At 33.6% G+C, this 72,089-nt stretch overlaps 2 protein-coding genes and 1 long non-coding RNA gene across 4 annotated transcripts; 1 reads left to right on the plus strand and 2 right to left on the minus strand.

The window, feature by feature from the left end:
- Nucleotides 1-14,350: 14,350 nt before the first annotated feature.
- On the plus strand, nucleotides 14,351-25,909 carry LOC100855275 (phenylacetaldehyde reductase). 2 transcript variants are annotated; one of them, XM_003633468.4, is made up of 6 exons: nucleotides 14,351-14,588; nucleotides 15,635-15,804; nucleotides 21,591-21,782; nucleotides 22,378-22,540; nucleotides 23,893-24,076; nucleotides 25,262-25,909. In XM_003633468.4, exons 1-6 carry the CDS (start codon nucleotides 14,471-14,473, stop codon nucleotides 25,404-25,406), a joined length of 972 nt encoding a protein of 323 aa, XP_003633516.1. In that variant the 5' UTR covers nucleotides 14,351-14,470; the 3' UTR covers nucleotides 25,407-25,909. The 2 variants fall into 2 exon arrangements, with proteins under 2 accessions (XP_003633516.1, XP_010658934.1); XM_010660632.3 differs by lacking the exon at nucleotides 21,591-21,782 and having other exon boundaries at nucleotides 14,383-14,588.
- Nucleotides 25,910-30,631: 4,722 nt separating this feature from the next.
- Nucleotides 30,632-37,997, minus strand: LOC104881233 (uncharacterized). Its single transcript, XR_009467315.1, has 9 exons — nucleotides 37,938-37,997; nucleotides 37,752-37,810; nucleotides 37,537-37,655; nucleotides 34,839-36,515; nucleotides 34,386-34,688; nucleotides 32,742-33,931; nucleotides 32,249-32,586; nucleotides 31,248-31,670; nucleotides 30,632-31,148 (listed from the first exon to the last, which is right to left on the minus strand). It is a non-coding gene; the product is annotated as an uncharacterized LOC104881233 (long non-coding RNA).
- An 851-nt stretch (nucleotides 37,998-38,848) lies between these two features.
- LOC100260928 (putative disease resistance RPP13-like protein 1) lies at nucleotides 38,849-43,221 on the minus strand. Its single transcript, XM_003633463.4, has one exon. It carries the CDS (start codon nucleotides 43,157-43,159, stop codon nucleotides 38,849-38,851), a length of 4,311 nt encoding a protein of 1,436 aa, XP_003633511.1. The 5' UTR covers nucleotides 43,160-43,221.
- Nucleotides 43,222-72,089: the final 28,868 nt, after the last annotated feature.

The raw sequence follows: 72,089 nt of genomic DNA on the forward strand, positions 1-72,089 counted from the left end.
ACTCTATGACTCAAGGCTCCATATCTTTCCAGGGAAGCTCAAGTCAAGGTGGATAGGTCCTTTCATTATTCACCAAGTATATCTCAATGGAGTGGTGGAATTACTAAATTCCAATGGCATAGACACCTTTAGAGTCAATGGTCATCGCCTCAAGCCATTCATTGAGCCGTTCAAGCCAGAAAAGGAGGAAATCAACCTCCTTGAGCCACAAAAAGCCTGATCAGAGAAGGGTTAGATGGACTTGGTTTCACCAAAGTCCATAATTTTGTTACATATGTTAATTTTTAAGTTTTGTAAACTATTTGATTGTAATTCTGGTCTTGAAATTATGTAAATTATAACTAACTTAATCTTTTTGAATGATTAAAATCAGGAGGAATTGCAAGAAAATCGAAAGAAGCTGTTCCGAGCTTATGCCATTCCCAGCTCATCAGAGCCATCGCAGGCCCCTCCTTTTGTTGATCAGCCTGTGCCTCATCAGGAGCCTCCTACAGGAGAGGCAGCTGAGCCATCATTTCTACAGCATCACTCCACGTCACTCAGGAGGTACCACTTCCTCCCTATTTTTCAATCGCTTTTATCACATTGAGGATAATGTTCAGCTTGGTTGGGGGGAGAGTTGAGGAAGGAAGTTTTTGTTATTAATGCTAAGTTATTTTGGTAATTTAGTTGTTTTTTGCTTAATTTTAGAATTTTTTTCTACTCTCCATGGTTATTAAGGAAAAAATTTCAAAATAAAAAGTGAGAAATTGAAGTTTTGTCTTTTCACTTGACTTAGAGTTTGCATTATGCTTACTAAAGTTGATGAATTATTGAAGCTTCTATTGAATTCAACCTTAGTTCTTCCACTTTAAGCTATTCACACACTGGGCATAATAGGTTCCGATTATAAGATGAAAAACTATTTCCCTCTTGACTTAGGAAAATTTTAGACTTAGTACCTTTGACCTCATTTAATAGTGTTGGGACACCTTATAAAAGGCCAATGAGCCTTTGAAAAAAAAAGAATAAAGAAAAAAAAATGTTTGCTTACCTTGAAACCCAAGCAAGGTCCGAGGGGTATATGGTGAAAATCTTTAAAACCTGGTGCCCTAAGCCTTCATTGGTTGGGAGTCACCGACCTCAATGCTCGTTACAAGGGTGGATAGGTGGAATTTAACATACTGTAGGTGCTTGGGTATTAAAATTCCTTCTCAAAAGTCCGAGGTAAAATCCGAGGAGTTAGTGGTTGAAAGATCCTTAAAGCTTAATGCCCTAAACCTTAATTGGTTGGGAATCATCGATGGACCCCCGTTACATGGACAATTTAGAAAAGAATACCTTTAAGCCTTGTACTCCTACAATGAAAAAATTTGTGAGAAAAGAGGTGCGTTCTTAGCCTATTGGAGGTTAATTAGTTTGCTAAGCTTTGAAAAAGAACTAGGTTTGGGGAAGAGATTAGTTCAACATACTATATTCGGAAACTAATAAATAACACTTAGATTTTTGTGGAAGAGTAAGGTTTGACCCTTTGGGAATGGAAACTCTTTTAAAGCTTAAATTTGCATAATGCCTTCTCTTTAAGAATTGTGATTAGACAAGTTATTTGATAACTCTTGTTGAAGTTTGAGTTTTATTTCTTTAATGTTCCACGTGAGAGTTAGATCATCATGCCACTTGAAAATTGTTTTTTCATCAGCATGATGTTGTAAATTATAGTACTGTTTATTTTTATTTTTCTCTCCTTCATTGCTAAGGGACTAGCTATATGTCGGTTGGGGGTAGTGATTACTACTCAAAAAGTGTTATTTGATAGCTTGTAATTAACTCTTTTAAATACTTTTGAGTAGTAGTTATCACCTTTTAACCCAATTAACATATTAAGGACCCTTGCAATCAATTCTAATCAAATTGTGTTAAGTTTTGGTGTTTTGATAGCTTTTTGATCACCAAAGCAATCCGAGATTGAGGAGAGTTCTTTGGAATCCATGGCAAAGATGTTCGGACAGGGCGTCCGGACACACCATCGGAGGGCGGCGGAACATGGGTTGTGGCAGGTTGGTGGAATGACGTAGCAAGGCTTGCTCACTTTAGTCAATGATCTGGACAACATATCCGAATAGGATATGCTATCGTCTGGGGTGTGATGTTCACAAGTGTCGTGTGCTTCTCCCTGAGGGAGTCCGAATAGGGGAGCGCACCCCGTGTCCTCTTGGGGAATCCGGATGGAGTTGCTCCAGATAGCGATGCGCGCTTCGTGTCATCAGGGGGAGGGGTCCCTACACCTTGCACACGCAAACGGTCCCCTTTGCGACGCGCGGCATAGCTCATTCCACCAGGGGAAGAATTCTGTATGGTTGACGTTTCACCTTCTCCGGATATCTCACATCCGGAATTATGCCCCGGTCAGACATGTCCGGATCCTTTGATAGCGCTCACCCGGAGAGTTTTTCTCTCAGTATACAGTGGCGGGGTGTTCTCCTGAAGCTTCCCGATATTTGCAACCGACATTTTGAGATATTTTGCTTTAGATATTTGATGTCTAAATCCCCAAATTCTCCTTGTAACCCACCTATCATAGGATTCCTTAGTCTTTAAGCAAGAGAAAATGGTGAATAACCTCTTATATATAGTTTGTAATTTTCTTTAGAAGGAGGAGATCAATCTCTCGGGAGCTTGTTCTTGGAGACGCATCATTTGTACAATTTTGCAAGAAATATATTTTACAGAGCACTTGCTCTGTTTTTTCCTATATATTTTTGTTTTCTCATTCTTTTTCTTACTAGCCAAACAAGCTTTGAGGAAGTTTCCTCAGAGAATGAGTGGCTAGACTTTTAGTTCCTTGGAGTTAAGGTTGTCGGGAAATGTTCCAAGTGCAAGAATTTATAGCTTTGTGATTTCAACCATTAATGAAAAGAAAGTGTGTTCCTTTAATGATTTCTATGTTTTTAGTTAACTTAAAACACCTTCAATTCACTTGAGCCAACACGTGGTAAGGCAAGTGTTCTCCGTCCATGGAGATGCACTAGTTTACCTCTTGCGAGCTTTTAGGAAGTGACTTGAAGGTAGGATTTTCTAGAATTGCCAACACTTGGTAAGCTTTTGGACTCCAAGGATACATCCATTAGTTATCTCTTGCGAGCTTGAGAAGGAAAGTCCAAAGTTAAAGATCACCTTGAATGGCAAATGCTAGGTGAGAGGCATGAGTCATTGCAAGTTGCATCAGTGAGAGGGAATTAGAGCTGAAATCCATTTAAAGGATACATTTGTACAACACCGGTTAGAGAATTGACTATATGTTAATTCTCTAATGCGAGGAAATGAACCAAATGACCGAAGCTCTGTTTTTGCATAAGGAACCTCCCCTATGAACCCAAACCTCCAAGGAATGTTTTTCTTCATAAGTAATTTCCATTACTTTCTTTTTAGTTAGCTTGAAACAAAAACTTCGTTTAACCAAAGTTTGTGTTTTATTTCTTAAGCTAACTTTGAAATGAAAAGACACCAATTTAACTTTGAATTGGTATCAGTTGTGAGTTGAAAACCTTTCCCAGAGAACGATCCTAGAGCCACTATGCTATATTAGCTACAGCTATCCTAATGCATGGTGATATAGGTTATAAATTTTGTTGATTAATCCCTCAATCAAAGAGCACCAGCTGGACATGAATCAGCTGAGACACCAATTGGGAATGAATCACTTCGCAGAGGCACAAAAAAGGCTGCGAAATCACTTCGCAGCAAACGACTGATTTCGCAACGCTGCGAAGTGGTCTTTCAAGTTGTGGTATTCGGCTTCCATCGTGACGGGAAAATTCAGGGGGTAAACACAGCACTGTACAAAAAGGCTACGAAATCATCTCGCAACAAAAGAGTGATTTCGCAGCGCTGTGCAAAATTCTTCCTTCAGCTTGGAGTGATCGGATTGCAATGGCTGTAACTCCTTCATTTCAACTCCAAATTGTGCACCGTTTGAAGTATTGGATTTTTGACTTCTTGAGCTTCGAAACGACATATAGAATGCATAAATTGGACTTCAGGAAGTGCTCTAAAAGTGGCTGACATGACTGTCATCAAGAATATGCTTCATGGCAGATTTCTCTTTGCTTCCCCTCCTTACATTCCGGATTTGCTTATGGCAGCAAAGGACTTCAAAGCTTTAGTTCTTCACATTTCTGAGCTTCAAATTGCTTTGCCAAAGATTCCACATAACTCTCCTCAATCTCAGATTGCTTTGGTGATCAAAAAGCTATCAAAACACCAAAACTTAACACATATTGATTAGAAGTGCTTGCAAAGGTCTTTAATATGTTAATTGGGTTAAAAGGCAATAACTACTACTCAAAAGTGTTTAAAAAAGTTAATTACAAGCTATGAAATAGCACATTTTGAGTAGTAATCACCAAGCTCCACATATTCTTGTACAATCAAAGGACGATCAATTTCGTAAAAGATGAGATCAACAAATATAAATTCACTGAAAAATGGATATTTGTGAGATCGTCAATATTATACGAAGGGTGTCTTTAGAGTATACTGAATCAGTATAGCTATCCTTTTTCTACCATAGCAACGCAATTTCAAAAACTACAGCATTTGAATAGCTTGTATTTAGGTGGACAAGAACTACAGCACTTATCTCAGAAACATGTATGTTCTTTCTTCAACTCTTACTCTATTGCCTGGAATTGCAATACCTGCCATGATTAGTCATCTCTTATTTATTCTCATGGAGAAATAGGTTTGGTTGTATGAAGAGACAATATACAATTGTTGCACCTCTTGATTTTTAATCGTGTCAGACATTTGGAATTGTCAAGCTGATTTATGGCTAACCTTACAAGGACATCTAGTGCAAGAGATTCAGAATTATACCTATCTAATCCATCTCCATTTCTTTAGAACAACTAGATACTATGGCCGAAATCTCACGTAAGGTGTCAGGTTCATGTTGGGGCTCATTCACGAGATTATAATGAATATAGCAAGGGATGTTCTCGATCTACCACCACCCATGTTGTCAAGTTGTTCAATGCTCTCGTGTTGACCATGGCTACAGTCACAATTGTGTGTCCTTTCCCGAAAGAAATAGTCATTTTGAAACTTTTGTCAACAATAGAACTTTCATGTATCTACTTTCAGGTACCCACAAAAAATTGAGTCCAGCTTAGCATCCAATAAAGAAAAATAATAATCTGAGGAATAAGTGTTTTCCTTACTCTTTTTCAGTAGGAACCTAGTTTATTTCCAATAAATTGAAGAATAAACTAATTCTAAACATGGAAGCCATGTACTTGATTTTTGTTTAACTAGTGGAATAATTCGAACATATTTACAACTTTAGCATTAGAAAAGTTTAACAAAATCACTAATTAACCCCCAAACCCCCACCCACCACAGAGATATGTTACAAAGATTCCTCTACTCTACATTGCAACAAAGTGTAAGGGGTTGTGTCCTTTCTTCATCGTCAAATGAAATAACCCTTTTCAATAAAAGAATAAGAGAAATTGAGAGTTAAGACCATTTTCTTTCATTATACTCTCTATTCCTTTGCTTCTTCCTCTCTTAGTCAAGCCAAACAGTCTGTGGTTTCTCCATTTCTTCTTCACTTCACATCAATAAGTAGCATCTTGGGTTCTCCCATCTCTCTATCCCCTTGTCAAAACACATAATTTAATGTATTGCACATCTTCTTGACTTCTGGCAACTGAACTTGTTTTTCACAATCATAAATATGGAGGTATTTAATTATGGCAGGTGATATACCTTTCAGAAATTGATGTGAAAAGGTGGAGACTAAGGGATGTGCACTTGGTTTTGCGAATCAAACAACCCTCATTTAGTATAAACCACAAATTTTGGCAACTCATGATCCATAATTTAGAGCATGGGAGGAAGTAGGCCTGTTGGAAAGATAGGAGGAGACAGTTAAAAACATGCGAGAATTCCATGGATGAGTTGCTCTTATGAATTATTTAGAATTCATGAGAAAATTCAAAGCTTTTTCTTTTTTCTTTTTTCTTTTTGTTTTTTCTTTACATAGTTAATCATCTTGTTTAATGTTGGTCCTATAGTTGGTCTACTGATGGTAGGCTTCCTTTGAGTGGAAGCAAGGACTCTACACTAAAGGTAAATTATGGGAACTATGTCTTTTTGTGGTATTGATGGGGTTATCATATAGTTGATTGATACTATTGCTTCCTTATAGCTTTTTCAAGGCTCCAAAAAAGAAAATAACAAAGGTAGACCTAGGAAAAATATTCTTCCTGATTTCAGTTACTCTTTCTATATGAACTCTTTATTTTGGTAAATTACAGTTAGAGATGATCATATAATTGAACTAGGTTTGCTTCCTCTCCTTTCCCTCTCCTTTCCCCTTGAGGAAATTTTTTATCATTGCTTAGTTTTGACTACTCTGTTTCTTTTGATCATTGTGGAAGAGCATCACTATAAGATGTACAAGAAATGTGTTGTGGTGCATTATTCCTTTCTCTACCACCTAAAATCTACTTTCCACAATCATAAATATCGAAGTGTTTAAGCATTAGGTAAGACATCTCTTGATAATGATGTGAGAGATATAGATAAGTAATGTTACTAAATAACAAGAATATGTATAAAAAAAAAAACAGAATAAGAATACACATTTATGTGGAAAACCTTAGATGGGAAAAACCACGGGTAGAGGAGAAGAAAATTAATTCACTATATTAAAAAATCGATACAAAAGGGGAGAGATGCGAGCGACTACTTTATAAGCATAAACATCATAGCCCTAATCTTATACATAATTGAAAATATATATACATATGTGTGTGTGTGTGTGTGGGAGAGTAATAAACATCATAACCCTAAATTCTATTGGCCCTATCCCTTCGCTACCACCACAAACTCTCCAAAAATCTCACAAATTTTTCTTCACCACATATGTCGCATCACGAGCTTTTTGGGTAAGACTAAATAGAATTCGAGTTACCAAACTCTAATAAACAACATACCATTATTCTCAAGAAATGATGTTCTGCTTTTTCACTTTACAATATTCATTTAGTTTGAACTCCAAATTCAGGCAACTCAAAATCTTCGCCTTCATTAGATTGTAGGAAGCTAGCTTCTTGGAAAGACATGAAAATGGGGCATTTAGAAATATGGAAGAATCCCAAAGGCCAGTTGCTACTTTTGAATCATTCCAATCAATAACAACTCCAAAGATATATACAAATTTGTCCTTGGGAAAGAGATGTTTCCTGGGCATGTAACCATCTCTTTAATAGACTCAAGGTTGTGCACCCTCTTGGTGATTTCTTATATATTGTAGTGAACCCTATCACACCCCAAACTCACTCCAAGGGCATTACGATCATTTCACACCTCAAGCCCAAAGGTTCAAAGTGGAAACGATACAAACATTCGTATTGTAACTGGAAATTTACCAATTACCAAATTCCTATTCAAAGTAGTAGGACAAAATTCTAAAATCTCTAAGTATCAACTTTAAAAAAAAAAAAAACTAATATGTCAACCAAAGTGTTATTGTCCAAATAACTCCAAACTCAAAATAATTCAAACGAGAATTAAATTTTAACATTTAAACAATGTCCAAAATAAAAAGAGTTTAAACAAATATCCTATTAAAGCCAAATTTCCCTCCTAACGATCACTCATCGCTCTAACTAAGGTTACATGAAAGATTATCAACAAAGGGGGGTGAGCTTAAAGCCCAATAAGAAACATTAATACAGTTTCATGGATCAAACATTTTCAATCATCCTTGCAAATAGGAAATATAACATATACTTATTTTCATAAAAAACTTTTGAGTTCAAAATGCTAATACATTCAAACTTTTCAACAAAACTTTCTCATATTCATTTCAAAACCAAATCAAATACATTCAAAATATCTTTACTCAGGTTATCAAATGACAAATGGTGCCCAATTAGGTGGAACTTCACAATTGAGCAACTAGTTTCAAATTTGTTTCATTTAAGGTGAACAAAACCAAATGTCAACAATTATAACTTGTTGACTAGGGTCATATAATCTAAAGTCAAACACTTTATTTCATTAATTCAAACTTACAAAACAAAACATCGTATCTCCTCAATTTTTCATTTTTCATAAACAAAGAAAATGCTCAAATATACTTTTCATACAAAACATATATTTGATCGACGCGTAAAGTTAAAAATAATATTTTTACACATTTCAAAATACAATATAAAAAGAAAATTATTTTCTTTTACAAAAATCTGCATTAATTTCCCTTACCTCAAATAAGTACTCAAAAACCTTGAAGTATTTAACCCCGAAGAATTTCGTCTCAAAGAATCTATTTCAAACCTAACAAAAAAAAAAAGACAACTATGATTATTAACTATTTATCTAAATTTATAGGTTTGAGAACCCTAATAATTTTCTATATTATGTCACCTAATATTTTTAGTAGGAATTTTCTTAACTAAGTCCACATACTTTTACAAGCTCTTCTTAAGCTTTGAGTGGTCATAGTTTTTCCTATATTTAGTTTTACATAATTTTGGTGAAAAGTGCATGAGGAAGAACCATATAAAACCACAACTCACTTTTGGATGCTGAATCTACAAAATATAAATTGAAAAAATTAACGTATTAGGATAAATAATAATTTAGAAAACAACTCCACAAATGAAATATCAAGTAAATGCAAATTTAATATTTTAAAAGCTTAATAAACTCAATTAAAGATATAACCACATGATATACAAACTTGGGGAAACTTATAACTACCACTAATTTCAGATGTCTAAAATTTATATATATCCTAGACAACATTTTGATATGTAAACTAATACGTAAATTTTTTTAATTTTAAAAAGAAAATTTGGCAGCCAAGCTAGAAATTTAGCATATTCCTATAATATAAAGAAAAATAAATTAACTAGATGCCTTAATGCATTGCTCTAGCACACTATTTAGTAGGATTTAGATACTACATATTCAATGTTGTCTAAAAAGTCAACATAAATAATATAAGAGGGAAATAACATTTTGCCTTACACAATTAATCCTACTAAAAGTTTGTTTTGTTAAGTCATTCATCTAATACTACATATTTCAAGATGAATTATTTGAGCTAATTTTCTCAAGGAAATAATTACTTTGGTGATAGCTACATATTAGCTTATTTTTATGATATGATGTATCAATTAATAATTGTCTTCATTCACCTAGATATTGACAACGATTTCAATATATTGGTCGATATTATCCATGTTTATTTTATTGAATGTCAATTCAATACCTTATAAACTAAACAACAAAACAATTAATAAGTATAAAAAGAATTGATATTGGGAAATCCAAGCCTAGGAAGTTTAAGGGGAAGCGAAGTAAAATAGCCTTGACAAAGAAAAAAATTCAAAGAAATTGGTATAATATAGCCATGTCCCTCTACTTGGATTTTCAAGGCCTAGAAACATGGTTAGCTCCTGTAAAAATTTTCATTTCCATGCTCTTTTATAACACTTTCCCTTCGATGTGACTATTTCAATATCCTTTATTTTAAAAAAATATTTTTACTTAATAAGTGAAAAGAATGGGATATTGTCTGTTTTACTTTGCTTAGTTCAATGTTCATTCCCAAGAAGTGCTTATTCTTTATACTCAATATCCTCACTATGAATTAGTTCTACTCCAGGGTCGTACTATTTCAGGTGCGCTTCTACCTATCACTTTTAGCAAATGTGATTTTCTAGAGTAATGTACTTAAAAGCCTACTGCATCACTCAAGAAGAATACCCAAACAAACCAACATAGTCATAAGGCACCATAACAAGACATACAGTAATTAGTAACTTTGATGGAAGAGAGGTTTTGTTTTTATTTTAGTAACTTTGGCATAGTTGATGTTTGAAAATGCTGAGGGAATGCATCCCTTCTGGCAGTGATTTCAATTGGGGGCATTCAGAAATCTAGCCTTTCCCTAATATCCTTCATTCTATGATTCATCCAGACCAAAAAAGCACCCAGCATGTCTGTCTTTCTCCACAAGTCCTCCGTTGCTAAGTCATCAACATACTATAAAACATCTTTAAGCTTCTGTACCCAAGTTGTTACTGTTGCTCCTCTTCAGCATCAGCAAGTACAAATTTGAAGGAGGACAGTGTGTCCTTATGCTTCATAAACTCCTCTTGAACCATACATCTCTACAAAAGCAAAATACCCTAACTTCATCAAAAGATTGTCAACAATATTACTGAATGAAATTTGTTCAGCCATCTTTCAAAGGTCTAAGGGAAAATGAAAGGAGTTTTAGCAACAGAAAAAATGAGAAAAGCCAAGTGAGGACTGAAGGGTCTGAATAAACTTGGGTGTGTTTGCTCTGTTCAATTCAAGTGGGATTAATTACTTGACCCTCATGATTGACCTACCCACCATATTTTTCATTTTTTTTTCTTATTAAAATTTTCAAACAAATAAAATTACTTGAAAATTACTGGATATTACTTATTATTTAAAAATGAAAATAAAAATTGCTAACCTTCTTGTAATATAATTAGTAAACATATTTTTGTTTTATAAGCTATAATCAAACCGGTTTATATATCCTATTTTTAAAAATAACAAAGACAAAAAATTGTCCATTGAGCACCTAAATATTTTAAACTCATTATAATAAAAAAAAAATGTCCAAAATATTTATTAAAAAAAACTAATTTAATTTTATAATCATTTTTCAACCCATAAATTATCCAAAAATAAACTAAAATCTTTATCAAGGTTTTTCTAAGTAGAATTTAAAAAATGAGAAATTAATATTTGAAACTCCTAAAAATCATTAAATTAAAATTTTAAAAAATAAAATCTGTTTGATTGTCTTAGAATCGACAATAGAAATGCAAACATGAGTTTATAGCTCTTAACAGATTAGATTATGAAACTAAATGTATTTTAGATAGTGGAGTTAGTTCATACAACAGAAAGGATGAGGTATCCAAGATGTCAAATTAGGTTGGGGTTGAAGGAAGTGAAGGAAAATTACCATAGATGTGAAATCGAAAAGGTTGTGATCCCATAAGACATCAATTGACAATATCCAAGAAAATGAATGACAAAACATCAGAATATCAACAAGCAGATTGCATACTTTATATCAAGGTACTTAATTGTTCTGATGCAAGCATTTGAAATTTTTTTGTTGTAAGAGCTCAAACATTTCCTAATAGATCATACCGGTGGGTTGATGCTAGAGATGTCGTCAATGCACACATTCAAGCATATGAGATCCCAAAGCCAGTGGAAGATACTGCTTAGTAGAGAGGGATTTACACTATTCCGAGACACTGAAGATTTTGCACAAGCTCTACCCTAATTTACCCCTGCCCAAAAAGTAAGTTTCTATTAGTTATTGGTAGTACTCGTTTGTGCCATCATTAGAGTACTTGTCATTTAATCTTCTTTTTTTAATCGTTTGTAATAGTAGAATGATTGTTTCTATCCATTAGATGTAAATATGGTGAGACAAACCATATTTAAAACCCTACATGCCTCGTATTAATAATTTATTTTTAATCTTTGTATTAATGCATCAATAAATGGTATTGAAGAAATTACTTTTACAACAAAGGTTACAAGATTATAAGTAGGATCACTTTGATACAATGACGGGATAAAAGAAATAGATGGGTTTATTGAATGCAAACCTCCATACATAAATGATAGAGACTTAACTTGTTCAATATAAGTTCTTTGATGTAAAATATCAATTTTGTTTTCCAAAGTCTTTATGGCTATTGGCTTTTCCATGGAATACCAAATAAAGAAAAAAAAAACCCTCCTTACCCGAGAGTTCATTTGAACCTTGTTTCGAAGAAAAAAGTTTTATTAATCCAAACCCTATTGATTTATATATGACCTATCATGGGACTATGAAGAGTTTTAAAACAACTCAAAGATAACAAAAAAAAAAAAAAAATTGAGGTTAAATAGTGAAAACTACATTAGATTCCAATAATAGTTTTTATGATATAATGTTGCATTGGCAGGTTTCATAAAGAAATGAATTATTCTATGAATACGATTTTCGATTCCAAATTTTGAATTTTCTAATTCCTTAGTTTAGTGGTGGGTTTCGTAGAAATTGAAAGTTGTGGAAAAGTAGAATATGGACACAATTTTTTACTTAATGAGTAGATTTTACAACACCTTCAAGTAATTACCCTAAAAATGATAGGTCATTGCATTGAAAATGTATTAAATTTAATTGAGAGATTATTTATAAAAATATCATCATTTTTTAAAAGAATAATATGATCTTACCATCGTCTCGGGTAGGAAAGCAATTTATGGTGGTGTTAGATTTTTCTTAATATATTCTTGTTCCTTTTTCTTTTTTTCTTTTTGGTGCATATTGTAAGGTTTCAAGTTCCTTTAGAAATATGAACAACGATGAAGAGTTAGAAATTTTGGAACATTAAGTACATAGTTAAAGCCATGTTTAGATAGTTGAAATTCCTAAATAAAAAAAAATACAAAAAAGAAAAAATGAAAGAAGTTCAAATTTTATTTGATTATCTTAAAAAATAAAAGAAATTACAAATAATGAAAATTGTTTAGATTTTATATACTTTCTAATGTTTACTCTTTATAAACAAAAAAAAACAAATAAATTTTTTTGAGGTTCTAAAAATAATTAAACTTAAGCTTAATTTTTGTTTTTCTTGATTTTTAATGCCTTTCATAATTTTTCTTTACAATTTTTCCCACTTAATCCAAAACTTTCCAAGGTCTAAATTTCATAGGTGTTTCATCTTCTTTTTAATTAAGAAGTTTTGAATGTTTCAATTCAAATTCCACAATAAGGTAATAAAACCTTAAAATTAATATTACATCTAGGTTGACTTGGTAATCAACTTGAACCAAATCTAAATTAAGAAACATTCGGTCCTAGCCTAACCAAATATAGCCTCAAATATGAGGTGTTTAGTTAAAACTCAACTTATTTCTATATATTAAAGTGAGGCTTAAATTGACTCTGGTATACTTGTAGTCGAGTTGAGTTGTTTAAGTTGTATGATCAGAGCTAAGTTTTGTAAGATTGAATTGGGGTGAACTCGTTCATAATGTTTATTTTTTTTAACTTCTTTTATATCATAATTTAAATAGCAAATAGGACAACATTTAAACATAATTAAAAAAAAAATGAGAATGAATTTATGTATCTTTCTTACAAAAATGAAATAATATAATTAAAATTTAATATTTTTTTAAATACTAAAAAACATAAAATAGATATTATTATATAAAATAAAATAAATTAAAAATATTATAAAAATATAAAATTAGGTTATATATGTATGTATGTATGAATGTATGTATAAAATAGTAGTGTGACGGGTGTTTGCTACTTGTAAAAAGTATTTTTACTCATTTTTAAATTGAAATTAATAAAAAGAAAAAGAAATAAAGTGTTTTCAAAAATATTAAATGCATAACTAATATTATGCTAATGAAGTTTTTTGTTCTTTGTAATTTAGAGTTGTCTCATTCATATTTTAAGGTAAACTAATAGAACATTAAACTCCCCAATATTGTATCCATCTAGAATTTATCACCATTTTATTTTATATCATATCATAATTATATTAATTAGTGGCTTCAAGAAAAAAAAATTATTTATATGTTAGACAACATGGAAAAGATATCTTTTTTAATGCTTATTAATAATTTTTATTTCAAATTTTAAAACATGAATATATAAATTTTAACAATTATGAAATATTAGTCTAAATATCTTTTAATATTTGGTTATGTTTGCAAAGCATTTTTAATAACAATTATGAAAAACAATTTTTGAGAGTAATTTCCGAAAACATTTTTTTTTGTTTTTAAATATGTTTTAAAAATAACTTTATCTCATATATAGTACTTTATTTTAATCGTTCTCTATTTAAAATAACTCTATGAAAAGAAACGGAAATAATTAAAAGATTTATCTTAAAATATTTTATTTTTTTATTTTTATGAATAGAAAACTTTTTTTTTTTTTTTGTCAAATGTGTCTTCTTGTTTTTGTTTTTGTTTTTTTAAAAAACAAAAAACTGTTTTAAAAAATAATTACCAACCATGCTTGAACACAAAGCCCGAAGCTCCCGTGGGGCTGGTTTTGGGCCTTTTAGGTTTGGGAAAAACAGTCGGGCCTGGCTGAGCACAAATTCTTCTCTTTTAAGTCCAAAAAGCCCGTCTCAAGCCCAAACTTCGGGTTGGGCCGGGAAGCTCCTGACTTAACACAAATTCTTCTCTTTTAAGTCCAAAAATACAGTCTGAAGCCCAAAATTTCGGGTTGGTCCGGCCGGGCGGGCGGGCGGGCGGATAGGAAATATAAGAAAATAAATATCTCCATAATATAATTATTATTACGACAGTGGAATCTGAGAAAAGGTCGTGAGTGTTCTACAATTTTGATCTTTTGCAGCAGACTGAATGTAGACTACAAAGAGAGTGAGAAATGGACGGGCAAGGCAAGGTGGTGTGCGTGACCGGAGCTTCTGGGTACATAGCCTCATGGCTTGTGAAGCTCCTGCTCCAACGCGGCTACACCGTCAAAGCCACAGTTCGAGACCCAAGTCAGATCTCTTCCCAATTACAACACTTCTCATTCCCAAACCCCACTTGCTATTGTCCCCAATTTTCTTCTTTCTTTATTGTTTCAGTACTTTTCAAGCATAATGTTAGCCGTTATTTAGCAGTTTGAAACTTAGGTTGAGTGGTATTTTGATGGGTCTTTGTCCTTTTTCCTTTTTCAGAAGTTTAATCTATGATTGAAAGTCAATATTCAGTACTCGGGTCTTTGTGTTGTCCTAATTTTCTTGGAATTATACTCTCTACATGGTTCTACAGGGCAAATTGATCGAGTTTATGCTATTAAAAATGATTTCAGATACTTTCAGAATCAATCCATCTCAGATTCTGCATGTGTTCCTTCTTAATTACTACTATCTTGTAAAAATTTTTGCATTTAATTTACAAGACACTGAGGAGGTCTCAAAAAGAAAAGCAAAGGGAAAGAAAAAGATTTTCCTTCAGCCATACCAAATTGTTTTGGAACCAAAAACTCTAAATATGGGCCTGTGTTCTTTTTGGAGACCTATTCTTGAAAATAATTTCAGAGAAACGAAGAAAATCTACAAAATTTTGTACAATTATTTGGCTTTATTACAAGCTTTTTTTGTTCTACAAACAAGACAAGAGGACAGTTTAGGGCTTCATTTTGTTTCTTTACTGTTCTTCGGTTTCCTCTTGAATGCCTCTAGCTCTATTCTATTTTTAGTATTTCAACAAATTGTACATCACAACTGAAGTTTCTTGCACTTTGAAAATCCAATCATCTTGCATAAATGATCCAAAAGCTTGCAATTGCAGTTGAAAAAATGACTACTCTACATGCCCCATCCATTTTACTTCAATCCCCATTCTTTTAAGAAGAGCATAGTTGAACTTCTTAATATTCTAGTCATGCTTCCACTGTATACTCCTTCTGTACTAGGGTTTCCCCATTTGGGGTTGTTTTTTTCTATCACATAATATATGTTCTTACCAAAATAAAGTTTTTGTAAGCTTTCATTCTTCTTATTTCCATTTAACATGCAAGTTGTGCTTATATATGCCACAGATGATCCAAAGAAGACAGAACACTTGCTTGCACTTGAAGGTGCTAAAGAAAGGCTTCATTTGTTTAAAGCAAACTTACTTGAAGAAGGATCCTTTGATTCTGTGGTTGATGGATGTGATGGAGTATTTCATACAGCATCCCCAGTTGTGCTGATAGTTGACGATCCCCAGGTTTATCCTATATTGGTTCCATTCGCATACTGTAAAATTTAGCATTGTCTATATTCTTTTCCAATCAGTTACTGATCTTGAAATTACTAACTAATCATGAATTGTTAATTTGCATGATTCTTCTTTCTGTATGTGGTTTCTTCAACTGATCCAATGGTAGTGAATGCTGATTTCACTAAACCAATTCAATGGTGGAAAAGAGAGAAACTGATATTGGATTTTTTATATTCTGCTTATGTGCAAAAATATTGAATAGCTTTTTTTTTTTTTTTTTTTTTCTTTCTTTCTTTCATTCTCCCCCCTAATCCTTCTTTTCTCCACTTGTTATGCTTGTTCAAAAGAAGATAAAGGCCCTTTGTCTTGCATCAATAAGAACCAAAAACCCTGTGAATACTTATTTAGGAATGTATAACTTCCTTGACAGCAGCATGGGAATGCTCACACCGTAACAAGGCTATTCCAATGGAAATTTATGGTGGCTGATCCAAACACTCCTTGTGCTTTTTTTTTTTTTGATAGGCAAAAGAGCAAAAGACATGTTAAAGAGCCAAAAAAAAGGCTACACCAAGTACATAGGAAGTACGCATGTGCACACCAAAGAAAAAACACAAAAACCCTCTTCTTAATGGCAACCTAACCAATCGATAAAATCAATCATATACAAGGACTCTTGCCCTAGTCCCCCTTTGGTCCATTCTAAAAAGTTACAAAGAAAAGAGAATTTTAGCTCGTGATATGAAAGCTCAACATTATCAAAAGCCCTTCTATTCCACTCTTTTCAAATAGTCCAAAACAAACAAAGAAGTGCAACATTCCACACCTTTTTTTTCCTCCTCCCAACAGATCGGCTATGCCAACTAAGAAGTGTTGCTTGGACTGAGGTATGCAACACCCAAACCACAGCAAACAAGGAGAAAACTAATTGCCATAACAAACTAGCCTTAGAACAATGAAGAATGATGTGATTGCAAGATTCCTTCTCATCTTTACATAAAAAGCGTTTGTTTACCAAAGTCCAACCTCTCTTCAAATTGTCCATAGTTAGAATCCCCTTCCAAGTTGCTTCCCAAAACAAAAAAAAAAACTCACTTTTATTGGAGCCTAAGAATTCCAAATAAGCCTTGTCGGGAAAGAATTTGAACCCCTCTAAACCATCCCATCATAGAAAGATTTAACTAAAAATTGGCCTCCCTTTGTAGCCATCCATACCACCTTGTCATCCATCTCCCTTCTCATTGATTTGCCATGCAAACGCAAAAGGAGTGCTTCAACATAACCTAACTCTTAATCTTGAAATTCCTTACAAAACAAGGGTTCCAACACCCCTCAAAATCAATATGCTTCCAAACATCACATACCCAAGCCTCCTTTGAAGTGGCTACAACAAACAAAGAGGGGAAAGAGGTACTCAAAGGGGTGCCCCCACACCAAATGTCCTTCCAAAACCTTACCCTTCTTCCATTACCCAAATCATAGGAAATCTTGTTTTTGAAAGAATCCCATCATTTCCTTATAGCCTTCCACAATCCTATGCCATGACCCTTCCTTGTCTCCAAAGAGCACCAACCTGCTTCTTCTACCCCATTCTTACCAATGATTTCTTTCTTCCACAAGGTCTCCCCTTCTGACATGAACCTTCAACTCCATTTTCCTAAGAGAGCCTTGTTCAAAATAGAAAGATTTTGAATGCCTAGCCCTCCCTCCTTTCGCTTTTGGCTTACAAACTTGTGCCAACTCACTAAGTGAGGCTTATTTTCAAGAGAACCCCCCTCCCCAAAGAAAGTCCTTCTGAAGTTTTTCCAATTTACAACAGACCCTTCTTGAAATAACAAAAATGGACATGAAATAAATGGGTAGGCTAGACAAGGTACTTTTGATGAGAGTTAAACACCCCACCCCCTTGGACAAGCTTTGTTTCTTCCACCTTGTGAGCTTTCTTTCCATCCGCTCTCACCAAAGTCCCTCATTGTTGTCGATTTAAAGGTAGCACCCAAAGGAAGCCCAAGATACTTCGAAGGTAATGACCCCACTTTACACCCCAAAATATCCACCAACTCCTCCATTATTGGAACCCTTCCAACTAAGATTAGCTCACTTTTTTCAAGGTTGATCTTAAGCCCAAAAATTGCTTCAAACCACATCAAGACCCAATGAAGATGCAATAGTTGGTCCTTAGAAGCCTCACAAAAAAATCAATCAATGTGTCATCCGCAAACAAAAGATGAGACACCTCCACTCCCTTGCCACCTCTACTTCTTAAATCTTGAAATAAACAAACCAACCCCACCCCCCCCCCCCCCCCCCCCCAAACAAACAAAAACTCCTTGTGATTATCTTCAAGAGTGGAGAGTTATAGCATTTTAACTGACAACCACTATCTCAAGGTGACTGAAGATGCATTCCACAAAATGTTAGACAAGTTGCTTATGATTTTCTCCAGACCCTGAATGCTATAGGTATAAGAAATAGGTAAATGTGCTTACTAATAGTGGATGCATTCCACAAAATGCTAGAGAAGTGGTTGTTTCCTTCTCTCTATCTCTTTCCTTACCTCCTTCCTCACCTCCCTCACCTTCCCAAATTCCCTTTTCCTTTATTTTCTCAAACAGCTCAGTTGCTCCACATGATTATTTTTTTAAAAATAGGAATGCTTCACAAGATTCATATATTACCTTGCTAATTTTAGTTAGTTAGGCACTGCCCCTTAAAAACTCAATTAAGTCTACATATTAAATCCATTTTTTTGTACACTTTTGTGAATTGGATTAGGGTATACATAGAGGAACACACTTTGTCGTTGATAGATTTTGTTGACTGGTTAGCCACCAAGTAAGGGTCAGGCTTGTTTGTTCTTTTGTTTTTTGCTTCCTTGTATATGGTATACTCCGTGTATACCCTTTCTCTTGCCTTTTGGCTCTTAATGAATTTTCTTTACCTATCAAAAAAAAAATTATACCTTTGATGTAGTTATGAATACAAGGATCATCCATAACTCCTCCAATTACATGACATATTTGCTATATTATTGATTCTAAACTGGCACTGTCATAACATGATTGGCAAAAAAATAAAAATAAAAATAATAGTTACTTCTAGAATTTGATGGATGAACCTTATGGCTATGCTTGGTTCCTAGAAAATTTGAGGCAAAATGTAAGGGAAAGAAAATAGAAAGGAAAAGTAGAAAGAAAGAAAAATTGAAGGAAAATTAAAAATAGATTTAAAGTCAAAAATTATTTTTATATGTTACTTCAAACTTATTTCACTTATTTTAACTATTGAATACAAAGATTAAATAATTTGAAAATTCATAAGTTTCTAATTAGTTTTAATTATATTTGTCTTTCTTTGGTATTTTCTATAGAACAATCAAACATGAAAAAATTATTTTCCTTAGTGTTTTTTTTTTTAGTACTTTCCGAGAACCAAACATAATCTATTGAGTTTGTCTATGATGATTGGCATTGGTTATTTTGTTTAGGCTCATTCACCAACCAACTGGTTTGTGGTGTACCACTATACTTCTTTTCCAATTTTATTTTATTTTATTTTATTTTTTTGGTTCATTTTAGGTTTAAAGAGATTTTATTTTATTTTATTTATTTATTTTTTATCATAATTCATGTGTAACTGCATTTCCTTTGTCACCATCACCATGTGACTCCATATAGTGGTTGGGAGAGTTAGATGCTGGAACAGTTATGGAATAACTCCATCAATGTTGTGCATCTTTCTTTGAAATGTAGGAATTTGGATTTTTTATTTTTTTATTTTTTGAATATCTCCTTCTCATAAATAGGTATGGTATGCCCAACCATTTTATTTTATCAAAATTCTTTGATAACATAGCTTATCAATATGATGAAATGATCATAATGTATCTCATCAACCTGATTTCATATTACACAATGGAGCCTAGATTTTGAAGTTCTCTCAGTTACAAAGGGAAATCTTGTGTTGATGTAATGGCAGATATTGTTTTTTGTAGTTGGGATTCCTCAAAGAGTTTGGGAGGTGGGAGGAGTCCTAGAGGGAGAGCACTGTGCAGAGAGACCAACTTAGCTGGCTAATAGATTATTCGGCTTCAGAGAAATGCTTGGATACTTAAGAACATGAGAAAATCTTTCATTGACTTGTGTGCTGATGTCTATTATCTCACAACTCTTTGAATGCTTGTCACTGTAGAGTTCTTTAGGTTCCCTTTAATGTATATACATTCTTTTTTGGATCGGAGATCAATATGCCTTTCCCGTCAGAGAGTGGTTTTGTGCTGGAGGAGGCACTGCCTGTGCTATTTCTAGACTCCTGACTGTGGCCAGTCCACTCTGCACTTTTTTCAGTTTCCGGACACAACATGTTATACAATTAACATACCAGCTTCTATGTGATCGAATTCAGCTCCACCTCAATCATTGGAATTAGCAGCATGCCAACAATCACAGTGTGGGCACCAGTTTTTAGTTATTCACTTGCCTTGCTTTTCTGGTGAAGTCAGGCAGCATCTTTTCATTTCAGAATGTGGCATGCTGTTGTTTGTGACTTTTTGGCCATAAGAGCAATTGTGGATGGCCCTTCAATAGACAAAACTTTATAGGTGTGTGTTTGTGCCAAATCAAGGGTCAAGTTATGAATGAAAATATGAAAATGAAAAGAGAAACAGAGCAAAAATTCATTTTACCATGTCTCTGTTCTTTCCATGAGGGATTAGGCTTGTACCTCTTTGGAAGACTCAGAATCTCCTTTCGGTTTTTCAGTGGCTCCTTTCTCCTATGACCCGTTCAAGAATGCTACTTTATTGTAGACCTTCTATGCCTTTATTGAAAAAGAAAAAGTGATAAGATATTTCAACTAGTTGAAAATAGAGGACCCTAAGGCCTGAGATAGACCGATGCTAGATAGAAAATACATATGTACGGATTTTCAAACTTATCTAGAAGAAATAGAAGCAAATGATACATGACAAGTCAGTGTCAAAAGGTGAACTAAGTCTTCCACTAGATAGTCTACTTAGATGTCAAAAATGTAGTGGGCTCTTTAGCCTCATGGTAGCCTAAAGCTCAAGTTTGGTTGATGTTACCTAGCAAACTCGAGACAGATGGAAATTTCCAGCCTTTTACGGGTCCATAGATGTGTGATTATTAGGGCTTTTTAATGTCATTTGTGATGGGGTTTGCTATTGATGTGATGCAGAGGTCCTGAAACTATTAGAAGGGATGTAAATCTGGTGAAAGAGTTGGATGTTTATGATCTTATGGGGAAGGAGAATTGAGCAATGGTTCTCTCTTGCATGTCACTGGGTCAAAAAGGGTCAGGGAGATAAAACCACCACTTGTGGAGGATAGTGGATCTTTTTAGAGACATTGGCTGATCATTTCTTGAAAGTTTAGATCAAGAAATCAAGAAGATGAGAGGCTGATTAAGAGAGAAGTCATGTCCTATGCCAACTTTGTTTGAGTGGGCCATATCATATACTTCTACCTGGGGTTAATCTTTAAGTCTGGAGGGTTCATTGTCTCTTCATTTTTTTACCTTTATTTTTTTTCCCCTTATTGAATCATGTTCTTGTACATCTACTTGTTTGAAGGATTTCTCATCCTTCCTTGTAAATAACTGTTTGCATAATATTATCACACAAAAACATAGATCATAGACAAGCTGAGAATTTCCTTAGGATCCATAATGTGATCTTATGTTTGCTTCTATACATAATTATTAGCTTTTAATTAGCTTATCTTCATTGGACTACTTATGTGGAGATTTGTTTTATCTGTTTCTCCGTGTTTCAGGCACAACTAATTGACCCAGCACTAAAAGGAACAATGAGCGTTCTAGGATCTTGTGCAAAAGTTCCATCTGTCAAAAGAGTAGTTGTAACATCATCTATGGCTTCAGTTGCATTCAATGGGAAACCTCTAGCTCCTGATGTGCTAGTTGATGAGAGTTGGTTTTCAGATCCAGTTTTCTGTGAGAAATCAAAGGTTGCTTAAATGAGATGATATCACATGCTATCTCTTTTGCATGTTCTTGTTTGTGGCTTTACAAAATGTTTTCTTTTCATGGCTCTTCACTTCTTTTACCCTGCAGAAGTAGCTGCCAATTTGTCATGCCCTCTTGTTTTTACACTTCTGCTAGCCAGCTTAGGGTTAAATAACATGATGGGAATGAGAGGATTATCCCTTTATTTTGCTAAGCCTGCCATTAGATTAAATAATCCTTCCATGTATGTCTAATATTTCACTAATACAGTGTTGGTAGCTGTCTGATCCATAAAGTCGCATTCCTCAAACAAGAAATTAAATGAGAACTCTAATTTGGATATTATATGAATGAAATGGATGTTAATCTCTGATTGTCTTACTGTCCATTAAACATGATGGGCTCAGAAACATGGGTTGACAAAACAGTTGTGACATATCTAATTAGTTTTAATGTGAGTGTGTATGCCTGCACAGCCTCCTATTGATTTTGCTTGGGTTCATAAGTTCATTGCTTGTTCTCTATGTTCCATTATCTACTAGCAATACATAGAAATGCTTCTCACTATATATTTTCAAACATGTTGGTTTCTACTAGCTATGGTATATGCTTTCAAAGACATTAGCTGAGGAGGCTGCTTGGAAGTTTGCAAAAGAGAATGGGATTGACATGGTTACAATAAATCCAGGGTGGGTGATTGGCCCTCTCTTACAGCCTACTCTTAATCTAAGTGTGGAGGAAGTTCTGAAGCTACTAAAAGGTACTCTTCTACAATTGATGAGAATCTCTTTTTTATGTTTATCTTTCTACTCCAGTAGCAATACATGCTTCACTTCAATATTGAGTCAACTCTATCCAACAGCCCTGCAAATGGAAACTCAGAAGTTTAAATCAAAACTTATCAATAAACCGTCACAAGACTTCCACAGTTCCACATAAAAGGACTACATATGCATTTTGATATATGCTGACTAATCTTCTAACACTAAAAAATTGATCTCTCCTCTGGTCATTATAGTTATATCACCAAGATACTCATTTAGGGGATTTGCATATGAGATTAGATGAAGATATATTTAGTTTTGGCCTCCCAAGCCAGACTGGTTTGGAAGGACCCCTGGACTGTGAAAGGACTGAAAGCATGCGTATGCAATTACTATCCTGAACTTGAGGTATATTTACATGCAAGTTCAAGCCAAGGGCAAGAACTTCTTAAATAACCCATTAATCCTTTTGATCTACCCCATCTAAATATTACTGCAGCTCAACATAATTAGCATAAAGTGGGGGTTCCCCGCATCCAACTCCATTGCAAATGAGTTGTTCATGTGCAACTCACTTGATCAGTATTTTTAAAAACTTCTACTAACTTTTTTGGACTATTTTACAGATCTTAACATTCTCTAAACATTTAGAATCATTTCTAGTGGCTTTATAGGGCAATATCATGTTACTTTATTGACAACTCTTACAATAATCAATACTACCTTAACTGTATAGCCAATATGGTTTGTTTCCTTACTAGCCAACCTCTTCTGCCTCCAACTAACCTCCCCTGTATCTTGCTTCAATTATGAGGGCGTTGCCATAGGTTGAGCATTGGACATATGATAAACCTGTGCCTTGATGGTTGTACTCTGATTCATGGATCCAGACCGTAGTAATTGGGATTAGACTTGTTGGTAGTTGCTTTAGTTCAATGCTTGCAATAACCAAAGTAATTTGTCGTGCTGCTTTAGAACCGTTCGATCTTTCGTATGAAATAAGAAAGGTATTTTGTACAAAATAATGTTTTCACTTGTAATTTCCAACATTACATAAAGTGATAAATATAAGTGTATTTGCTAAGTGTGATTGCATCATTTTCTAAGCATTTCCGTTTGAGACAAACAGTCTAAGACGAAAATGTGTGCTTCAAAAATTTCTAGCTGTAATACTTTTGAGATTGTGCCAAAAGATCAGTTGACAATGACTATAAATAAATAAATGGAAAAACATCATATTATCATTGAGCAGATTGCATGCTAAACTTAAATAGGCAAAAGAAACTGATACTTTCAGTACACTTACGTAATACTTGTGATGTAAGCTTCTGAGATTTGTTTGCGGCAGGAGATACATTTCCCAATAAAACACATCGATGGGTTGATGTTAGAGATGTTGCCATGGCACATATTCAAGCATATGAGCTTCCAACGGCTAGAGGCAGATACTGTTTAGTAGGGAGCATTTTACACTGTTCTGAGACAATGAAGATTTTGCGCAAGCTCTACCCTGCTTTAAACCTACCTGAGAAGTAAGGTTTTATTATTTGCAGGGCGTTATTTCTAGTTTGCATTAGTGCCCTTTGAAATCAATATTAGGCAATGCTACTTCTTTTTGTTTATTTTGGGTTTTTTCTTTTATTTCTTGATAGGCTAATATATACATATTCTGTAAAGAAGTACCTAGAAAAAGGGGCACAACTCTGGTGCAAGTAGTAGTATGAAAGTAGCACTAAAATGTAGAAATTAAAAACAAAAGGAAACAACTACATCAGGAAGGCAACAGACACAATAAAACAAGTAACCTGCATTGGATGAATATGTGATACATTGATTCCATCATTTGGTTGCACAGACAACACCAATTGACAATAGACTAAACTAAGAAACAGTTGTTCTAATAAGACTGAAACAACACCATCAACAAATTATTGAGATTTTCACAAAAGGCATTGCCTTGAGAATCAAACTTTGGAGAGGTGAATCCTCTCCATCTGAATGAGCTGGGAAGCTGAAAATTAGCCTACCTTGTTGGTCTGTGTTATCCTCTATGATGTGCCTGTGAATCCAGTAGGTTGTAGCTTGCATTTACTTGGGCCATGGCTGGACCACTGTGTCTTACTTTCAAGACTATTGTATGTTTGAAATATTTCACATGTATGCGTAGCCTTTCTCCATTCACGGTGGTCATAGTGGTATGTCTACACTATTTCAACATATCGCCTTCTTATGAATTGCATCCAATTCTTAATATGTTATCGAAGTGCTAAGGGTCTAAAAGTGCTTCAGTGATCGGGGCTCAGGAATTTTCTGATTTATATTATTTATTCTGTTTTGGCTGATCATATCCACAAATGTGTTTTCCTGTTGAATGAAGTTGTTAGTGAGCTATAAGAACCTTTCCTTGTTTCAAACTTTTCCTTGTTTCAAACTTCTATCATCAATATTGACCTTGGTGGAGTTTCTTCAGATTCACTGAATACTTTTTGCCATTTAGGTCTAGTTAAACCCATATTTCATTCTTCTAGTACAAAAGAACTAATCCCCATTGCTTGGGGATCTTCTCAATTACCCAAAGAGATGTGTTTTATGCTCTTTAACTTTTCATTGCATATAGGATTAAGCTTCAGGTCCATGTCCTGAGAGTTTTCTTTTCTTCAGTACCAGTCGTTTCACTGATTGATTAAGAAAATGTGTTTCTGTTTCATTTGCGGCAGATGTGCAGACGACAAGCCTTATGAACCAGCCTATATGGTGTCCCAGGAGAAAACTAAAAGTTTGGGCATTGACTTCACTCCTCTGGAGGTGAGCCTGAAGGACACTGTGGAAAGCTTGAGGGAGAAGAACTTTGTCAGTTTCTGACACGTGGTATAGCCATGCAAATGAATCATAAACAAAAAATGGTGTCTTCTTGGTAACTTCATTGTCAAGTGTGTTGGAGTCATATATCTTCTAACATGTTCATGGTAAGCAATCCCCAAGACATGCTACAAGTTCTCCAAAAGAAAACCAACAGCATATAAAAAGCGGCAACTTCTATTTCCGCTTCTGCTCAACAACAAAAGCTATCAACTATCCTAAATAGGCACCAAGGAGATTCGTAGACCTTAGGCCCCTGCCAAACTAGATTTTTTGTTTGGGAAGTAACTGAGGAAGATTTTCACTTGTCATTAACTTATGCAGAGGTTGGTAGCTAACAAACTATGTAAGGGCAATGTTCTTGATTATACCATATGAAAGGACACAGTGAGCTCTGCCTTTGGAAATGTAGGCAGTGAGGTGGCATGGTCCATTAACTTCATTCTGTGATTGGCTGCTCAACCATTCCAAAGCAAGGGAAAATTAAGCTTACTGAAGTTTTACTATCTCTGCTCATTTTGTTTCTTAATAGTACTGAAATGATTGGAGACAATAAGATTGAAACCCCAAATTTTTGTTAATTACTGTTGAATATAAATATGTTTTATAAAAAATAATTCTCACTAATAAACCCCATTATTCCACTGGACATGTTGCCACAGAAGTGGGTATAAGGAAGCATATTCCGATCATCCAAGGACACTGGGTGTGACTTCACCAACAAAGCTTACAGCTGATACAAGCAAACTACCTCTCATAAAGAAAACTAGGACTGTTTCACAAAATCGAAGGAATATCTTTGTGGGAAGAGAACAAAGAGGATGCACATATTCAAAATTTGTGGCTGAGCTATTTAAACCTTTCATTGATACTGGTTGAGCTTCTCTCTGTATTCGTAGGGTGCACCCCTCCTCTTTTGGCACTTTCTAATGTATGTTCTTGTTGTCTATAAAAAAAAAAGAAAAAAAAAATACTGGTTGAGCTTCTTAAGATTGACACAACAGTTTTTCTCCATTCTTAATTTATAATCAAAAGACTGGCTGAGCTATTTCTTTGTTCTTATTGAGTTTTGAGATGAACCCACATGTGTTTGTCACTCATGGCAGGTGTGCAGATGACAAACCTTATGTGCCAGCCTTCCAGGTGTCCCAGGAGAAATCCAAAAAGCTTGGGTATTCACTTCACCCCGCTGGAGGTGCCTAAAGTATACTGTAGAAAGCTTGAAGGAGAACCAGCTCATCTGCTTATGAGTCAATTATTTGGCTGTCATTGAAACAAATCACTAATTATTAGTGTACCCAAATACTGTCATTGTTATGAAATAAATTTGTGGCTAGGATAGGGCTGATAGGTGCTAGAAGGAGACTGCTTGGGAAGAATACCAATCAGCATTATAGTAAGGCATCTATTGGAAAAAGACATGACTTCAAACTCTTTTTTGAATAATTTCCAATAAACAAAGATGAGTTTTATGTTTGTAGAAATATTCAAACCTCCAAGCTTGTGATATAAAATCCAACACAAATTCAAAAACTAATTTGCATGGGAATTCAAGTAATTAGAACAGAGCACCAGCACCAGTTTGACAACAATTTTGTATAGACAGTTTTTAAAAATAGTGGTTAGGTTTTGTTAGGTAACTATTTTCAAAGACAGTTTTGAAAAACAGTTTTTAAAAATATTTTTCAATATTTTGAAAAATAAAAGTCTGTTTGAAAATTTAAAATATTTTTAACATGTTTTTAATATTTTTAAATATGTTTAAAAAACAATTTATGTATCTAATATTTTATTTTTAATCATTATATATGTTTGTATAATTATTTTTTTTAAATTCTTAAAAAATAATTAAAAGATATTTTATGAAAATATCATATTTTTTATTTTTAAGAGTAGAAAATAAAAATAATTTTTTTTATTGAAACGTGTTTATTCTAAAGAATAGAAAATTGTTATAGAAAACAATAGTCAAACAAACCTTTATATTTTACTTTTATATTTTTGGCACAAATATATATATATATATATATATATATATATATATATATAAAATAAAAATAAAAATATTAGGTGATATATATTTTTTTTTCCAAGGAAGGGAGGCATTTTTCTTGGCAGCATATCCTAATTCACAAAGTATAAACCCTTGCAAATTGAAAGAAAGACAATTTACATATCATTAAAGGGTGATCTGTAAGCACTCTTATAGGCCTACATCTTCCTCATGTGGATTTGGAATTTAACCTCTGATAAGCATTTACTTGTTTTTAATCTGTTTTTTAGGAAGCCAGTTAATGAGATTTTGCCAACCAAAAACAAAGGTTTGTTAGCCCTCCTACCCTCAGGTTGGTTCTCTTGCATATGCTTGAAGATATTGGAAACCAATTAATTAGTCATTGCAGTTTCATAGTCTTACAAGAAATCTTGTTATGGTGGCAGGAGAACAGACTGCAACATAGTCTCATTCCCCTTCATGATTTAGACATTGTAAAGATCAAAAACCTATTCCTGGAAATATAAGAAGAAGAGCGGCCAAAGGACAGGAACAAAATGTATGGGAACCTTATGGACTTGAATAGTTGGTATTCAGGTGGCAAAAATACACAAAAATGCACTTAACAAACTACTAATCAGCAGGCCAAGATTCTACTTCCAAGAGACAGATTTTTCATCCATGTCAAGAAGGCTCGCACTTCATTTTTGTGGGACTTTGATATCAACAAATTTATGGAATTCTTTCAGATTTCTAAATGGAATGGTTCAAGTCATCAACACATTCCCAGAATTCTTTCCTAAATGTCATCATCCTGGCTAGCTTTCTTCAGTGTTGAAAGAGGGGGTGATACCATGTTGCTAAAAATTGCAGTCTATATGTACTAGATGGACAAGAACTACAACACTTGTATTAGAAACATCTCTGTTGCCTGGATTGGTATTACTTGCCATAATTAAGCACCTTTTTACTATTGTAGCAGAGTGTTTCAAAGTCACCCATACTTAATCCATCTTCATGTCTCTCAAACAACTAGGTCCATTAGTAGCAAAAGAAGAGCAATTTGAATAGCTGGTCATTTCCTTTTATAATTTAGGGATAGAGGTCAAAAACTACAACACTTGAATAGCTGGTATTAAGATGGACAAGAACTACAACACTTCTCTCATAAACATGTATGTTCTTTCTTCAACTCTTACTCTATTGCCTGGAGTTGCATTACCTGCCATGATTAATCGCCTCCTATTTATTCTTGTGGAGAAACAGGTTTTGGAGTATGTAGAGACTACAGTTGCTGCACCTCTTGATTTTCAAGACCACCCAGTCTCTCCTCAAGCATCTGGAATTGTCAAGCTGATTTATGGCTAACCTTCCAAGGACCTTAGGGGTTTCATACAGGGTAGATCTAGTGCAAGAGATTCAGAATTATCTCTACATAATCCACCTCCATTTCTTTAGAACAACTAAATGCTATGGCCAAAATCTCACTTAAGGCGTCAGGTTCATGTTGGGGCTCATTCACAAGATTAAGATGAATATAGTAGGGGATGTTCCTGATCTACCACCAGCCATGTTGTCCAGTTGTTCAATGCCCCTGTGTTGACTATGGTCACAGTCACAGTTGTGTGTCCTTTCCCAAAAGAAATGTCATTTTGAAATTTTTAATGTCAACAACAGAACTTTCATGTTTCTACATTCAGGTACCCACAAAAAATTGAGTCCATGTTAGCATCCAATGATGGAAAGTAATAATCTAAACAAGGGAACAAGTGCTCTCCTTGCTCTTTTTTAGTAGAACACTAGTTTATTTCCAATCAATTGAGGAGGAAACTAATTCTAAACACGGAAGCCAGGTACTTGATTTCTGTTTGATTGGTGGAACAACTGAAACGTATTTACAGATTTAACATTAGATAAGTTTAACAAAATCACTAATTAACTCCCAAACCTCTCCCCCCACCCACCACAACGGAAAGAAAAAACGTTTTGGGATCCTAGTAGCTTTATGTTACAAGATTCTGATCAACATATGGTGCAGAGTATTATGTTGGTCCAGTTCCTCTACTCTGCATTGCAACAAAGTATAAGTGGGTTTTCTCTTTTCTTCATCTTCAAATGAAACAACCCTTCTCAATAAAGAATACAAGAAATTGAAAGCTAAGACCGTTTCCTTTCATTGTACTTTGTTTCCTTTGCTCCTTCCTCTCTTGGTCAAGCCAAACAGTCCGTGGTTTGTCCATTTCTTCTTCATCCCACATCAAAAAGCAGTGTGTTGGGTTATCCCATCTCTTTATCCCCTTGTCAAGACACAGAATTTAATGCATTGCTGTCTTTGATTCCTCCTAGTTAAAAGGAAGCTTGAAATATCTCCATTGCTTCTCTGTTTCTTTGAGCCAAAGGATAGAATACTGCTTTTCTCTGTTTCTTTGAGATGCAAGAGGTTTGTATAGAACTTAGGTGAGGTAACTATTGGTCAGGGAGGTAGGCAGATCTGAAACATTTTCTTGACTTCCAACGGAATATCCTTGCACATATGTTACCATTTTCTTTTCTTCAACTCTGTTTTCTTTGTTTCTTCCTTTCTTGGTCAAGCTAAACAATCTGGTGATTCTTCTTTTGTTATTCATCCCATCAGGAGGCAGCATCTCATGCATCTTTGCCTTGGGTTCCTCCCTCTCCTTCCAGCCTACGAAAAAATAATACCATTGCTTAGTTTGGACTTCTCTGTTTTTTTTTATCATTTTGAAAAGCATCATGGGAAGATGTACAAAAAATGTGTTGTGCTGAATTATCCCCTTCTCTACTAACCAAAACATGTTCTTTGACAATCAAATATCAACGTGTTTAAGCAGTCGGTGAGGCATATCTTGACAATGAGATGAGAGGTAGAAACAAGAAACATACTCGTATTCAAGAGAAGCGTTGTTTCTTCATTTGCATTAGACAACATTCATTTAGTCTCAACTTGAAAGTGGATTGCTAGAATCTGAGCTCTTGCAAAGACACAAAAGTACATTTAGAAATCTAAAAGAAACCCAGAGACCAGTTGCTACTTGTGAATCACTGTAATCAGAAACAATTCCAGATAATCCTGCAAATCTAAACCTTTGATTTGCTCCGTTCCCTTTTGCCAAGAATAGTTCTAAAACGTTTTTCTTTATTGAGTTGTAATGATTTTATTATTTGGATTTAATTGTATTCATTAGGTTTGCAAATCACAAAAACGGTGTCGTGCTTATGAATATCTTCCTCTTTGATCATGTAAAATTGGGAAGCAATTATGGATTACTATTATGATAGCATAGTGTATTGATCCACACAGTTTGTGGCATGACAGTTTAAGGAAATTGCAGAAGTGTAGCACTGATGGGTATGTCATGTGAACATTTTTCAATAGAGCTACTTGTCCAAATTTACATGGGTGAATTGTCACACCAATGTCCTCTGATGAACCTTGGGTTCTTTTTTCTATTTCTTCCTCTCTTGGTCAAGCCAAACAATTTGTCTTCATGAGGACTTCATGTTACCAATAAGCAGCATCTTGTGTTCTCCTTCTCTTCATCCCCTTGTCAAGACAACAATTTGATGCATCTTTCCATTGGATTGCTTCCTCTCTGCTCCCTCTCCTTCCTCCTTGAGGCAAAACCATATCATTGCTTAGTTTTGACTATGTTCTTTTGATCATTGTGAGAGAGCATCATTGTAAGATGTACAAGAAATGTGTTGTGGTGCATTATCCCCTTCTCCACCACCTAAAATATGTTTTACATGATCATAAGGACCAAGGTGTTTTAAGCATCAGGTAAGGAATTTGTTGACAATGATGTGAGAGATAGAAACAAGCAACATACCGATATTCAAAAGACGTGATGTTCTTCTTTTGCATTTGACAACATTCATTTAGTCTGAACTCCACATTTGAGCAACTCAAAATCTCCACCTTCATTAGGATTGCAGGAAGTTGGCTTCTTGGAAAGACATGGAAAGGGAGCATCTAGAAATCTGAAAGAATTCCAGAGGCTTGTTGCTACTTTTGAATCATTCCAATCAATAGCAACTCCAAAAGATGTATACAAATCTATCCCTGGAAAACAGATGTGTCTTGTGCATATGCAACCATCTCTCTAATAGACTCGAGATTGTGCACCCTCATGGTAGTTTCGTATAGATTGCACCATATGAATTGTAGATATCCAACTACCAATATCACTACACCTGAATGAACTAGGAGTTATGCTGAAAGTGAATTTGGACAACCCATCATCGAAAGAATCCTGTTGGAATACACCAAAAAGAAAATCTTATTAACATAAATGAATTCATCCCGTTAAAGGATAAAGGTGCCGAAAAAATTGAATTGGGAGAGATAGAAATATTGATGCTTGCATGGGACTGTGAGAGGGACCAACAAGTGGAACAAACATTGAATAGTAAATGTAAAACCATAAAGCTTGTAACTGTTGTCAAAAGTTGCTCTCTACTGAAGTTTTTTAACAATAAAGGTAAGTGCAAAATTCACCTAATAGCTCCACTTGTAGAAAATTTCAATGGTGTGAAACTAGGATATGGTGAACTCACTTCCGCTATTGCAGTGAACCATTATGGATCAAAAATGAATCTCACCATTGATTTTCACATAGGTGGGCTATCTTTGGCCCATATCTCAATATTGAATTTAGGAGTTCTGTCTCTCATATATGGTTCCACTTGCAAAATACAAATGGAGCTTAGCTGATGACAACACATTTAGAAAAATGCAAGAATTCCAAAGACATGTTTTGTGCTATCATGAATCATTCCAATCAATAAGGAATCAAAGTGCTATAATTTTGAATTGTCTTAGGGAACATACCCCAATTCAATCTTGCGGAAGTAAACTGTCTTGAGCACCAACTCAATTCTGAGTTCTTTGGAAGACTTGAGACACCAATTCAATCAAAACTGCTAGTTGTTTTTGTGGTAGATTGTCTTCCTCCACTGATATTGGGGAACCCCAAAGCCCTATATACAATTTTGAACTGTCAGCCTTCTTACCTTGAATGAGAAACCTATCCATAGGAAAGAGGTGTCTTGGGCATGCAACCATCAATTATTAGCTATCGAAAAGGCTTGAAGTTGTGCACCCACTTGGTAGCTTCTAATTCATTAAACCATATAACTTCTAGATATCCAATTGGCACATTACTATACCTGAATGAAAGTGAATAGGAAGTTAGACAACCTTTCACAAAAAGAATCCTGTAAGAATACACCAAACAGAACTTCTTGTTAACATAAATGAATTCACTCAGTTAAATTATTGTGTGAAAATTTAAATTGGGATAAATAAAAATATCGATGCTTACATGGGACTGTGGGAGGACCAACAAGAGGAACAAACTTTGAATAGCAAATGTGAAACCATAAAGCTTGTAACTGCTGTCAAGACGTTGCTCCCTAGTCAAGTTTTCAACAAAAAGGTTCAATGTAGGGATTCTCTAGTAGTTGAACTTGTAGAAAATTTCAACAGTATGACTTTATACTTGTAATAAGAAGATAAAATGTAAGAATTATGTGTTGGGAATAAATGAAACTTACTAAATATATGGATAGGATAGGGTGAACTCTCTGTGCTTCCATTTTTGGAATCTAATGGATCAAAGATGGATCTCTCCATCTATTTCCAAATAGGAGATGTGGGCAATCTTGAATTGATGTCTCATCATTGGATTTGGAACTGATGTATAGCTCTGAAACCATGACAAGGTTCTCCTTCAGTTGACAAATACAACTAGAGCTTAGGTGAGGTCTTGGTGATATAGAAAAGTCAGGGATTCTGGAATCTTTACATGAAAATATACATGAGATACATTGGAAGAAAGGGCAGGCCTTGGTCATTTGAGAAGAAACACATCTTAAATATATTATCAATCATGATGAGTTGTTTGAGAATCATGAGTCTATGAAGGCCTCACTCATATAAGGGATGTCTTTGACATTTCTCACTCTTCAATCTTAGGAAGGTACATCATCAACTAGAACATTATGAATATGAGTCATCATGAGGCAACTTGTTTATGTTTTTTATTCTTTTCTCACCAGAGGGGATTAAAAGATATGTAGTTGCAAGGACAAGAGATGTAGCTAGTACTGAAAGCATCAAACAATCCTTCTCTAATCCAGACCACAAATTTTAGCAACTCGTGATCTCCACAATTTAGAGCACTGAAGGAAGTTAGCCTGTTGGAAAGATGTTCCATGACATTTAGAAATATGCAAGAATTCCAGAGATCATTCCAATCATTAAGGAATCCAAAGCCCTATAATTTGAATAGGGCATCCACTTGGCAAGGATAACGCACCTATCTTGGGAAAAAGATTGGGCACCAATTCAATTATCAACTCTCTATGAAACTTGAGATACAAGGTACCAATGTTAGTTGCTTCCGTGGCAGTTCTTCTTTTACTGGTATTGGGGCAAAGCCTTTTGAAAACCCTCAATCTACAAATTGCCAAGGACATGAGATCATGTTGTAATCTCATCTCCAATCTCCAACTGCAAACAAATTATTTCTTTCAATTAACAATCTTTAATGCGTGCACTTCTATCATATGATAAGAAATTTAGGAAAACAAGTAAGCTTTATAATATTAGGAATATGCAAGGAATTGATAAAGGCTATGAATCTACTTTCAAAAAATAAAATATAAAAACAAATATTTTTTTCACCCATGAATATTGTAACCAGCTTCTAAAAAACATTAGGTATTGAAATAACCCAATGTTCCTTAGGTATTAAAGTTGAAGTTCAAAGTTACCAAGAGTGCTTTTTTGACCCATGCATAAAATAAAAAGAAAATAAGAAAGCATAACATATAACTCATAATTGTGTCAAGTATGAGTTCAATTCATGGTCATGCACAATTGCATTAAGTATTTAAAAGCTAAATAAGGCTATGTGCAATTCAAAGAATACCATACAACTCATAATAGAATCCTCACAGCTCACCATAGAATGAGAACTCAAACGTCTTTCTTCCGGTCATAAGAGTTTGTGCTCTTCGAGCCTCTGACTTGCACAACTCAAGACAGCAGGACATGCCAAAAAGTTTCTTTCACCTCAAACATTATTCAAATCTGCAGTCTAAATCTAGATAAGATAATTTTCTACAAATATAACATGTTGCAAACAAATAACAGTATGTTGGTTTAAAATTGAAGAGCATTTCAAACCAAACAAAATAGAAAAATTTTCAGTGTACATCACTCACCTAAAAGCTTGTATGTTGGATGAAATTCTTGCTAATGAATCCTGACAATTATTTGCAATCAAAATTTAGTAATGGTTTATAACCAAAAAAAAAAATATTACAAATTTTTTTAGCAATGTTCCATGAAAAGCACATTGCATATTGATTGAGAAATTAATATGAAATCCACTAATTTGAAAGGCACTAAATACCATATGTTCTCTTGAGTTCTCCATGTATCAAAACAGATGCAAGTTGCTATTCGAGCCACCACAATCACGGAGCAAAAGACTTCTTAGCATGGAAGGCATACCATATTTTAAACAAGGTTCTTAACTTTCCAAGAGACATAAGAACGTGGTGTGTTGTAGAAACTGTAGAATAAATAAATGGAAGTTAGACATATGCACTTGCTACTTAGTTTTTTAATCATGTGTGAAATAAATAAAGAGGTGTTACTTGCATTTAGGCCAAACTTGTAGTCTCCAATGTGAAATCCAAATCTCATTTTGTCAACAGAATAAGAGTATTAAACATATAGAAAATTGAATCCTTCCTTTTGACAATTTGAAAACCTTAAAGGAATGACTTGAGATCATAAATAACTATACAGTAAAGAAAATTTTCATCATTCTTTCTAAAAGGAAAATTTGTCATTTCCTTGATTACGAAAGATTGATATTTTAACATAAAGTGCACTTATTAAGGTAAACTTTGTGCATTATATATTGATTTAGAAAATTGTATTTAAACCCGGTTAGAAGGGTATCACAAAAGATGCTTAATTGAAATGAAGGCATCCATGCCAATTTGTAAATGTTGTCAAATAACACCCTCCCTTATCATTTTACATCCCATGCTTGCATGTCAAATCTTTAACTAAGACTGCTCAAAGAGCACCTAAAAGAAAATTACGAAGATTTCATTACAGGTAGAACTTAAGATGCTTACATTGACCATGAGAGAGATCGATAAGAAACAAAATACTCCCCCATAAGTTTGTAACTATTGTACTGATAACTTACTTCCTAGTCAAACTATCAACATAACTCCATGGAGACTTCCACAAATTGTTGAGCCACTGGTAAAACACAACATCAATATGAGAAATTTACAAGGTACTATGCAGATAAAAGAGTAAGAAATGTGTATTGAGAATAAGAGTTACCTTAATGAATGTAAGGCTAGGATAGGGTTGAATTGGCTCTGCATCCATTTTTGCAATTTGAATTTATTATGGTTCAAAAATGAGTTTATGATGTATCCTCATTTTAGGGGAAGCGGGAAATCTGGGGCCAATCTCTATCATTCTCCTTGAAACATCTTTGATTTCGAAGTTTGATAAAACTTAGAAGACAACCTTTCACTTGGCAAGAAGGACTAGAACAAGGCATCCCTCAATCTCTACAAGTTAAAGAAATGAAGTTTTGAAGACCAAGGGAGGGGGCTAGGATTCTAGATTTGACAATATTTTCATTGAAAAATCAATGAGAGTTGTAGCAAGAAATCCTGTAAAAAGGAAATTGCATTTAACAATGTACAATATAAAATGAATGAACTGAGTTTTTAGAAAGGTGAATCTTTGGAGGCTCCACAAAGATAAGGGGTTTTAATACCCTTGCAAGTGTATTCGTGAAATTGTTTCCTCAACGGAAACCTGAACCTAGACATTGTGCAACACAAAGCTGTTAAAGAGATGTGAGACTCTAAATCTGATGAGGTAGGACTTGAGATCCACATTTTCTTAAGTGAGGAATTCTGAGGTTGTAGACACACTAGTAGTTTCCAGATTTAGATACTTCTCTTCAAATATTTGTATAATGTACATCTTCTTTGACATTGCTGCTCCAACAAGATGTCAAATAGGAGGTGCAACCTATTTGGGCATACTACACGTACAACAAAAAATTTCATTAAAACAAAAACTTTTACTAAAACAAAAATATGAAGTTAATGTCTAAGAAGATGAGATTTATATATAGTGAATGAGCATGATTGATTTTAGCACAAAGGGAATGATGCCAAAATTTTTAAGAATATCATCACCACAAGTACTTGCATCATTAAAAATTCCACAAGGATTTGATGGTTAGGCAATAAAATAATTCTAGTAAATGAGTTAAAAGCAGCTGAGCTAAGAAAGATTAAATCCAAATAAGCATCAATCATTAAAGAATTAACCAACTACGAAAGACTTCAAATGACGTTTTCTCTGTAATTTCTGTTCCTAATTGGTCCCATTTGCTTAAACCAAAATATTATTAATTTGCTTTAAAGGAAGTGGGTGACTCATATCTCTGAAAGGATGTGAGAGGTGGAAATCCCTCGATCTCTAGTGATTCAAGAGGATAATTCCTATGGCTATTGTTGTCATCATACATCATTCAGCTAGCTATAGACCACAAAATTGAACAATCATGAATACGTAGATGCTTAAATATGGTGTGTACTTTATCTAGTGGAAAAGCTTATGAGACTTGGTCATCTCGAGATTTCTAGGAATTAAGATAGATACAAGTTGTTGCTTCCTGTTATAATTTATCTGGATCGCAATCATCAAGCACTAACTCCATTCACTGCATGTTTTGAGCCTTCAGCATAAAACCAAAATTCCTTTCTATCGGACAAAAAATAAAATATAAAAAAATCACTAATAACTCAACCATTTTATGTTGCTCATATTATAAAATGTAGGATTTAACTGACTTCCATCATTGAAAATGAATTAATATAACTTTACAATACTAGTATATTCAGCTTTTGACATGGCTGAAACTGATCTTGGAATCAAAAATCACATACACAAGTAGATATTTAATAGAAGAGGATCCAAAATCTCTTCCATTGATTAATGTATAAATGAATTAATCAAAAAAATTTGAGATAATTATGGGGAGATGAACCTTGTACCTCTGAGTTTCTTATTCTTCTTGAACAGAGCAATGAGCATAAAGTGTTGAGCACCCAGGAATCTCCCTTCCTCCACAGGCAAAGTCTAAACAATCTATCCTTTCTTCATAGTCCACTTCCTTGCAAAAGTCAAAACATGAAGAAAATATCATCAAAATTGAGACAGAAATAAGTGCATCAACTATCTCAAGAAGAGATTTATGCCTACTGCTTACCTTTTGAAGAAGTTCACTTGGTTAGAGCACATTTTACATGGACGCCCAATCACTGCAAGCTGCTGAACCAAAGGAGAGTTCAAACATCTAAAAAATTTGACAAACTCAAGTATCATAAAATACTTCATATGAATTCTAAATGATCTCATATCTAAAAAACATTGGCATAAAATTATTGTTGTTTACCTTACATGTTTCTTCCATGGTCATAATCGAAACTTTGTTTGTCATAAGAAATCTTCTATATATATATATATATATATATATATATATATCAATTTAATAATTTTTAAAAATTAGCAATTATAAAACTATTTTGGTTCTCCAAAAATTTATGGGAAAGTAGGGAAAAAAACTATAAACTTTTTCTCTTGTTTGATTATTTATCAGAAAATTGAGGGAAAAACAAAAATCTATGAGAAATTTATTTAACACTTTTGAGGAACCAAAAATGTTTTAGATGTTGTCAAATCAATAATTTAAACGTGTTTAATTCCAATTAAATGAGTTTAATCAAACACATGAAATTGTGAATAAAATTATTTAAAAGCATTGAAATTCAAGTCATTAAAGTTGTCCATAAAATGTCGTATATTGAAGCAAGAAAAAAACAAAGCAATTTGAATGACTTGCTAATAAAGCAGCTAACTAGAATATGCCCTAGAGTTGTTCAGTGCCCTCTATATAAGAAATAAACAGAGAACACAAAAAAAAAAAAAAAAAAAAACCTAGAAACTACAATAAGTGAAGTGATAATGTCATCTAATTAGTAAACCAAACCAAGTCAATAAACTACAACTTCCTCTAGTATAAAGGTCTTGATACATTAGATATTGAATTTGTTGGATTAAAATCTCATTTATTGCACCTGGCAAGGTAGAAGTAGTAATGCTCATTTTTTATTGTGACAGATTATAGAGAAAATTAGACACTGGGAAAATACCAAGCCAGGAGCCATGTCAAGAGCTGCTTTCTTGTTAAAAATTAAGTCCAATTAGAAAATTGCAGTAGCACGTAAGAGAAATTGAAAGTGGTGTTGAGAAGAGAAAGAGGAAGAATGATGTGTTGGGAATGAGATGTAATACCTTGTTTATTACTCAGATGGATTGGTCATCTATATCCACATAGGGAATGTGGGCAATCTTGGGCCAATCATCTCCTTCCTCCTTCGAGTACCTTTGTGTTAGATGTGGGCAATCCCGCACATACAGTCGTGAAAGGGTGTCAGGCAATAGTCCTTCCGTTGGCAAAATCGATCGGAGCTTAGGGCAACTGTAGATTTCTAGCTTTTCAAGAGAGGTGAGGGTTTGGAGAGACAGGGAGGCTAGGGATTCCAGATTCTGGAATTCTAAAAGGGTAAGGGAGGAGAGAGTTGTAGGAAAAATAATCGAGTGGGGGTCATCCGAAAAGGAAGTTGCATCTGGAAACATGCCACTAATCAAGAGGTCTTTAAGAGAGGTGAGTCTGGAAAGGCCCCATTGGGATAGGGGGGTCTTGATATTCTCAGAGTGAGAGATCTCGAGTGATGTAAGACGAGTGAGCTTTTTTATCTGAGGAAGCAACAATTCCAGATTTTCAAAATCTTCAATACGTAGATCTGTGAGGGTGTTGAGGCAATCTGGTAGGGTTTTGAGATTAGGATACCTCCTGAGGGTTAACGATTGAAGTGAATTATTAGTAGAGTGAAACATCTCCTCTGAAATTGACTCGAGGCGTTCACAATCCCCAATGTGAAGTCGCTCAAGGGTGGATTGAAACTTGCCTCTTGGGAAGGATGTGAGAAATGGACATTCACCGATTTCCAAGACTTGGAGAGCAGCTGCATTGGTGGAATGTTGGTGCATTATTCCCTCAGGTAGAGACTCTAGCCTTCCACAACTCCATATTCTGAGTTTCTTGAGAGTGGCGGGTAACCCACCTTTCGGTAATCCAATAAGAGACGGACACCCCTCTATAGAAAAGTCTTCAAGGGCACACGTGCCCATCATTTCTTCTGGAAGAGACTTGAGATTTTCACAATGCAATATGTGTAGACTCTTAAGGGTGGTGGGTAATTGCCCTTTTGGAAAGCAAATGAGAGATGGACAGTTCCATATACTTAAGCATTCAAGGAGACACAAGTTGTTGCTGTCAGTACTGTCGTTCCTCATCTTCAACATCATGCCATCAGGTAGACTCTTTAGACCTTCACAATTCTCAAGAATAAGATTTCTCAGCATTGGTGGGAAACCTACATCTGGAAATGACGCTAGCTTTGGACAATCCCTGATTGTCAATTCTTCAAGGCATGTTAGACTCTGCCATCCATTTGGAAGCCTCTCTAGTTTATCACATCCACTTATTTCCAAAGACTGAAGATTGCATCCCAAGGATACAAGTTGGTCACAATCTCTAATCTCAAGAGAATGAGAGTTTTCCGATCCAAAACCATCCTCCCACAAATATACGAGTTCTTCACATTCCGATACTTTCAAAACCCGAAGCCCTTGCAAAAATTGCACAAATCCTTCATGCAATTTGATAAGCCCTGAAATCCCAGAAATTGTTAACTTGGTGAGTGAGGTGAGGTCATTTCCACTGCTCAAGACCGCCTCATTACATTCTTTTACTTGTAATCCCTTCAGCAGTGGAAGTCTTGAAAGTGGAGACTCCAATTTTGGACAAAAGTGAACAGAGAGCTTTGTAAGAGAAGGTAAGTAAGTGGGCAGTTTCATAATCAATTTGGGGCAATCCTCAATTGTAAGCTCATGGAGACAAGGGAATAATGACTCTGTTGAGGAAGACCAGTCCTCCCATTGCTCCCATTCTGACATGCGATTAAAATGTAGAGACTCTAGTGATGGGAAAAACTTACCTGCAGAAACACGAGTCTCTCCATAAAACTCTGCACCCACTTTTTTTACTCCATCCATTCCTTGGATCCTCAACTGTTTGAGCGATGGCAACTGCCCCAAGCATGGTAAAGACGTGCACTCTCTGCAATCTATGAGACTGAGATCCACCATCTTAGAGAACAAGGCATCCCCTATCCAACGTGGGAATTCTGGACCACCATACCACTTAATGCAGAGTTTGTTCAGATTCAAACAAGGTTGTAGAGAGTCAAGGACATCCATTTGATTCCTTTCATTCCCTGAACCATCCAGCTCAGAACTCCACTGCATTATCAAGCTTTCAAGGTTACGCTTCAATTTTAAATCGGCATCCCTTGCATCTTGAATATTCACCACATTTTCCAATTTCGAAATGCAAAGTTCTCGCAGATGTGACATGTCTTTCAACCCTTTGATTGTCAAACCGTTGTTTTTGTCCACAATGAAATTAGACAATATCCGCAAATCTTTTAGTTTGCCAATTTGTACAGGCATTTCTTGTAATTGTTTTGCACCAGCAACATCAAGATGTCGAAGATTGATTAGGTTACCGATGCTAATAGGCAACCTGATAAGCTTTTCACAGCATGATAATTTCAATGTTTGAAGATAAAAAAGATTACCAATTGAATCGGGTAACCATTTTATATTGGTGTAGGACAAATTAAGGTATCTCAAATGTTTCAACTCACCAAATGAATCCGGTATCTCACTTATCATGTAACGAGCCAATGAGAGCACCCTTAAGTGCCCTAACCTTGGTATCAATTCTTCAAGCACCTTATTACTTATGAAGGAATGACGTCTACTAGTTGATTCATCAATCGGCAAAGCTATGAATGTGCGCAAGTGCTCTTTCTTATGAAACCTTTCAAATTTTTTAAAGATATCACAAAAATGACGGGTGAATGATGAATGACGAGTATTTTCAGAAATGGAGCATTGCAAATCATTCCACAACTCATCATCCAAATGCAAGCATGTGTCTCCAGCAATAGATTTAGCTAGAGCATGGACAAGGTCATGCATCACGAATCGTGATCTATTGCTGCTTGACGATTGAAAAAATGACCTTGACAATAGCTCATCAAAATACTTATCACCATGATCTTCCATTTTCCTATTATCTTTTGATTGTTGAATTAACCCCTCCGCTATCCACAGGAGGATTAACTCTTGCTTTGTAAACTCATAATCCTGGGGAAAATTTGCGCAATAAGTAAAACACCTCTTTAAATGTGAAGACAGATGATAGTAGCTCAATCTCAAGGCAGGGATGATGTCACATTCCTTGTCTGTTAAATTCCATACTTTGCTGTACAATACTCTTTCCCATTCACATTCACGTAGTTCAGAGCGCAAAAGGCCACCAAGGGCTCTTGCCGCTAAGGGAGAACCTCCACACTTCTCTACAATTCTCCTACCAATTGATTCCAAATTTGGGTGCTCATCGATATTCATATGTTCAAAAGCATGTGTTTGAAATATCTTCAAACAATCATCATATGGTAACTGTTTGAGCTCATGTAAGATCTTGCGTCCTCTCATCTTGTTTGCAACATTATTATTGCGAGTTGTGACTAGAATTTTGCTTCCCTGTGCTCCCACCCAGAAAGGGGAGCATAGCCTGTCCAACTCAAAGTAATCATCATTCCACAAATCATCCAAAACTATCAGAAATTTTTTTCCCTTCAATTCCTTCCTCAAATTTTCTTGGATTTGATGCAAGTCTTGTGAATCACTGCTTTGAGAATTAGTCACCGAGTTGAGAATTGTCTTTGTTATTCTCACTGCATCGAACTGATCTGAGACACAAACCCAGGCTTTTTTATCAAAATGCTTGGTTACGGTCTTATCGTCATCGTACACCAGTCTTGCCAGTGTGGTCTTGCCCATCCCACCCGTGGCCACGATGGAAACTACAGAAAAATTGGTTTTAGTGGGTTCATTCCTAAGCAGCATACCAATTATAATCTCTTTTTCTGTCCCCCTGCCATAGACCTGAGGTTCATATCCTAGAGATGCGGTGACTGGCCTTCCCCTAGCAGAGTTGGTTATCGCAGCCACCTTTTCTAGACGAAGCTCAGATTTTTGAGCCGAAATATCTCGTAAGCGGCGAGTGATTTCCAACACCTTGGACCTCATGTTAATATAACGCATAACCTCATTAGGATTGAAAATGCCAAGACAAGTGGAGATGAGCTTGCGTACCTTGCTCGGCCTGCCTTGATGATCAGCTTCTTTGGCCGTGAGTTCCCGTTGCAAAGCTTCGTAGGCGAACCCATCCAAGATGTCCTCCATATCATAAGCCAAATCCTTCAGATTGCCCAGCCACTCTTTCACAGAGTGATCCGTGATCTGCTTGTCCTCCGCGTCATTAAGCTCTTCACGAATATTCGACAATTCTATCTCCCATTTCTTGAGATCAGAGTACACCCATTGTTGGCGTGCAAAGTCGAGCAAATCAGTGGAGGCCAACTTATCAAACAAGAGGCCGATGGCAGCAGAAAGAAGAGCGTCTCCCACAGCTTCCATGGTTGGTTTGTACTTTGTTTGCAGAGAGAGAGAGCAAATCAAGCAGTGGGTAAAAAGGTGAAGCAGAAAGAAGGGGTCTGCTCTGTGAAGGCTTTAAATATTAGAAACCCATTTTCATTTTAATTTATTTGAAGGTCCTTGTAGAGACAGCTGGATCATATTGGAGTTTGAGATGGCCCGACTGCCCACCTGCATGCCACTGTTGGTTTGTTTGTGTACTTTAAATATGTCTCAATTTTATTATAAATTTTTTTTTTTTAATGTAACTATATATATATATCCCTCTTTTATTATTTTTTTATTTGCATGATATTTCTTTCATACCAATCAAAACTATGAAGAGATTTTTCTTAAAATTCATAAAATATCTTGTTTTTGTTGCATCAATATGTTTCATTTCATTGTAAGAAAGGCCAGTAAAATGTGATATTTTCTAATTTCTGATTTGTAACATTTTTTTTTCTTATTTATTCCAATCTTATATGCATATTACACTATTAGGCAAAGTTGTCAATGACAATGATTGTTATTTATAATGGCTTGAACTTAGAAGCATCCTAGCTTATGATACTCAATTATATTCACCTCTACAACTTAATTTCAAAATGTTGGAATGCATACCAAATTCCTAATTAATCAAGGTTTATTTTTTTGTAAAAAAATGTTATATAGAATATTTCCTAAGTTGATACATTATTATAATATTAAATTTCCGTCTAGAATAAGGAATATTATTAGAAATATCTCTATAAATATTATAGGTAAAAGTGAACATGAGCTTTTAGTGACTATACGAAGTTAATAAAGATACTCAGTAAAGTGAGAGGGCTCGTGGTTCAAGGTATGGATACAAGGAGTGACACAAAATAATTTATTAACTCAAAATCTATTTTTTATTTTTCTTTATTTTTTCTTTCTTTCTAATTTTCTTTTTGTTTTCTTTTTCTCTAACTCCCTCAAATCTTCTAGAAACCAAATATTGTCCTAATGTGTGTTGGACGATGAACTTGTTATTTTATAAACTTCAAATATTCAATTTTCATGGAGAAGGAATCTCATATCTATCTCAAGTTAATTATATGCATCCCATTTTTACCACTAGCAAACCTTAATCACCTTATTATATGGAAATTGGGTATAACTAGATGTAATAAAAAACAAAGTTTTGTGAATAATGAAAGAACTTGTACAAGTAAAAATAGAATTTTAATAAGATGCAAAAAAATTTTGGCTTCCATATCTACTCAAATAAGCATAGAACCTTTTTCTTCAACTTTTCAGTTTTTGACTTCTCAAAAATCAATCTAAATTGGATTGATAAATTATAAAAGGTTACAATATAATATTACAATGTATAAATATTATTTTCACTTCTATATTTCCCATGAAATTATTTATTTATTTATTTAAATTGAAATGTCCTTTGTTATTTGTTTCTACCTTTAAAAAGTAACAAAAAAATTATTTTAAATCTTAGGTATGGCAATACTTAAGTATTTAATAATTTTAATTAGATAATTACATTTTCTTTTACATTTTACACATAAAATAATTAATTACATTTTATATTATATTATTTAATTAGTGATATTTAAATTTTAATTAGTTTTTAAGAATTTAATTAATAGTTAAATAATTAGATTTATTTATGTTTAAATCTAATTAACAATAAGTTCAATGCAACAAGAAAAAAAAAAAGCTTATGGTTACTATTTTGAAGTGGATTTCAATTTTAAATTTTACAAGTAGACTTGCTTGACTAACCTTATAAATTAGTAGAATTTAACAAGTTGCAAATGGTTCCCTTACCTAATCTTTTAAATTAATCTTGATGTTGACAAGCACTTTACCAACCATAATTATAAAAAGACATAAGTCAAGTTGATTTTACTAAATTGCAAGTGGGTGCCCTTACCTAATCTTTTAAATTAATCTTGATGTTCACAAGCACTTTGCCAACCATAATTATAAAAAGACATATAAGTCAAATTGATTTTACTCAATTGAGATTAATAAATTGCAAGTGGGTGCCCTTTACCTAATCTTTTAATTTAATCTTCATATTGATAAGAACCAAATCAGCTATAATTATAAAAACAAGAAGACGACAAGCTATGATTACTTTTATTAACTAAAATTTAATAAATCACAATTTCTCTTACCTAACCTTTAGATTAATCTTGATAACTTTGCCAACAGTAATTATAAAAAGAGAAAGACGACAAGCTAATTTAATTGGCTAATTTTATTAACTTAGGTTTAATAAATTTAAAGTAGGTTGATCTCTTACCTATCCTTTTTAAATTAATCTTGAGATCAATAAGAATCATACAGCCATAATAATAAGAAGAGCTAAAACATAAGTCGATTTGATATTTAATTAGTTAATTTTATTAACTATAAGATATAAAAATTTGGTAGGAGGTGTCTTAAATCCCAAATTAGAATATACTTTTTTTTTTCGTGAAAAGAATATTATATAGAATATTTCCAAAGTTTATATGTGATTGTAATTAAATTCAAGTTAGTACATATATATTTATAAATATTTTAAGACATGAAGAGAAAAAGTTATGGAAGATATGAAAAAGAGATGCGATCAAGAGCGAGAGACGTTGATAGAACAAGAGGGTTCACTAGGGAAGAGTATAGATGTGAAGAAGAATGAGAAACACATAGTGGAGCAAAATGATTCATGGTTTATGATAGAGATATAAAGAGCAGGAAAAATGGGATGTTTGGGTTTTGGTAGTCGTCTAACCTTTGTATGTGGTTTGCTTTATTCATGTGTTCTTCCTTTAATATGTTTAAATTGAGGTTTTTGTTTACCTTTTGGTCCTAAGATGGGTTTTGTCATGTAATCAATTATGCCCGTTTCCAATTTCATTAGAAACTTGTGTTCTACGATTTGACAAATGAAAATAATTATTTTTCTATAATTTTTTTTATTATAATTTTGTTAGTTAATAAAAAGTAAAATATAGATAATATTAGCCGTCAAATAGAAAGATAAATATGACAATTGATGTGTTTTCACAGCATATTTGTACTTAGATGGTTTTGCTTATATGAAGTAATTTAATGCAACTATGAAGATTTATATGAAGTAAACTTTATATAATTTGAGATTTAATAATCGGTTAATTTTTATTTGAAGATACAAAAACATAAAATAAAAGTCTTGTTCGAAAACTATTATTGAAAACAACATGAAAATGGGGTTTTTTCACTTAGAAATATACATTTGACAAACTTCTCATATAAAACTTCTTAAAATAAGTTATTTTTTAGAACAATTTTGAAATGTTTTTAATTTTTTCACAACAATTTAAATAAAAATTGAAGATATAGATAATATATATTTTGGGAAATTTTGTATCGTATTTAAGTATACAATTCCTTTGTAAAGAATAAATCGAAACGAGTAATGGCTATTTTCAAGAATTGTTTTGAAGAATTATTTTCACAAATGTTGTCAAATATGCTCAAAACTTTCTACATCATTTATATTAATCTTGGATTCAATCAAAATCTTGCCACAATTGAAAAGAGAAAAAAATGTTAATTAATTGGTTAATATTTACAATCCTAAAAAAAAAAATAATAATAATAATAATTCAAAATTTTTTAAATAAAAATCTCGCTAACTAAAATAAAAATTCACCATCAAAATAAAAGATTATCTAATAGTTTTCTATTTTTGACTCTATAATCAAGAATGTTCATATAATTTCTTTTACAATAACATACTAAAATAGAAAGAGATTAAAATGGAAAAAGAAAATGATTAACAATAAAATTCATAAAAAGAAATGAAAATTAAGAAGATTTCAATCCACTTCAATATTATTTCAATGAAATAGTATTGCATTTAAATTATTGAAGGCCATACCAATTTATTTTTCGTCCTTTTTTAATACTTAATTTTGTTATCAAACAATGAAAATTTTACTAATCAAGGAAAATGAGAAAAGAAAATATTTTTCTTGAAAGTTAATGAATTTGTTAAGAAAGGAAAACAAAAGGTCTTTTATGGGATACTTTATTAAATTAAATTAATAACTTAATTTAAATCATTAAATAAATTAAGTATGTTTAGCAAAATAACATAATGGTATGATTTAAAATAAAAAAACTTTAAATAATAAATAAAAATAATTAACTTATTCTTAAATTCACATTTTTATTTTACCTTTTTACCCCAATTTGCCATAATTACCTCCACAATTTCCTTTACTATTCCACGACTTTTACTTTCACACGACCTCCTTTACTCTAGGTATAATTTATGAGGATAAATATGTCAATTTGGAAATTTAGAATTAATCATAAGTTAGTTTTATCACACAATCGTAGTACTTAAAATAAAAATTAAGTAATAAGTTTTAATTTAACAATTTAAGTATAATTTAACTAAAAGTCAACTTAAATCATTAAGTAATTAGTATTAAGTTTTATCAAACACCTCCATATAATTAGTTAATTTTGATTAATCTAAAAATATAGAAAGTGAAATATACACATTTTTTTATTGGTTAGGTTGGTCTTGAACTTTTTTCACCAAATCATTTTTATTAATCTTAACATGCGCCATTTGATGCGACTGATGGTAGCTTAGCTTTAAAGGCGTATCAACAAAATTTATACCTTAAATATTATTACTAAAGTAGCCAAGCTACTATAGCATAGTGGTTCTAGGATCGTTCACTGGGAAGGGTTTTCGCGAACACTAGTGATATTCAAATTAGGAAAATAGGTGATTTTCTTATGGATGTTAGCTTTAAAAGAAGATGTAAATGTTTTAGAAAGATTTAAACTAATCTAAGCTAACATTAAAGACTAAAATGAAAGGGTGTAAAAACAAGTTTCTCAAAGATAGGATAGCTATGCTCTGGCTCTTATGCAAATTGGAAATCTCAGGATAGGCTCCTCGCGTTGGGGTTACAACTATGGTAATGCTTGCTTCCCGAACCGGTATGGATTTAGCAAATCAAGTTTTAATCCTTTAAAATGGCAAAACAGATGGTAGTGAATTTCATCAATGGTTATTCACCTTAGACTTCCTTTGAATGGCTCGTAAGAGATAACTAATGGTCTAAAGCCAAAAGCTTACCAAATATTGGCAACTCAAAGTCATTCCAGGTGATAAACTCACCTTTCAATGGCCATTGAAATTGGTTCTAACGGATTAATGCAAAACTTGGAATTGAAAACCTCACCTTCCAATAGCTCGTAGGAGATAACTAATGGATAGAAATCCAAAAGCTTATCAAGTATTGGCCGTTGGAAGTTGTCCAAAGGAAATAAAAACCAAACTTTGCATTAATGAACCATTAATGAAAAACGACTACCTTGCCTTCCAGGTGCGAGAAATTTCCATGGGATTGCATCCAAGCTATCACATAACATCCATACTTTGAGAAACTAAAAGTTTTAGCCAATCATCCTCTGAGGAAAAGTCCTCAGAGGCTGTTTGGCTACTAAGAAAATAAAAATGGGGAAGAATAGGAGAAGAGAGAAAAACAGAGCTTTATATATTTCTAAGTTAATGTACAGAGGATCGATCCCCCAATATCTTTTGGAGGCGTTGTGCACCTCTATATATAGCAAAATTACAAGATAAAGCCTTATGTCGGCTGAATACAAGGTTACAAAAGGAATTTACACGAGAAAATATCAAGCTAAAAATATCTGGGAAGTCGGTGGTGCGTGCGTGGAGAAACAGAGGAAATTTGGCAAGGTAAAAGGTTACTTGCGAAATTTTGGCAAGGTAAAAGGTTACCTTGCGAAATTTTCGCAAGGTGAATTAATCATGATGCGAAGTGCCATATTTTCGCATCATGAGTAAATTCACCTTGCCAAATTTGGCAAGGTGCATTTTCACCTTGCAAAAATTGCATTTTGGCAAGGTACTTTGCCTTGCCTTGCGAAATGGCTATCCCTTTGTTTGTGCTTGTGTTTCCACTTGAAATTCAAGCCTGTAAACTTCCAAAATCCTTGCTTTAACTTGTCCAAGTAGCTCCTCCATCATTTGGCATGCTTGAATTGATTCATAAGCTGATAAAAACATGTAAACTTGCCACAAAATGGTTAAAACCAATTACTAAGGACCTTAATGAATTAATTGGGTTAAATGAATATGATTACTACTCAAAGGTGCTTAAAACCATTATAATTAGGTCTACAAAATAGCACTTTTTGGTAGTAATCACATCAACATTAGTTAATTATAATTAAAGAAAAGAAAACCAAAAAAATAAAAATAAAAAAGTCAATTTGGGTGACCAATCTTTGTTGAAAAATTAAAAACCAAACAAAAGTTGATCAATACAAAAAAGAAAAAAATTGTATGAAGTAGACATTTTGTCTTTTTGAGATTATTGATGGAATTGTAATAGACTATAAACATGTCTATGAGAATCAATCCCAATGAGTCCTAAAACATATCTATGAGACTATTGTTGAATAGAGATTAAAAATAAAATAAAACCATGTCATAAAGAAATGATATTTAAGTATTAATAAATAGGAATTGGATACATATAAATAAAATTTAGATTAAAGAAGAAATGAAACTATTTTTATTATGTGGTTGTTTTTAATGGACCGCCAATTTTTTTTTAAAAATTTTATATATATATTCCATAGAAAAATTACTTTCTAATACCATAGAATCACCCTAATTTCAAATTGAGATTTACTATCTTAAATTTTAAATTTTTAAAAAATAATTTTTAAGGGCATGAACTAAATCTATATTTTTTGTGAAGAATTTATATTCTTTATATGGAAGTTTTTATCGATTTTTATTTTTAAAAACAAAAAATAAGAAGCACTTAGAGTGTATTTGACAATGATTTTAAGAAGTGATTCTAATCTTTCTAATACTTGAAAAATAAAAATTCTTATATGTTGAAACAATTGCAGAATACACTTTTAGTAAGTAATGATATTAATTTCTTCGAAGAGAGAGATTTACATTTAGGATAGAAATAAATAAATAAAACAATACAAGGATAAAAATTTATTTTTTTTAAAAACTTTTAACTTCTTGTACTTTATCATTACACACTTTTTTCATTAGATGCTTTAAATAATTTTTATTAAATAAAATTATATTGATGGAGGGCTAATTAACTTTGCTTAGGGTGAGAAAGATAGAGATAAAATTGAAGTGGGTACACATCTAAAACAAAAATGAAATAAAAAGTAAAGATGAAGATAAGATTGAGGTGGGTTCACAACTAAAAAAAGAATGAAATAAAAAGTATGAGATGAATTGACCAAAGCTTATCCCTTCTTCCAAATAGTAAAAGCAAAGCCTAGTAGTATAAAGTGATGACACTAGTCCTATTCAAGGCCCCACTTGCATAATTGCTACATCTTTTTGACTTGATTTTAGTTCAATTTCACTAAAATGAAATAATTTATTTGAGCCCAAAAATCCAAATCCAAATCCAACCCACTTATTTATATACATTATTGGCATGGAATGAGAAAAGTTATAAAGTGAGAAAATTTGATCATATGATAAATAGTGATTTTTCAAAGTTGGAGTCAATCCAATGCCCAATGGCTATAAAAGAAAAAGGAAAGATGTGGAAATTATAGTGGAATCTCGAAACAAATTTTTGAGGTTTGAGGTGATGTGACAACCGTTTCCAAGTAATTGCCTAAGAATGTGAGATGTTGTTGCATTGAAAATTGATATTAAAGCTCACTGGGTAATGGTAAGAATTGCTTTACATAAAGACAAGTAATAAATACATCCCACTTTTTCAAAAAGTTTATGAGTGAATAAAACTTTTAGAGTAGGATGAATGCATTTCACGTGAGTCATGTCCTAGATATATTTTTAGAATTTTCTAGCAGGATGTCGAGGAAAACTCTATGATGAGTGTTTTCTTTCTAGTTAAGGCAGGTCCAATTTGGTGCAATTCGTCAATATAATTCAAACCCAACATATGTTTTAAGGATTTGAATTGAGTAAAATCGCCTTTAAATTAAATTAATCATATGAATCAACGTAACCTGTTTAATAAATAGATTATTTTTAGGTCAATCTAGATAACCCACATTTGACTTGAATTAACTTATTTAATAATGGTATTGATTAACCTAATAATAACTTTAACTTATTGAACTCATATTTGACTCATGTAAATTTTTTTTTTTCAATAATTATGTCATAATTGGGCCATAAACATGACATATTAGAATATTAACCATATTATTTCATTCAACATTTAATTTGACTTGATTATGAAATAACATCTTATTATTAAATCGGTTGAGCCGGTTATAATGTATCACCTAGATAATAATTATATGGTGTTTGAGTTTATGTTTTAAATTTTGATTATTATTCATGTCATGTTTGGGTTGAGTTATTTAGTGGAGGATCTAACCTTTGATATAACACAAACACAACCCACTAACTTAAATTGCCATCATCACTTCTACTAATAAGTGATTTGTTTATTATAATTAAGAAAATTGAGAAGATATAATTTATTTTTTAATTTTAAATGCATGATTAAAGTTAATTATAACTTTTAAAAATTTTATAATTCATATTCCATCCAAACTAACAAAATATTAGAAATCTTCAATGGTTTTGTCTACAATAAATATGTTGTGTTAAATTATCCCCTTCTCTACTAACCAAAACATGTTCTTTCACAATCAAATATCAACGTGTTTGAGCAGCCGGTGAGGCATCTCTTGACAATGAGGTGAGAGGTAGAAACAAGAAACATACCTATATTCAAGAGAAGTGGTGTTTCTTCATTTGCTTTAGACAACATTCATTTAGTCTAAACTTGAAGGCGGATTGCTAGAATCTGAGCTCTTGGAAAGACATAAGAGAAGTACATTTGGAAATCTGAAAGAAGCCCAGAGACCTATTGCTACTTGTGAATCACAGTAATCAGAAACAATTCCATATAATCCTGCAATTCTAGACCTTTGATTTGCTCGTTCCATTTTGCCAAGAACAATTCTAGAATGTTTTTCTTTATTGAGTCGTAATGATTTTATTATTAGGATTTAATTGTATTCATTAGGTTTGCAAATCACAAAAACGGTATTGTGCCTATGAATATTTTCCTCTTTGATCATGTAAAGTTGGAAAATAGTTGTGGAATTCTATGATAGCACAGTACATTGATCCACACGGTTTGTGGCATGACAGTTTAATGAAATTACAAAAGTGTAGCACTCATGGGTATGTCATGTGAACCTTTTTCAATGGAGCTACTTGTTTAAATTTACATGGGTGAATTGTCACACCAATATCCTCTAATGAACCTTGGGTTCTTTTTTCTGTTTCTTCCTCTCTTGGTTAAGCCAAACAATTTGTCTTTATAAGGACTTCATGTTACTAATAAGCAGCATCTTGTGTTCTCCTTCTCTTCATCTCCTTGTCAAGACACAACGATCTGATGCATTTTGCATTGGGTTGCTTCCTCTCCTCTCCATTTCCTTCCTCCTTGAGGCAAAATTGCATCATTTCTTAGTTTTGATTATGTTTCTTTTTATCATTATGAGAAAGCATCATTGTAAGATGTACAAGAAACGTGTTGCGGTGCATTATCCCCTCCTCTACCACCTAAAATCTGTTTTACACGATCATAAGGACCAAGGTGTTTTAAGCATCAGGTAAGGCATTTGTTGACAATGATGTGAGAGATAGAGACAAGCAACATACCAGTATTCAAAATATATGATGTTCTTCTTTTTCATTTGACAACATTCATTTAGTCTGAACTCCACATTTGGGCAACTCATAATCTCCACCTTCATTAGGATTGTTAGAAGTTGGCTTCTTAGAAAGACATGGAAATGGGGCATCTAGAAATCTGAAAGAATTCCAAAGGCTTGTTGCTACTTTTGAATCATTCCAATTAATAACAACTTTAAAAGATATATACAAATCTGTCCCTGGGAAAGAGATGTGTCATGTGCATATGCAACCATCTCTCTAATAGACTCAGGGTTGTGCACCATCATGGTAGTTTCTTATATATTACATCATATTAATTGTAGATATCCAACTACCAATATCACTACACCTGAATGAACTAGGAGCTATGCTGAAAGTGAAGTTGGACAACCCATCATCGAAAGAATCCTGTAGGAATACCCCAAAATGAAAATTTTATTAGCATAAATGAATTCACCCAAATTAAGGATAAAGTTGCCTAAAAAAATGAATTGGAAGAGATAGAAATACTGATGCTTTCATAGGACTATGGGAGGGACCAACAAGTAGAACAAACATTGAATAGTAAATGTAAAGCAATAAAGCTTGTAACTGTTGTCAAAAGCTGCTCCCTAGTGAAGTTTTTTAACAATAAAGGTAAGTGCAAAATTCACCTAATGGCTCCACTTGTAGGAAATTTCAATGATGTGAAACTAGGATATGGTGAACTTGCTTCCGCTATTGCAGTGAACTATTATGGATCAAAAATAAATCTCACCATCAGTTTTCACATTGGAGATGTGGGCTATCTTTGGCCCATCTCTCAATATTGGATTTAGGAGTTTTGTCTCTCATATATGGTTCCACTTACAAAATACAAATGGAGCTTAGATGATGACAACACATTTAGAAAAATGCAAGAATTCCACTGACATGTTTTGTGCTATCATGAATCATTCCAATCAGTAAAGAATCTAAGTGTTATAACTTTGAATTGTCTTAGGGAACACACCCCAATTCAATCTTACGGAAGTAAACTGCCTTGAGTACCAACTCAATTTGAGTTCTTTGGGAGACTTGAGACACCAATTTAATCAAAGCTGCTAGTTGTTTCTAAAGTAGATTGTCTTTCTCCACTGATACTGGGGAAAATGCTTTTGAAAACCATTAATCTGCAAATTACAAAGGGAAATGAGATTATGTTGTTATCATATCTCCAATCTCCTTGACACAAATAGATGATTTCCTTGCAACCAATAATTTCTAATTCTATCACTTCTATTCTAGCATGTGATTTGGGAAGAGAATTAAGCTTCGAAATATTGCCAATATGAAAGGAATTGGAAGAGGCCAAGTAGGCAGCCACCATAGCTAGTTCACAAACAAATGACAACATTGGAAGTGGAACACGACACATAAACTTCAAAGAGAAAACATGTTTCCCACAATCATAAATACCAAGGTGTTTAAGCATTAGGTAAGACATCTCTTGACAATGATGTGAGAGAGAGACAAACAACATACCAGTATTCAAGAGAAGTAGTATTCTTCTTTTGCATTCGACAACATTCATCTATTCTACACCCCAAATTTTAGCAACTCAGGATCTCCACCTTCATTAGAATTGCAGGAAGCTAGCCTCTTGGAAACACATGAGAGGACATTAAGAAATTTGAAAGAATTCTAGAGACTTGTTGTTGCTTGAATTGTGAGTAATTCCAATCATAAATACCAAGGTGTTTCAGGATCAGGTAAGGCATCTCTTGGCAATGATATGAGAGATAGAGACAAGCAACATACCAGTATTCAAGAGAAGTAGTATTCTTCTTTTGCATTCAACAACATTCATCCACTTCACACCCCAGATTTTAGCAACTCAGGATCTCTTCCTTCATTAGGATTGCAGGAAGTTGACCTCTTGGAAACACATGAGAGGACATTTAGGAATCTGAAAGAATTATAAAGACTTGTTGTTGCTTGAATTGTGAATCATTCCAGTCATAAATACTAAGTTGTTCCAAGATTAGGTAAGGCATATCTTGGCAATGATGTGAGAGATAGAGACAAGCAGCATACCAGTATTTAAGAGAAGTAGTATTCTTCTTTTGAATTCGACAACAATCATCTACTTTACACCCCAAATTTTAGCAACTCAGGATCTCCATCTTCATTAGGATTATAGGAAGTTAGCCTCTTGGAAACACATGAGAGGATATTTAGAAATCTGAAAGAACTCCAAAGACTTGTTATTGCTTGAATTATGGATTATTCCAATCATAAATACCAAGGTACTTCAAGATCAGGTAAGACATTTCTTGGCAATGATGTGAGAGATAGAGACAAGCAAAATACCAGCATTCAAGAGAAGTAGTATTCTTCTTTTGCATTCGACAACATTCATCTACTCTACACCCCAAATTTTAGCAACTTAGAATCTCCACCTTCATTAGGATTGCAAGAAGTTGGCCTCTTGGAAACACATGAGAGGACATTTAGAAATCTGCAAGAATTCGAGAGACTTGTTGTTGCTTGAATTGTGAATGATTCCAATCATAAATACCAAGGTGTTTCAGGATCAGGTAAGACATCTCTTAGCAATGATGTGAGAGATAATGATAAGCGACATACCAATATTTAAGAGAAGTAGTATTCTTCTTTTGCATTCAACAACATTCATCTACTTTACACCCCAAATTTTACAAACTTAGGATTTCCACCTTCATTAGGATTGCAAGAAGATGACCTCTTAGAGACACATGAGAGGACATTTAGAAATCTGAAAGAATTCCAGAGACTTGTTGTTGCTTGAATTGTGAATCATTCCAATTAGTAACAACTGCAAAGCCCTATATACAATTTTTAGTTGTTAACTTTTTTACATTGAATGAAAAACCTGTCCCTAGGAAAGAGGTGTCTTGGGCATGCAACCATCAATTATTAGCTCTTGAATAGGCTTGAAGCTGTGCACCCTCTTGGTAGCTTCTAATTCATTACATCATATAACTTCCAGATATCCAATTGGCACGTCACTATGCCTAAATGAAGTAGGAAACATGGTGAATAGGAAGTTAGACAACCTTTCACAAAAAGAATCCTGCAAGAATACACCAAACAAAACTTCTTGTTAACATAAATGAATTCACTCAATTAAATTATTGTGTTAAAATTTAAATTGGGAGAAATAAAAATACTAATGCTTACATGGGACTGTGGGAGGACCAACAAGAGGAACAGACTTTGAATATAAAATGTGAAGCCATAAAACTTGTAACTACTGTCAGCATCTGCTCCCTAGTCAAGTTTTCAACAAAAAGGTTTAGTGTAGGGATTCTCTAGTAGCTGAATGATTCGACTCCAGCAACGACGCCATTTGATTCATCCCCGGCAACGGCGCCATTTGATGCAACTCATGGTAGCTTAGCTTTAAAGGCGTATCAACAAAATTTATACCTTAAATACTATTACTAAAGTAGCCAAGCTACTATAGCATAGTAGTTCTAGGATCGTTCACTGGGAAGGGTTTTCGCAAACACAAGTGATATTCAAATTAGGAAAATAGGTGATTTTCTTATGGATGTTAGCTTTAAAAGAAGATGTAAATGTTTTAGAAAGATTTAAACTAATCTAAGCTAACATTAAAGACTAAAATGAAAGGGTGTAAAAACAAGTTTCTCAAAGATAGGATAGCTATGCTCTGGCTCTTATGCAAATTGGAAATCTCAGGATAGGCTCCTCACGTTGGGGTTGCAACTATGGTGATGCTTGCTTCCCGAACCGGTATGGATTTAGCAAATCAAGTTTTAATCCTTTAATATGGCAAAACAGATGGTAGTGAATTTCATCAATGGTTATTCACCTTAGACTTCCTTTGAATGGCTCGTAAGAGATAACTAATGGTCTAAAGCCAAAAGCTTACCAAATATTGGCAACTCAAAGTCATTCCAAGTGATAAACTCACCTTTCAATGGCCATTGAAATTGGTTCTAACGGATTAATACAAAACTTGGAATTGAAAACCTCACCTTTCAATAGCTCGTAGGAGATAACTAATGGATAGAAATCCAAAAGCTTATCAAGTATTGGCCGTTGGAAGTTGTCCAAAGGAAATAAAAACCAAACTTTGCATTAATGAACCTTTAATGAAAAACGTCTACCTTACCTTCCGAGTGCGAGAAATTTCCATGGGATTGCATCCAAGCCATCACATAACATCCATACTTTGAGAAACTAAAAGTTTTAGCCAATCATCATCTGAGGAAAAGCCCTCAGAGGCTGTTTGGCTTCCAAGAAAATAAAATAGTAAAGAGAAAAGAGAAACGAGAGAGCTCTGTATATATTCTAAGTGTAAAACGTAATATATCTTCTATATTTTCCAAGAGGTGATTTCCACCCCTTATATAGTCTTTACAAAAGCAAAAGCTTGTGATTGGTTAGTTACAAGGATAAGAAAGGAAATTACATCAAAAAATACATAGGAAAATATCTAAAGTGGAGTTGGCAAAAATAGAGGAAAATTCGCACCACGCATGGGTTATGCGAATTTTGAAGGTGTTATGCGAAATTCGCATAACACCTTGTGTCGTGCGAAATTTTCGCTCAACCTGGAGTAGTTGGCTTCCGAAGGCCATATCTTCCTCATTTCAGCTCCAAATCGTACACGATTTGAAGCGTTGGATTTTTGACTTCCAGAGCTTTGAAATGGTATATAGCATGTAAAAAATGGACTTCGGGAAGTGCTCCAAAAGTGCGAAAGAAGACTGCAGCTGCTGTCCTCTTTGCTTCTCTTCACTTTGCTTGCTTTTCCTCTTTTCCATTGTTCTTTCCTTGCATACTTTGAACGACTTTGGCAAAGGGCTATGGAGCTCCAAAGCTTGGTTCTTCATGAATTTGAGCTTCCAAAAGCTTTGCCATAACTTGTCCAAGTAGCTCCTCCATCATTTGGCATGCTTGAATTGATTCATAAGCTGATAAAAACATGTAAACTTGCCACAAAATGGTTAAAACCAATTACTAAGGACCTTAATGAATTAATTGGGTTAAATGAATATGATTACTACTCAAAGGTGCTTAAAACCATTATAATTAGGTCTACAAAATAGCACTTTTTGGTAGTAATCACTGAACTTGTAGAAAATTTCAACTGGATGACAATTTATATGTTAACAAGAAGATAAAATGTAAGAATTATGTGTTGGGAATAGATGAAACTTACTATATATATGGATAGGATAGGGTGAACCCTCCCTGTTTCCATTTTTGGAACCCAAACTATTATGGATCAAAGTTGGAGCTCTCCATCTATTAAAAACAACTAGAGCTTAGGTGAGGTCTTGGTGATGTAGGAAAGTCATGGATTCTGGAATCTTTACATGAAAATATAAATGAGAGATACATTGGAAGAAAGGGTAGGCCTTGGTCATCTGAGAAGAAACACATCTTAAATATACCATCAATCTTGAGTTGTTTGAGAGTGATGAATCTGTGAAGACCTCCCTCAGATAAAGGATTTCTTTGACATTTCTCCCTCTTCAATCTCAAGAAGGTACACCATCAACTAGAACATTAGGAATGTGAGTCATCATGGGACAACTTGTCTATGTTCTTTATTCTTTTCTCACTGAAGAGGATTAAAAGATATGTAGTTTCAAGGACAAGAGATATAACTAGTAGTGAGAGCATCAAACAATCCTTCTCCAATGCAGACCACAAATTTTAGCAACTCGTGATCTCCACAATTTAGAGCACTGAAGGAAGTTGGCTTATTGGCAAGATGTGACATGACATTTAGAAATATGAAAGAATTCCAAAGTTCATTCCAATCATTAAGGAATCCAAAGCCTTATAATTTGAATAGGGCATCCACTTGGCATGGATAACATACGTATCTAGGGAAAAAGACTAGGCACCAATTCAATGATCATGTTAGTTGCTTCTGTGGCAGTTCTTTCACTGGTATTAGGGCAAAGCCTTTTGAAAACCCTCAATCTACAAATTGCCAAGGACATGAGATCATGTTGTAACCTCGTCTACAATCTCCAGCTGTAAACAAATTATTTCTTTCAATTAACAATCTTTAATGCGTTCACTTCTATCATACGATAAGCAATTTCGGAAAACAAGTAAGCTTTATAATATTAGTAATATGTAAGGAATTGATAAAGGCCATGAATCTACTTTCAAAAAATAAACTATAAAAACAAAGATTTTGTCACCCATGAATATTGTAACCAACTTCCAAAAAACATTAGGCATTGCAATAACCAAATGTTCCTTAGGTATTAAAGTTAAAGTTCAAAGTTACCAAGAGTGCATTTTTTGACCCATGCATAAAATAAAAAGAAAATAAGAACGCATACCATATAACTCACAATTGTGTCAAGTATGAGTTCAGTTTATGTTCATGCACAATTGTATTAAGTATTTGAAAGCTAAATAAGGCTATGTGCAATTCAAAAAATACCATACAATGCTCACAACTTATCATAGAATGAGAACTCAATTGTCTTTCTTCCAGTCATAAGAGTTTGTGCTCTTTGAGCCTCTGACTTGCACAACTCAAGATAGCAGGACATGCCAAAAAGTCTCCTTCACCTTAAACATTATTCAAACCTGCAATATAAATCCTGATAAGAAAATTTTCTACAAATATAACATGTTGCAAACAAGTAACAGTATGTTGGTTTAAAATTGAATAACATTTCAAACCAAACAAAGCAGAAAAATTTTCCATGTATATCACTCACCTAAAAACTTGTATGTTGGATAAAAGTCCTGCTAATGAATCCTGACAATTATTTGCAATCAAAATTTAGTAATGATTTATAAACAAAAAAAAAAAAAAAGGAAATTACAAAATTCTTTGGCAATGTTCCATGAAAAACACATTGCATATTGATTGAGAAATTAATATGAAATCCACTAATTTGAAAGGCACTAAAAACCAGATGTTGTCTTGAGTTCTCCATGTATCAAAATAGATGCAAGTTGCTATTTGAGCCACCACAATCATAGAGCACAAGACTTCTTAGCATGGAAGGCATACCATATTTTAAACAAGGTTCTTAACTTTCCAAGAGACATAAGAACGTGGTATGTTGTAGAAACTGTAGAATAAATAAATGGAAGTTAGACATATGCACTTGCTACTTAGTTTTTTAATCATTTATGAATAAATAAAGAGGTGTTACTTGCATTCAACCAAACTTGTAGTCTCCAATGTGAAATCCAAATCTCATTTTGTCAACACAATAAGAGCATTAAACATATAGCAAATTGAATCCTTCCTTTTGACAATTTGAAAACCTGAAAGGAATGACTTGAGATCATAAATAACTATACGGTAAAGAAAATTTTCATCATTCTTTCTAAAAGGAAAATCTATCATTTCCTCGATTACGAAAAATTGATATTTTAACACAAAGTGCACTTATTAAGGTAAACTTTGTGCATTATATATTGAAATTAGAAAATTGTATTTAAATCCAGTTAGAAGAGTATCACAAAAGATGCTTAATTGAAATGAAGGCATCCATGCCAATTTGCAACTACTGTCAAATAACACCCCTCATCATTTTACGTCCCATGCTTGCATGTCAAACCTCTAACTAAGACTGCTCAAAGAGCACCTAAAAGAAAATTACGAAGATTTCATTACAGGTAGAACTTAAGATGCTTACATTGACCATGGGAGAGATCGATAAGAAACAAAATACTCATGCATAAGTTTGTAACTATTGTACTCAAAACCTGCTTCCTAGTCAAACTTTCAACATAACTCCATGGAAACTTCCAAAAATTGTTGAGCCACTGGTAAAACACAACATCAATATGAGAAATTTACAAGGTACTATGTAGATAAAAGAGTAAGAAATGTGTATTGAGAATAAGAGTTACATTGATGAATGTAAGGATAGGATAGGGTTGAATTGGCTCTGCAACCATTTTTGCAATTTGAATGTATTATGGTTCAAAAATGAGTTTATGATGTATCCTCATCTTAGGGGAAGCGGGCAATTTGGGGCTAATCTCAATCATTCTCCTTGAAACATCTTTATTTCAAAGTTTGATAAAACTTAGAAGACAACCTTTCACTTGGAAAAGAGGACTAGAACAGGGCATCCCTCAATCTCTACAAGTTAAAGAGATGAAGTTTTGAAGACGAAGGGAGGAGGCTAGGGATTCCAGATTTGACAATATTTTCATTGAAAGATCAATGAGAGTTGTAGCAAGAAATACTGTCAAAAGGAAATTGCATTTAACAATGTACAATATAAAATCAATGAACTAAGTTTTTAGAGAGGTGAATCTTTGGAGGCTCCACAAAGATAAGGGGTTTTAATACTCTTGCAAGTGTATTCGTGAAATTGTTTTCTCAAAGGACTCCAGAACCTGGACAATGTGCAACACAAAGCTGTTAAAGAGATGTGAAACTCTAAATCCGATGAGGTAGGGACTTGAGATCCACATTTTCTTAAGTGAAGAATTCTGAGGTTGTAGACACACTAGTAGTTTCCAAATTCAGATACTTCTCTTCAAATATTCATATAATGTACATCTTCTTTGACATTTCTGCTCCAACAGGATGTCCAATAGGATGTGCAACCTATTTGGGCATACTACATGTACAACAAAAAATTTCATTAAAACAAAAAAAATTTACTAAAACAAAAATCTGAAGTTAATGTCTAAGAAGATAAGATTTATATATAGTGAATGAGCATGATTGATTTTAGCACAAAGGGAATGACGCCAAAAATTTTAAGAATATCATCACCACAAGTACCTAATTTACGTCATTAAAAATTCCACAAGGATTTGATGGTTAGGCAATAAAATAATTCTAGTAAATGAAGTAATTTCTATATAAGACAGGTAATGTCTAATATGATTTGTCCACACCATTCAAATCCAACACATTTTTTTATAAATTTGAAATGAGTACAATTGTATTTGAATAAAAATAAATTGTTTTTAAGTTGACTTTCATAACAAACATTTAACTCAAATTGACTTATTTAATAATATTAACTTAAGTATAACTTTAACCTATTTAACTCATATTTGACTCATTTAAAATTTGATTTTCAATAGTGACATCATAATTGAGTTATAAACATGTCAGTTTAGGAAACTAACCATATAAGATCATACAATGTTAAACTCAATTTGATTATTAAATAACATCTAATTATTACAAGAGTTAAATAGGTTACAATATATTACCTAGTTAATAATTAGATTGTGTTTGAGTTTGTATTTTTAATTATAATTTAGTTGAGTGTTTGATCTGTGTTACTCACCAACATGAATTATCACTCATATTTCTATTGTGAAACCAAAGATTGGATAATTCTTAGTTTTGATGATAATAAAAGAAGGTTCGAAACTAATGTTTCATCTTGAGTGTGACTAGGCAAGATGATTTTTAAAGTAGCAATTACAAAGATAAACCAAAAAAAAAAAAAAAAAACAAGAAAAAGAAGACCTCAAAGAGAAGAGCCTTCAAAACTTTTTATAAGATCTCTTTGTAAGGTTGTTGGTGCACTACATTTTACATGCATTTTATTCAAGCATCAAAGATCATCCTTGTGCAATTTTGTTTTAAATTTTTTTATAATTGGATGATTTCATGTTTTTAATTAAAACTTTATGTCAAATGCCTTTCTAAACTTTTTAAAAAGGTTTTAAAAGGGGTTGCATGAGTTGCTAGAGGTTTGAAACCTAAAACCTAAGTATTTGAGCACTTAATAGTGCAAACGGTAAAAAGTCCAAGGAATCGATTAAATAATTTGGGCTCAATCAGTTGAGGGGTGTTTTTACACACATTTTCTCTCTTCAAGTGGTTTGTGTCACTGACAAAGGTTTTGCCTTTCTTGGTCAAGGCTTTGCCTTTCATGGTCAAAGTCTTGAACCCTAACGAACACCTACTAAAAGTATTAATTGCTAATTATTTTGGCATTAATTGTTAACAATTAGTGAATCGGTCAAATTGGAACTCCATTAGTTGACCCCCTAAATGTGCCTAACAACAAGTTTAGCCTTTCTACTTCTACATAAAGGTTCCAATCTTCATTGTTGGTAAGTCTAACATTCCCAAATCTTTTATGAATATTATTTGAGCCTTGGGGGAGTGTTTTCTAGCACACCTTGCTGCAAAACTTGCATATCATTAGTTCACCATAAATCTTAATTTATCTTGTATCATTTGAGCTTAAATTTGTACTAGGAATGTGTGAGATTATCTTTCCTATCATTTTGTGTAAACCTTTGTAAGGGGAAATCAAGTGTGGGTATTACTTAAAGGAAAATTTAAGCGTGAGGTATCACTTAGTGTTTGTCAAGTATGGGGCATCACTTGGGAAATTCAAGAGTGAGGTATCTCTTGAAAAATTTGTAAGTGTCCACTAGAGTCAATTAATCTAATTGTAATGCTTAGAAACTTCGGATTAGTAGAACCTCAAGTTTGGGATTGAAGCTATAGGAAAGTGAATGTAGGATGGGTTGCACCAAACCACAATAAATATATTGTGTTTGTATTCTCTCTTCCCTAATCTTTATAATTTGTATGCAATTAATTTTCATTGTGTTTATTGTATATTTGTATATAATTGTCTCTGGCATTCATATAGTTTAAATTTGTAAAAAGAAACCATCACCTTATTTACCCTTCTTCCCCCTCCCCCTCCCCCCGAGGGTGACTACCTTAGGTTAATTTAGTAAAAATCCTAACATTTACTAATATATTATTTGCCTATTATAGTTAAGAAAACTACCAAAAATTTTCATTGATAAAAATTTCCATGATAAATTCTAAAAACCACTTTAATTCCAATAATCTTTTTCCCAATGCAATGTCTCTATGATTCGTAGGATGAAAAGGAATTTTTCTTGTCAATATGACTTTGGATCCCAAATTTTAAGGCAATTTCAATGCCTAGTGGTGGGTCTAGAAGAAAATAAAAAATGTGGAAATTAAAGTGGAATATAAACACAATTTTTTACTAATTGTAAGGTGATGTTACAATACCTTATGTAGTTACCATGAAAGGGACTTTGGATTCTAAATTTTGGCTAATTTCGATGCCACAAATATGGGTCTAGAAGAAAACAAAAAATATGAAAATTAAAGTGGAATATAGACACAAATTTTTACTTGTGAAGTAATGTTACAATGCCTTATGTAATTATTTTGAAAGTGAGATATCATTGAATTGAGAATTGATATTAAATTTTGTTGGGTTTCCCTCCTTTGTGGGACTCTTAAATTTACTAAATATGGTTTTGCTATTTTGGCCAACACCTTGGTTAGCACATGACTCTTGGCATATTCAAGATTGGTTTGAAGTCTTCAAGGAAAGAAAAAAAAAACTACAAGTCTTTTGTCTTTTCCTTTGGTTCATCATCTTGGTCGGCAAGAAGACTTTTGGGATACCTTTTTGGTTCAAAACAAAAATCAGCCTTCTTCTTCTCCATTTTTTGGTGCTACACAATCGGCAAGTTTGTTCTTCAAGTGGGTAACATTTCTTCACTTGATATTTGGGGTTTCTTGCGGTTTGTTCTTGGAGATTTGGTTTACTTTTGTGAGGTATTTTCCTCTTGTGATTTACACCTTGGTGTGTTTGTAAGGCTTATGCCTTTTGGCCACTTTGTAAACTCTTTTGGTGATAGTGGAAGAAACTGACCTCCCGGTCGTCGTGGACGTACCTCAAGTTATTTAAGGGAACCACGTAAATCTTGTGTGCTCATTTATTTTCTGTTATTCTATTTATATTGCTTCCATTGATTTACACTTGTGGGAAAGCCTATTTTTTTTCAACATCTGGTATCAGAGCTGTTAGTTAATTTGGTTCTGAATCGTTATATTTGTGTGTGTGAATTATGGACGGCAACGTTGGGCGTATGGTTAGTTTCAATGGCACAAATTGGGTGACTTGGAAAACTAAAATGGAAGACCTTTTGTTTTGTAAAGATTTGAATGGACCCATAGAAGGTGATAGTGGCAAACCGGAAGGAATGAAAGATGACGAGTGGAAAAAGCTAGACCGAAAAGCTGTCGGTTTTATTCGGCAATGGATTGATGATAGTGTCTTTCATCATGTCTCTACAGAAAACTCAGCACATGGTCTTTGGACCAAATTGGAGAGTCTTTATGATAGAAAGACGGCCGTGAATAAAGCTTTTTTATTTTGAAAGCTTGTGAATTCTAAATATAAGGAGGGTACTCCTATTGCAGAGCATCTGAATGAGATTAAGAGCATTGTGAATCAGTTGGCCGCCATGAAAATTACTTTTGATGATGATTTGCAAGCTTTGTTACTTCTTAGTTCACTTCCTGAAAGTTGTGAAACTTTGGTGGTCACAGTTAGTAACTCCACACCTGATGGAGTGGTAACAATGAGTCAAGTTACTAGCAGCCTGTTGAATGAAGAGACAAGAAGAAAATCATCAGGTTCTTCTCACTCCGAGGCACTTGTGTTAGAAAATCGGGGGAGAGGCAGGAATAAGAGTAAGGCTTCGCACAACCGTGATAAATCTAGAGGTCGTTCAAGCTCGATTTCAAAGAAAGATGTTGAGTGCTATTATTGTCACAAGAAAGGGCACATGAAGCGGGAATGCAGAAAACTCAAGTTCAAGGAGTAGAACAAAGAGAAAAATTCAGAGAAAAAGCAAAATGATACAGCTGTAGTTACCGATGGTGAACTCATGATTATTCGTGATGATGTTAGCGTTAATTTGATTGGCCAAGAGACGGATTGGGTAATTGATTCTGGAGCTTCATTTCATGTTACTTCGCGGGCTGATTTCTTTACTTCTTACTCGCAAGGTGATTTTGGGAATGTCCGTATGGGAAATGAAGATGTGTCAAAAATTGTCGGCATGGGTGACATTTGCTTGGAAACAAATATTGGATGCAAATTGTTGCTTAGAGATGTGAGGCATGTACCTGATATTCGACTCAATTTAATCTCTGCTGGAAAGTTAGATGATGAGGGCTACAACAACAATTTCAGTGATGGAAAATGGAAGCTCTCCAAAGGTTCTCTAGTGGTAGCAAAAGGAAAGAAGACTTGTTCTCTTTACACTGTGCAAGCAAAAATCTGCAAGGGTGTTGCTCATCCACCGATTTATGGCATAGAAGGCTTGGACATATGAGTGAGAAAGGATTGCAAGTTTTATCCAAGAAAGAGCTTCTAGCGGGGATAAAAGGTACGCCTTTGAAAACATGTGTTCATTGTTTCCATGGTAAACAAAATAGAATATCATTCCGTAGAAACATTGCATCTAGAAAATCTGATGTTCTAGATTTGATACATTCTGATGTATGTGGTCCTTTGAAAGTTAGGACACTTGGTGACGCTTTATACTTTGTCACTTTTATTGATGATCACTCGAGAAAAGTTTGGACTTATACACTGAAAACTAAAGATCAAGTTCTAGATGTGTTTAAGCATTTTCAGGCCAAGGTTGAAAGAGAAACTGGTAGACAGTTGAAATGTGTCCGCTTGGATAATGGTGGTGAATATATTGGACCATTTGATCAATATTGCACTAATCATGGCATCAGACACGAAAAGACAGTCAAAAAGACACCTCAACAGAACGGGGTTGCAGAGAGAATGAATCGCACCATTCTTGAGAGAGTCAGATGTTTGCTCTCACATTCTAAATTGCCAAGATCTTTTTGGGGTGAGGCAATGAGGACAGCAGTTGATCTTATCAATTTGTCTCCTTGAGTTCCGTTGAATGGTGATGTGCCAGAGAAAGTTTGGACAGGGAAGGAAGTCTCCTATGATCACTTGAGGGTATTCGGCTGTAGAGCTTTTGTTCATATTCCAAAAGATGAGAGATCCAAGCTTGATCCAAAAGCAAAGCAGTGCATATTTATTGGCTATGGGCATGAAGAATTTGGCTACAGGTTGTATGATCCAGTTGATAAGAAAGTTGTCAGAAGCCGAGATGTTGTTTTCTTGGAAGATCAGACTATTGAAGACATTGACAAGCTTGAGTTAGCTGAGTCTAGTACTAATGATCTTGTTGATTTAGATCCTCTTAATCCACCTGTTATTCATGATATTGATGAGGAAGTGCAGACACCTCATGATGATGCAGCGGAAAATGATGTTGAGCCAGAGATTGAGGGGGAACAGTCACCCCAAGAGCCACTACCACAGACACCGTTGAGGAGATCTATCAGAGAAAAACAGCCATCCAGAAAATATTCTTCAAATAAGTATGTGATGATATCAGATCAGGGGGAGCCAAAGACTTATCAAGAAGTCTTGAAGCATGAGAACAAAACTGAATGGCTCAAGGCAATGAAAGAGGAAATGAAGTCTTTGCATGAGAATCACACCTATGATTTGGTGAAGCCGCCTAAAGGGAAGAAAATTTTGAAAAATAAATGGGTCTTTAGATGAAAGAATGATGGGAACAGTTCTCAACCGAGATTCAAGGCACGACTTGTTGTGAAAGGTTTTGATCAGAGGAAGGGAGTTGATTTTGATGAGATATTCTCACTAGTTGTGAAGATGTCCTCCATTCGAACTGTGCTTGGTATAGCTGCGAGTATGAATTTAGAAGTTGAGCAGCTTGATGTGAAGACCGCATTTTTGCATGGTGACTTAGAAGAGGAAATTTATATGGAGCAACCTGAGGGCTTCATAGATAAGGGTAATGATCAGTTAGTTTGCAAATTGAAGAAGAGTTTGTATGGATTGAAGCAAGCACCGAGGCAGTGGTACAGAAAATTCGATTCTTTCATGATTGAGCATGGGTATTCAAGAACCACTTCAGACCATTGTGTGTTTGTGAAGAAATATCTAGATGGTAATTTTATTATTCTCTTGCTTTACGTTGATGATATGCTTATTGTGGGCCAAGACACGAGCAAGATTAGCAAGTTGAAGTCAGAGTTGAGCAAGTCCTTTGCCATGAAGGATTTGGGTCCAGCAAAGCAAATTCTTGGGATAAGAATTGTTCGCGACAGATCACATGGGCTGATTTGGTTATCTCAAGAGAATTATGTTAAAAAGGTTCTTGAGAGGTTCAATATAGACAAAATAAAGCCTGTTAATTGTCCACTTGTAGGCCACTTCAAACTTAGCTCAAGTCAGTGTCCTACAAGTGATGAAGAGAAAAATGAGATGCAGAAAATTCCCTATGCTTCAGCAATTGGTTCTTTGATGTATGCCATGGTTTGTACTCGACCGGATATTGCTCACGCAGTTGGGGTTGTTAGTCGATTTCTGTCTAATCCGGGAAAAGAACACTGGGCAACAGTGAAATGGATTCTGAGGTATCTTCAGGGCACTTCAAAGATGAGTTTGTGTTTTGGTAAAGGCGAGCCTATTCTTGATGGGTTCACAGATTCTGATATGGCTGGTGATGTTGATAGTCGAAAATCTACTTCTGGTTATTTGATTACTTTTGCAGGGGGGGCAGTGACATGGCAATCAAGATTACAGAAATGTGTTGCTCTCTCCACCACAAAAGCTGAGTTCATCGCCATTACAGAAGCCTGCAAAGAATTATTGTGGTTGAAGAAATTCTTACAAGAGTTGGGTTTGAAACAAGAAAGGTATGTCCTTCATTGTGATAGTCAGAGTGCAATCCACTTGAGTAAGAATTCTTCATTTCATTCGAAGTCGAAACACATTGATGTTAGATATCATTGGATTCGTGATGTCTTGAATGATAAGTTGTTGCAACTTGAAAAAGTTCACACTGATGATAACACTTCAGATATGTTGACTAAGGCATTGACTAAGGACAAGCATGAGAAGTGTCGACTATTGGCGGGAATGGTCGATTCCTCCACATAAGTCGGGAGGGGGAGAATTGTTGGGTTTCCCTCCTTTGTGGGATTCTTAAATTTACTAAATATGGTTTTGCTATTTTGGCCAACACCTTGGTTAGCACATGACTCTTGGCATATTCAAGATTGGTTTGAAGTCTTCAAGGAAAGAAAAAAAAAACTACAAGTCTTTTGTCTTTTCCTTTGGTTCATCATCTTGGTCGGCAAGAAGACTTTTGGGATACCTTTTTGGTTCAAAACAAAAATCAGCCTTCTTCTTCTCCATTTTTTGGTGCTACACAATCGGCAAGTTTGTTCTTCAAGTGGGTAACGTTTCTTCACTTGATATTTGGGGTTTCTTGCGGTTTGTTCTTGGAGATTTGGTTTACTTTTGTGAGGTATTTTCCTCTTGTGATTTACACCTTGGTGTGTTTGTAAGGCTTATGCCTTTTGGCCACTTTGTAAACTCTTTTGGTGATAGTGGAAGAAACTGACCTCCCGGTCGTCGTGGACGTACCTCAAGTTATTTGAGGGAACCACGTAAATCTTGTGTGCTCATTTATTTTCTGTTATTCTATTTATATTGCTTCCATTGATTTACACTTGTGGGAAAGCCTATTTTTTTTCAACAAATTTGACCAACTATCATAAGGAATTTCTTTCAAAAGAGAGATAAGTAATAAATATCTGTTATTTATTGGAAAAAAAATATTATCATACTATTAATGTGTTTAATTTTTATTTTTTTTAAATAGAGATTGTTATATCTTTTTGTAAAAATAAGTTTCCTTATAAAATAAGAAAAAGTGGTAGAAGTATTTCTATAAATATTTTATTAAGAGAAAAAACTATAACATGAAGAAAAACATGTAAAGTTTATATTTAAAAGATAGTGATATGGGAAAGAGTGGAAAACATTTCTTGGAATGACGACATGTGATTCAAAGTAAAATCTCATTTTTGTTTTCTATCGTCCTTATGACTTTTGGTTTTTCTATTGAGTGCCAATAAATAAAAGAAAAAACCCTCCTTTTTTGAAAGTTCATTTGAACAGTTGTTTGAAGAAAAAATCTTTATTAATCCAAACCCTATCAACTTATATATGACCTATTACATGACTATGAAGTTTTTTAAAGTAATTTTAAAGACAACCAAAAAATAATTGATATGATAAATGATTAAAACCACTTTAGATTCTAATAGTATTTTCTATCATATAACATCTTAGTGAAATGTTTCATAACAAAATGAATTATTCTATGAATATGACTTTGGATTTCAAATTTTGAACTTTCTAATGCCTTAACTTAGTGGTGAGTCTCATAGAAAATGAAAGTTATGGAGAAGTAGAATGTGGACATACTTTTTGACTTAAAAAACTGATGTTACAACACCTTCAAGTAATTACCTTAAAAATGATATGTCATTGCATTGAAAATGATATTAAATTTAATGGAGAGATAATTTATAAAAATATCACTAATTTTTTAAAAAGAATAATGTGATCTTACTGTTGTGTTAGGTTGGAAAGAAATTTATGCTGGTGTTAATTTATTTATTTATTTTGCATATTGTAAGGTCTCAAACTCGTTTAGAAATATGAACAATGATGAAGAGTTAAAAATTTAAAAACATTAAATGTATGGTTAAAGGTATGGTTAAAGCTATGTTTAGATAGTTGAAATTGCAACCAAAAAAACAAGAAAATGAAAGAAGTTCAAATTTTATTTGATTATCTTAAAAATATGAAATAAATTACATATAATGAAAATTGTTTAGAGTTTTATATACTTTTAATATTTACTCTTTACAAAAAAGAAAAAAAAGCAAGTCAATTTTAATGAACTTATGGAAAATATTAAACTTAAGCTTAATTTTTTATTTTTCTTGATTTTTCTTTCCTTCCATAATTTTCCTTCACAATCTTTCCCACTTTATTCAAACTTTCCATGGTCTATACTTTATACATGTTTTATCTCCTTTTTAATTAAAAACCTTTAAATTTTCCAATTAAAATTCCAAGATAGGCTAATAAAAACTTAAAATTAATATTACATTTTAAACAAACTAGATTGATTTGATAGATGATTCAAATCAAACCTAAATTCAAACTTAACCCATTCAAATTTAGCCTCTAATGTGAGGTATTTGACCCAAACTTAGCTCAAACTCATTTTTACCTACTAAAGTTAGGCTTAAATTGACTCATAGTACTTTTAGTTGAGTTGATTAGGTTGTATGATCATAACTAGGTTTGGTAAGGTTGAGTTAGTTTGAACCTATTCATAATTTTTTTTCTTTTTTATACTTCTTTTATATCATAATTTTAAAAATTAAATTGGATAACTTTTCAACATAATAACAAAAATAAATCAATTTATGTATCCGTCCAACAAAAATGAAATAATACAATTAAAATTCAACATTTTTCTTTAAAAACTAAAAAAAATAAAAACACACACACATACAAAATAGGTATCATTATATAAAATAATATAAATTATAAATATATAAAATTAGGTTTGGGCTAGCTTGGGTTGTCAAACCTTAGCCTAAGTAGTTTCACGATTCTCTACTACTTGTAAAAGTTTTATTAAAATTAATAAAAAAGAAAAAAGAAATAAAATTTTTTTAAAAAATATAAATGCATAATTAAAATTATGCTAATGAAACAAAGGGAAGCAAACAAGATCAAAATTTTTCTCTCAAAAGGTGTAGTGTAATGACTTCAAATTTTAAGTTTTGATGGTCAATCTGCCTTCAATTATAGGGATAAGAAGCTTGTAGAGAATAAAAAATATATAGCAAGTGGGTATATATAGATATAAAATATATATATATATATTGTATGCATCCCACTTTTGTCACGAGCAAACCCACTAGTAAACCTTTATCATCTTATTATATAACAAGTGGGTATAACTAGATATAATAAAAATAGGTCCTTGTTTATTAAATTCAAAAGTTTATGATCATCACTTAGCATTTAACAAAGTGGTACAAATGAAGGTAAAAATAGTAGTATAGTCAATATTTTCCTACAAAAAAAGTTACTTAATTTAAAGAATATTATAATTGATGTGTGATTTTTATTTTTATTTTTATCAAGAAGCGATTTTAGAGATAAGTTTTTATCAAGAAACAATCTTCAATGTTAATTTACCATCATTATCTCTAATATTGTACCATTGAATGCAATTGCAAAACATCTATGTAATTGTTAGTAAAAAAAATTTCATGCTTATTATGCAATATTTGTTTTAATTTTCAAGTTGCAATTATATAGTCTAAAGGTTGAGGTTCTTAGATAATTATTGTTTTGATGAGAAGTCTAATCATGTTGTTGTTGTTCATGTCACTTTAATTAGACCAAGTTTAATGATACTTTAGACCATATTTAAGGATCCTTTTCAAATATCTAACCTTTGGTATGC

This window comes from Vitis vinifera, chromosome 13, assembly GCF_030704535.1.
Source record: "Vitis vinifera cultivar Pinot Noir 40024 chromosome 13, ASM3070453v1".
NCBI classification, from domain to species: domain Eukaryota; kingdom Viridiplantae; phylum Streptophyta; class Magnoliopsida; order Vitales; family Vitaceae; genus Vitis; species Vitis vinifera.

Coding starts and splice junctions, on each gene's coding strand:
- LOC100855275 (XM_003633468.4), top strand. CDS start 14,471: ATGGACGGGCAAGGCAAGGTGGTGTGCGTGACCGGAGCTTCTGGGTAC. Junction 14,589..15,634: donor AGCCACAGTTCGAGACCCAA/GTCAGATCTCTT, acceptor TATATGCCACAG/ATGATCCAAAGAAGACAGAA. Junction 21,783..22,377: donor TTTTCTGTGAGAAATCAAAG/GTTGCTTAAATG, acceptor GGTTTCTACTAG/CTATGGTATATGCTTTCAAA.
- LOC100260928 (XM_003633463.4), bottom strand. CDS start 43,159: ATGGAAGCTGTGGGAGACGCTCTTCTTTCTGCTGCCATCGGCCTCTTG.